The sequence below is a fragment of the Nicotiana tabacum genome, chromosome 10, assembly GCF_000715075.1.
Source record: "Nicotiana tabacum cultivar K326 chromosome 10, ASM71507v2, whole genome shotgun sequence".
Classification (NCBI taxonomy): domain Eukaryota; kingdom Viridiplantae; phylum Streptophyta; class Magnoliopsida; order Solanales; family Solanaceae; genus Nicotiana; species Nicotiana tabacum.
Window position 1 is genome coordinate 116,346,034 of NC_134089.1, and position 72,089 is coordinate 116,418,122.

The 72,089-nt window shown below is 38.9% G+C and overlaps 3 protein-coding genes across 3 annotated transcripts; 2 read left to right on the forward strand and 1 right to left on the reverse strand.

Moving 5' to 3' along the window:
- The first annotated feature begins 31,249 nt into the window (after positions 1–31,249).
- Positions 31,250–35,323, forward strand: LOC107773447 (uncharacterized). Its single transcript, XM_016592865.2, has 7 exons — positions 31,250–31,490; positions 31,612–31,680; positions 31,782–31,949; positions 32,033–32,203; positions 32,442–32,651; positions 33,737–33,813; positions 34,379–35,323. The coding sequence occupies exons 1-7, from the start codon at positions 31,406–31,408 to the stop codon at positions 35,027–35,029; spliced, it is 1,431 nt and encodes a 476-aa protein (XP_016448351.2). The 5' UTR covers positions 31,250–31,405; the 3' UTR covers positions 35,030–35,323.
- A 7,898-nt stretch (positions 35,324–43,221) lies between these two features.
- LOC107799080 (F-box protein At5g07610-like) lies at positions 43,222–46,302 on the forward strand. The gene has a single exon (XM_016622152.2). It carries the CDS (start codon positions 44,890–44,892, stop codon positions 46,090–46,092), a length of 1,203 nt encoding a protein of 400 aa, XP_016477638.2. The 5' UTR covers positions 43,222–44,889; the 3' UTR covers positions 46,093–46,302.
- A 569-nt stretch (positions 46,303–46,871) lies between these two features.
- LOC107799082 (gamma-glutamyl hydrolase 1-like) lies at positions 46,872–51,155 on the reverse strand. Its single transcript, XM_016622154.2, has 10 exons — positions 50,784–51,155; positions 49,479–49,565; positions 49,208–49,297; positions 48,910–49,004; positions 48,586–48,646; positions 48,248–48,337; positions 48,030–48,092; positions 47,488–47,576; positions 47,112–47,204; positions 46,872–47,024 (listed from the first exon to the last, which is right to left on the reverse strand). Exons 1-10 carry the CDS (start codon positions 51,072–51,074, stop codon positions 46,970–46,972), a joined length of 1,014 nt encoding a protein of 337 aa, XP_016477640.1. The 5' UTR covers positions 51,075–51,155; the 3' UTR covers positions 46,872–46,969.
- Between the last annotated feature and the right edge of the window lie 20,934 nt (positions 51,156–72,089).

The window sequence follows — 72,089 nt, forward strand, 5'->3', positions numbered from 1 at the left end:
TTTTCCAAAATCATTCAATGTACCTTTCCGTAATCGTTCGTTGTACCGCTGATTCATATTCTTTAAAGTGATAACATTGCTGCCGGTCCAGTTCCCAAAACACATTGATTGCGCCTGCTGGTACGTCTTTCAAAGACATTGGTTGCACCGTCGGGACCCCAAACTTTGAGTTGAATGAGAGTAGGGCTTCGGACTTTCCGAACGAAACTTAGCCTTTCAGACCCCGTTAATAGTCCTCGAGGGGAGACTCGCTCGGATGCCTGAGAATAAAGGTAGTTTTTAGGCTTTCGAAAGCAGTCCTCAAGTGAGAGTTTGCTCAAGCTCGGGAAACTTGAGAACTTGTTTTAAATTTAGAGCGAAGATAGCCTTAAGGAGTTATAGGCAGATCCCGAATAAGGGTACGCCGGGACTCGAATAGCCCCTGGATTAAATTAACCGAGAGAGTGTTTAACTTGATCCGAAGGCAAAAAATAGCCCTAAGACTTTATTTGTAGTTTTTGAGTGACAGCTGGCTCTAGCCTAGGTAGCTTGAGGGCCAGAGGATCGGGTAAATAGCCCGCGCTTGTGATAGTAGAAATCCTCGGGGTAGGGTACTACCTCGAGGTCAAGCCCATATGAGTAGGTTTTTAGAGCTTGTCTTCTTTTTGACAGAGTTCCTCAAGATCGGGTACCATCTCGAGGCTTGTAACGATATCAATGGCTACTTAGAGCCTATCTTCTTCTTGACAGAGGTCCTCGAGATCGGGTACCATCTCGAGGCTTGTCATGATATTAATGGCTCCTTAGAGCCTATCTTCTTCTTGACAGAGGTCCTCGAGATCGGGTACTATCTCGAGGCTTGTAATGATATTAATGTCTCCTTACAACCTATCTTCTTCTTGACAGAGGTCCTCAAGATCGGGCACCATCTCGAGGCTTGTGATGATGGGGGGTCTTTGATCCCCAAAACGTCGCACGACAACGTTAATTGCATGACATGGTTATGAAACGACCAAGGCAATCCCACTGGTACATCTCCCCCAAGCGAAAAATGGCTTGGTCAGCATTTTTAATTGGCCTTTGAGGCAGGTGGGTAGTCACCTCTTTCTCCATATATAGGGTTGTCTTCCCTTTTTTGATGATTCCGCTATTCTAAGTAGTTATCCTCTTTTGTAAGGTTCTTCTTTCCTGCTTTAGATACTTTACTATTTCAACTTCAAAGCCCTTGCCCAAATTTTCATCCTCCTCTTTCTATCTTACCGTAGCCATGGTTTCTACGTCAAAATCCATTCATTAAGGAGAGAAGAGTTCTGCATCTACTTCGCACTCGATCGGTGGTACACCGCCGGTCTGGTGAGCTGACCTCGAGGTGTTTTGTCTCGATGAGAGACTTTACATTGGAGAAACCTCCTAATGTCCCTGGCCACTGGGATCATGCATCGAGTTTTATCTCCTCGATAGGGGACGAGCATCTCGAGGCAGTCAGAAAAGACTGCGGATGGGGGAGAGAGGTGGTGTTGCAGGCACCTTCTCCGGAGGAGAGCATTATGGCTCCTGTCGAGGGGTTCTTGAACGTGTATACGTACCCCTTTACATTGGGCCCTTTTGACAGGGTTGTGCTCGAATTTTGTAAATGGTATCAGGTTACCTTGGCGCAAGCTCACCCATCCCTTTGGAAGATAGTACTGATGATAAGGTACTTTACGAACAAGGCCGGGCTCGAATTCACCTTGAGCCATCTCGTCAGGTTATATAGGCCCTTGCATTACCGGGGCTTGATTACTCTGCGACATCGATCCACCCGGCCCCTCACCGTTAATGACGAAGAGGACGAGGATCAGGGGTGGATAAGTCGATTTGTTCAAGCACGGACTGTCAATATTATCCTTGGAGAGTTTCTGCCATTTCCTGAGAAATGGAATTTCACACGTAATTGGTACACTTGTGCTTTTACTGTTTTTATCCATGGCGGAGGCGAGCTCCGTGAAGACATTCTTCTTTTTGCTTTCTCTAGCGATCCCTTGGCTGTCAAACGAGGTTCCGTATTTGGCGGAATGGTCGCGTAAGCTGGTAGTTTGCTCAACTTATGAGAAGTGCAAATGGCGAGACCTTTCCAAGGGGAGATGGGAGGCAAAACATCATGGTAGGTGCTTAGTGGCTAATTTTTTCAAAAAGGAACTTTCTTTTTAGCACACTAACTCCGCCGCCGTAGATGTTGGAGGGTTTTTCGAGATGAGGTTGTGTCCCCTCGGGGAAGAGGAAAGATTGCCAACCTCGGGACCGAGGATTGATAACAAACGAAAGGAATCCTCGAAGGGCGAGGATTCTTGTAGTGAAACAAGCCCTCCTCGGAAGGTCAAAAGAGACGTATTGGTTGATCGTGCGACCTCTAAGTCCTCTATTTTTGGGAAGACAGTTTATTTCTTGTCACTATCTCCCATACCGGTCGAAGGCAGTTCGAGGGACATTCGAGGCCAGGGGCCGAGCGAATCGAATGGAGCGTCGGGTGGTCGTAACCCTTTCGGGAGTAGTTTTACTGGGGCCGATGAGGCCAAGACAGTAGATGTGTGTTCAACCTTTGACGAAGCTCAACGGCTCAGTTTCATGGTGAGTTTTGGTAGCCGGTACAGGCTTTTTTAGCTTCGTGTCTTCCCTTTCTTATTGAGCTCCTTTTTCGCAGGCCTTTGACAAGCTTAAGTTCGAGCTACTTCACTGTGAGGCCAGGCTGCGTAAAACTTTGCATGGGGATAAATCCTTCAGGCTTCTTTGCAAGAAAAAGGGAGATGAGCTGGTATACCTGCGTTATGAGGCGAATCGAAGTCGGAACTACGAGAGCTATCTTGAAAAATAGGTAACCCGTATTTTAAGCCGGTGTATGCTCCTCCTTCCACCTTTGTAGGCTAATATTCTCCTATTTCAGCTGCAGAGAAAAACAAAGGATCTGGAACAACTTTGGGGCGCAGTTGGCCAGGTTAAGCGCGAGTGTAACAAGCTAAAGGCTCAGGCAGATACCCAAGTTGCGGCCAAGAAGGATGCTTTGGCCAAGGCTTCCGCCCTCGAAGTGTAACTCCGAAATGCTTATGCCAACAGTTTGGTCTGAACGAGCATGATTGTAGGGCTCGAGTACGAACTTCTAAGGATGAAGGCCGAGGTTGTAGATGCTCCGACTGAAGCTGAAGAGATCAGAACCAAGGCTGATAGAAAAGTGGTAGTCTATTTGCAAGATTCTACCGATGCTCGAGCTGAGCTGAGAGGGGCCCTCGACCGGGAGAGTAGGTACAACGAGTATGTCCGGTGTAAATCTCGGAGGGAAACCCTCGAGGAGATCCATGACAGGGGCTTAGATCTCTCGGACGAAATAGAGCAGGCAAATGCGGATGAATATGACGCTAAGTTCCTTCTGTCCAATGCCGAAGATAGTGAGAAGGAGATCGATGGTCCGCATTCCCCGAGGGGGATGCAGATTAGGCCTTTCTTTTCTGAATTTTTGCATAGTGCTTTTAAAAAACACTGTAAATGGAGTTTTGTATTTTTTCTCATATATGTATAAGAGGAAACCTTGCGGTTTCATTTTTGTGTACTTCCCTTTGCCTCGATGTTTGTCGGTCGTTAGCCGGATGAATTGGTCTTCGAGTTAAAAGGAATCCTCAAATTCATCGTATCCTCTCGAGGCTTATTGGGCTGGCCCGTAGGCTCATACGCGCTCGGTCAATATGACCTTTTAGTATAAGCCCGCATTCGAGCTCTTATGCTTTTTTCTCTTACGAATCTTTAGTTAATTGTTTCGGGTTCAGTCTCTGAGTCGGATTTCGACTCGAGCGCATTTGACCCTTAAGTTTTTGAATTTAAAGCTAGCCCTTAGGCTTTTATGCGTTTGGTTGGCACGACCTTTTATATGGGCTGACGGTAGTGGCTCTTATGCATTGGGTCGGTACGACCTCTAGTATGGGCTGGCGGTAGTGGCTCTAACGCATTGGGTCAGTTCAACCTCTAGTATGGGCTGGCATTAGTGGCTCTTACACATTGGGTTGGTACAACCTCTAGTATGGGTTGGCGGCAGTGGCTCTTACGCATTGGGTTGGTACGACCTCTAGTGTGGGCTGGTGGCAGTGACTCTTACGCATTGGGTCGGTATGACCTCTAGTATGGGCTCGCGGCAGTGGCTCTTACGCATTGGGTCGGTACGACCTCTAGTATGGGCTCGCGACAGTGGCTCTTACGTATTGGGTCGGTACAACCTCTAGTATGGGCTGGTGGTTGTGTCTCTCACGCATTGGGTCGGTACGACCTCTAGTATGGGCTTTATTTTTCCCTCATTAAGGACTTTTTGAAATTGTGTTTGCCTGACACTTCGATGGTTCAATAGAAATCTCGATTGTGAGTCGTTATATGGCGATGATCGAGCACCTCGGGAGTTCGGCTCGATGGCTTAGTATATCGAAACCTATAGTTTGGAGCTGACATGGTCGAAGCTCTTTTGCCTATGTCGAGGGTAGCCTATTTAACCGGTTCTTTTTGAAGTATGTTCGAAGTAATTGAAGGCCTGTGATTTTATAGCAATGGTCGAGCGTCCTTGAGTCGCGTTAGTTTGGCTGGTACAGCCTTATCACCGTAGTCATTGTGTTTGGCTGGAGCCTTTCAATTCCTGAGTAAAGTAGTTTCAGTGTCTATATCGAGGGTATGTATTTTTAGGGGTCTTACATGTTCGATATATAGCCTTAACTTTAAGATCGGGATTATGCCTTTAGTAAGGTTTTACAAATTTTACATGCCTTTAAGGTCTTACAGTTTTGGTTACTTGGTACAAGTATGGTTCATGCCTTGCTTGAGGTCTTATAGTTTTGGTTACTTGGTACAAGTATGGTTCATGCCTTGCTTGAGGCCTTACAGTTTTGGTCACTTGGTACAAGTGCGGTTCATGCCTAGCTTGAGGTCTTACAGTTTTGGTCACTTGGTACAAGTGTGGTTCATGCCTAGCTTGAGTTCTTACAGTTTTGCTCACTTGGTACAAGTGTGGTTCATGCCTTGTTTGAGGTCTTATAGATATTGTTATTGCCTTATATAGGTCTTACGAGATCGAGGCTACCCACATGGGGTCTTATGGCCTCGGGCTTTTTGATAAGTCAATGGGGGTGGCATTTGGCGGTAGTCCTCGAGTCATCGAGAGTTTCTTGGCTCGGGAGCCATTCCTTGTAAATTTGGTATTGCCTCACCGAAGGCTTACGAGTTCTAATATTCCGATTAGGAGGTCATACGTCCTCAAATTTTTGACGCCAGTCCCCGAGTGTTCGGGATGTTTTTGGCTCTGGAGCAGTTTTGTGAACTTGATGTTGCCTCATTGAAGGCTTACGAGTTTGAATCTCCAACCTGGAGGTCATACAGTTTTGAGTTGTTGATGCCAGTCCCCGAGTGTTCGGCATAATTTTGGCTTTGGAGCCGTTTTTGCAAAAATACCGAGCTTCTTTGAAATGTGAAATGCTTCGGAAAGTATTCTTTGATTACTTGGTACAAGTATACATGTTAAGGGCTCGGTTATTCTATACGGACTCAATTCGTTTGGCCGTTTGGACCAGTACATTATTTTCCTATTGAGACCCCATTTAGCACATCTTGGCTTTTTCGAGGAGGTGACCTTCCGGGGGGATGCCCCCCAGTATTCGAGGTTGATTGGAAAAGAAGCCTTGAATACTTGTCGAGTCTTCCTTGGGTAGCATATAGATGTTGCCTCGTTAAAAACCTTGTCGGTAAAACCCTTCTTGGGATAAAAACCCGGTCGAAGGAAAAGAATACAATGTATGCTTTTGGAACCTAAGGCCTTCGAGTTGCAAAGTGCTTCGGCCATTTCGATCGGATACCTGCATTCAGGCTAGTATAAAATGTAACTGAAAAGGGGGGATGACCATACCTTAGTGCTGACGGCGCTTCGGACCGTGATGTGATTCAATCGTTTGTTATGAGGACTCGGTACGATCCTTCATTTTGTTTAGTCAGGCGTAGATGATCACGACCTACTCCGCACTACTAATTATGTAGCGAGAGAGGGTCGGAGTAGCTATTACCCGATTTTGGGTCGGGATCGATATCCACAGAGCTAGAAATGGAGTTGAGTATCTATCTAGTTTAAGATTGCGTATGTGTTCCAAAGTACACTTCTAATCATTTTTGGGGGTTTCTTTATAATTATACTTTTAACAAACTACAAATTGTAAATTAAGCTAAGAGTTAGATGCCACAGGTTATTCAAATAGTTTAAAGGGCACTAGGGTAGTGACATCCACCTAGGTGGTCAATTGACGGGTACTTGAGTCTAAGGTACAATTGACATGATTGGGGAGTATGATATAACCGTTACACTACTTTACCCACTTTACACCTCTCGGTGGTTCAAGTGATTTTGCCCAATTGACTTTTTTAAGACTAACTAGGTATGCAAATTTGCACAAGCAACTTAGGGTTCAAGTCGGGTATTACTCTCTCGAGGTTTAACCCTTTAATTGGGGTTATCAATCTCTTGAGTATGCCCCAATTCCTGGTTGGATCAATTTTGGAGACTTAGACTCTCTTTCTCAAGAAGAGACCTAGTCAATTAAACACAAACTAGTGTTTCCAACCACTAATTCAGCAATTAACCATGAAATTGACCCAAATATCAAACACCCATAACCAATTTAGCCCTAAAATACAAGACACATTAATTACCCACACTAGGGTTAAGCCACAACCCTAGCTATGGAGTCTAGCTACTCATATTCAAAGAAGAAAAACAAGAAATAGATGAAGATAAACACATATTAATTAATTGCTAAGCTAAATACAATGATTCAATGATGAAATGTAGTTAAAGTTACCCAAAATGACCAAGAAAAGTCGACCCACGAGCGCAACTATGCTATTACAATATATGATAACCTAAAAATGGAAAAAGGTTCTATTTATACTAAGCTGAAAAATCTGGACAAAAATGAACCTACGGGGTTAGTGCGGACCGCACAGACTGGACTGTGGCCGCACTAGGACTCTTGGCTTCAAAATGCAGCTCCCTGAACTCAGGCTCCGCGGACTTCACAGAATGGACTGCAGCCGCGGTGACTTCTAGTGCGGTCCGCACAAAGTGGACTGCGGACCGCATTGGCTTGAAAGCTCCAACTTCAACTTCTCTGAATCTTGGCTCTGCGGACCGCACAGAATGGTAGTGCAGCCGCATGGACACCAGTGCGGACCACACTAAATCTAGTGCGGCCGCATTGCCTTTTAGCCTGAAAAACCTGCTCTCTGAACCTCCTAGTGCGGACCGCATAGAATGGTGTGCGGTTGCACTGGACCTATTTAGCCTGAGCTTGTCTTGTCTTTGGCACTTGTGCAGGTTTCACTCCTTTTGAGCTGATCTTTGACATTTTGTCACTTTGTTGATCAAACCTGCAATCAAGCACAACTTATGAGCCTTTTGGGATTATTTTGTATGAATATTTAACCAAAGAATAAGCAAGAAGAAGTATAAAATGCATCAAAATCCCTAGTTATCAACTCCCCCAAACTTAAGCTTTTGCTTGTCCTCTAGCATACAAAATAAGACCCACCCTTTAAGGGAACATCCAAGAAATTTTTAGTTGTCCTAAAGCAACCTCAACTAGCATCAATTGCGACTAACAATTGCCCTCAATACAAATGAATCATTAACAACATTTACTCTTTGAAAAACCATGGATCAAGTGCGACACAAGAGCATCAAGAGTTGACTAAACACATTAAAGAATTCTTTCAATTACTTTGGTCATTGTGGAACCCAAACTCATACATCCTCAACTCTCCCTAAGCAAACCTCACCTTTAGAATAGTGGCACGCAAAACGAGGTTAATGGAAATTCACTCATCTCTCTCAAGAAAAAGTCACGAGTCCGGCTCTAAGTACCATAAGCTTGCCCCTTTATGTGAGTATCCACTAATGCAAGCTTCATTCAACTCAAAATCATATAGGGTTTTTGTAGAGACATTGTGAAAACTTTTGCTTCAGGGTAGGAAATGTTTTGGTCTAAGTGGGTTCCATCTTCCCTTAAACACTTCTTTTGATTCATTTGACATCCATTCACTTAACTCTTTAAGTCATTTTTACTTCTTTCTAAGGGGTTAGAGAGACACACTGTCACTTTTTCTTATGCACTTCAAAACCTTTTTCTCCTCTTTCAACTTTCCACACTTTTCATTCTTTGTTTTTCTTGAATCCCTTTTTATTCTTTTTCACATTGATCATTTTTTTTGTCTTTTTGCTTTTCTTTCTTTTTCACTGCCTTTTCTTTTCTTCATTTTTGTGCCTTTTTACCACTTTGTAGCAATCCTCATCTCTCCCCCCAAACTTATACTTTTGCCATGTGTTAAAGAAAAAATTAGGTGCCAAGAGAGGGTATCTTTTAGAACGGGTATAGGGTTGTATCATGGTTCTTGAAAGACTCAAAAGGGTTGTCTAGGGATCATATCATTGGTAGGCTATGAAATTATTCAAACAATCATTTGGATCAAAGAGAGCCTATAATCATGTCTCAAGTCAAAATTCGCTTATGATTTCGCCTCAACAAACATTCAGGGCAAGTTCTAGACCAATGGTTTGGGACTTGCACTTGGACTTGCAATTGCAATTACTCACCATACAAGCTAAGGGATTGCTAAAGACATAGAGTCGGGGGCCCACAATGACCTTAGATACAATTTGAGCACACAATGGTCCCGAAAAACCACTTGATGATTAGCGATCAACACAAAAGTCTCAAGGTCACGACTTTCACCACCCTAAACACAACAATTTGTTTTGGACCATGATATCAAAGGCAAATGTTCCAGGCCCAAGTGAAGCTTTGCTTGAGGTACCCTTAACTACCAATCTACTAAAAACGAAAAAAATGGACTCAAACCCTTAAGAAGGTTGTCACCACCATCCATCATTGGGAAGAGCCACCTGGTTCATACAAAACTCCACCTTTGGAAAGAACTGTGGCATGAAAAAAACTAAAGGCTTATTGCAAACTTTGAAAACAAGAAGCTACGAATCACAAATAAGAAGCTAAGAATGAAAAATTTGTGAAAAATAGAATGAATATATACAATAGGGGATTTGAATATACAATAGATAGGATGAATATGTACAATGAAATATAACTTTATATACAGATCCAAAGTAAAATAAAAGTACGATGAATGTAACAAAATATCAGAATTATATACAGACCAAAGATGAAAAATCAAGAAAGCATAAAAATGTATCAAATATGTATACAGTCATTCGAATGAATAACAGGTAGGGCCTACCCCCTCAAATGAAATTTGGCATTATCCCCAATGCCATCTAGTTTAAATAAAGCACCAAAATGATAAGAGGAAAAAGGATATAAGAAACTCCATGTGGCCTATCTGTTTGCATAGGGTCATGTGTGGTTCCTGGGTCCTCTCTATGCTTGGGGACCTCAGACTGGTCCCTTGTGGCTGCTGCTCCGCTACTGGGACCTGGACATGATCTGTAGGTAGTGCACCCTGTGGCTGACTAGAAGAGGTCTCCTGTAGGTCAGCCAGCTGGATGACTGCGAGGGATCATCCACTTCCTCTTGGGAGGCCTCTGTGACTGCTCCGGCTCTGGATGAACTGCTGGTGCTGGGTCTTGGAGCAATAAATCCAAAGGCAGGTAATCCGCCTTCAGTCTGTCTACATCAGCTTTCAATACCTTCATGGACTCTTTGGAGGCACGTGTCTTCCTCAGCTTCTTGTGCTCCCGAGAAAGCTCCTTGAGAGCCTTACTATGTGAATCAACTGCCTTTGAGAGCACTGCTTGAGTGTCGAGGATCTTCTTCTGGTTGTCAAGTATCTCCTTAAGCGCATCCTCTATCGACTATGGAACATGTGCTGGCTAAGGTGCCGACTGAGCCTCTACCATAGTGGTGAGTGTGGACAACTTGGATGAGGCAGTCTGCATCCAGTTGTGTATGCTAAGAAGCGCCTGGCTCAATTGGTGAGCAGTAATAGGATGGGCCAGGGAAGATGGAATCTCCGGGCATGCTGAGGTGGATGGACCGGCAAGAGTGGCTGTGGATGTAGAAGGTCCGGGAGGGATGTCTATAGAAGTGGAGGTTGGCTACATTGCTATAAAATTCCTTGACCAAGTGTTTGTTAGCGTCCACACAGTCATCCATAAAGTGCTCCCAACCCACTCTAGTCCTAAACTATCTCTGCATGTCGGGGTTGTGAGGTAGTAGGTCTCTATTTATGAAGCTCCTCTCCGGAATCAATTTTCTCACCGGCCGCCACTCCCAAAACTTATGGTACGCCACCTCACTCACAAATCTATCTTCCCAAGCTTCGGGCTTCCTAGTTCTAGCAATGCCTCCCACCTGAGGCTCACCTCCTTATTTCCATGTACTTCCTCTTCACCTCCTTCTGCACCCTTCCCGGATAATGAAGCTGTGGGACAGGTGGAGTATTCCCCACTACCTGTGAATGAGCCCTCATACGACTCAGAAGAAATGTTCACTGATGCTTGGGCAGCGGGGGAAGTGGGAAGAGTGTCTCTCAGTTTGTGCCTCTCTAGATACGGGATGTATTCTGGGATTGAGTCCGAAGAGATCTCCCGGGAGGGCTCGTACTCACTCCCTGACATGTCAATGGCTCTGTCAGCAGATTTTTTGGCCTTCCTCGTGTTTTTGATGTTTTGCCTAGCTTGGGGAGTGAGTTTGACCATTTTCTGTTTCCCTCCCCGGGAAGATTCACCTCTGCCGGTTTGTTTCGAGCCTTTTCCTCGTTGTTTAACCATAGCCTACAAGCACAATCAAATGAACTCGTTAATATCATTGCAGCAGTTGAAAGCAGTGTTACAGAATGAGCTGCAGATCAGGTATGAAGAATTGCAGACAGTTGCAGAAAACAGCCCAGTGCGGACCGCACAAAAATGGAGTGTGGCCGCACAGGGGTCAGTGCGGACCGCCCAAAATGGAGTGTGGTTCGCATAGGGGTGGGGTTCAAAATACCTACCCTCTGTATCTAGCCAGTGCGGACCACACAAAACAGTAGTACGGCTGCACAGGGGCCAGTGCGGTCCACACAAAGTATAGTGCGGCCGCACTGCGCAAAGTTTAGCTTCCCAGAATTCATTAGTGTGGTCCGCACAAAATGGTACTGCGGACCGCACAAGGGCACCACAGACCGCACAAAATCGGCTGCGGTCCGCACTACATGCCGTGTTTTGGCACTAAATTAGGGTTCAGGATTTTTTTCTTTTAATTCCAATTTTGCACCTAATTAGTGTTCCTAAGTGGTTGCCCAGTTAATTAAACTAACTAATTCTAATCTAATCGGAAAAAAATTAATATCCCTAACCTACTTAATTGAAGAAAACACGGAAAGCAAATAAAACTAGATGAGAAGAACGGAAAAATAAATGGAAAAATAACAAAATTAAAGCCATGAAAGAGAAATTAAAGTACCAAATGTGAGATGAAAAGGATGATAACAATTCCAAGCAATGAAGTACGAGTAAAGAAACAAAGGAACAGTGATTTAGGCTCTGAGTTTTAAAAATTCCGAAAAGAGTAAAAGGAGGGTCTGAGACCCTATTTATAGAAAAGGACCAGGGGCCCAGTCTCACCGACTAGTGCGGACTGCACAAAATGGACCACAGTCCGCACTGAACTGTTATGTTCAAGCTTGAGAAGGCAACGCTCTACGGTCCGCACAAAATGGACTGTGGCCACAGAGGTCCACTGCGGACCGCACAAAATATAGTGCGGCCGCGGTGGCAAACTTCAGAGAGGCTATACTTTACCCTTCACCAGTGCGGTCTGCACAGAATGTAGTGCGGTCGCGGTGGAAACTTCAGAGACCTGCACATTTTTTTCCACTATATCTTGCACTGCATCAACACAACCCTGTAACATCTCACAACCAGTTAGCCCAAAAATCAATCTTATACTTCAAAGAAAAATCAAAGAAGAATAAAAAAAACACATGGGTTGCCTCCCAAGAAGTGTCTGATTTAACGTCACGACACGACGCATGTTACCATCACATCATTTAAAATGAAGAAGTGCCACCACGTGGCTGTCATCAACTTTTCCAAGATAATGTTTGACCCGGTGCCCATTAACTCTGAAAACTTCACCATTTTTGTTCTTTATATCAAGAGCACCAAACGGGGTCATACACACCAGTTCAAAAAGTCCACTCCATTTTGATTTGAGCTTTCCCAAAAACAGACGTAACCGGGAGTTGAACAAGAGAACCAGATCACCTACTTTGAACTCCTTTCCACGAGCATATTTATCATGAAAGTACTTCATCTTGTCCTTATACAAGGACGAACAAGAGTAGGCATGGAATCAGAATTCATCAAGTTCATTGAGCTGCTCCACATGAAGATTGGCTGCAACATCCCACTCAAGATTAAGATTCCTCAAAGCCCACATAGCCTTGTGCTCTAACTCAACCGATAAATGGCAAGCTTTCCCAAACACCAACTGATACGGGGACATACCAATCAGAGTCTTGAAAGCCATCCTATAAGCCCATAGAGCGTCATCCAACTTCTTCGACCAATCGGTCCTATTTGCATTGACCGTCTTTGACAATATGCTTTTGATTTCCCTGTTGGAGACTTCCACTTGACCACTTTCTTGAGGATGAAAGGGGGTAGAAACTTTGTGATTGACACCGTACTTAGAAAACAACGTGTCGAAAGCTTTATTGCAAAAATGAGACCCCCTATCACTTATGATTGCACGAGGAGTACCAAACCTTGTAAAAATGCTTTTCTTGAGAAATGCTACAACACTCCGGGCCTCATTGTTGGGCAAAGCCACGACTTCAACCCACTTTGAAACATAGTCCACCACCACAAGAATGTAAGTGTTCCCACAAGAGCTGACAAATGGGCTAATGAAATCAATGCCCCATACATAAAAAATATCAACCTCAAGGATGGTATTGAGAGACATCTCATCTTTCTTCGAAATTCCACCCACTCTTGGCATTCGTCGTATCTCTTCACAAAATCACCCGCATCTTTGAACAAAGTTGGCCAATAAAACCCACAACTAAGAACTTTAGAAGCCGTCCTCACCCCGCCATGATGGCCACCATAAATAGAGGAATGACAAGACTCCAAGATACTCAATTGCTCCTCCTCCGGGACACACCTTCGGATAACACCATACGTGCAAATCTTGAACAAGTATGGCTCATCCCAATAAAAATCCAAACTATCTCGCTTGAGCTTATTCCTTTGGTTAGAAGAGAGATCACACGGGATTATTCCGGTCACAAGGTAATTAGCAACATCGGCAAACCATGGCATATCATTCACCGACACCGCAAGGAGTTGTTCATCGGGAAATGAATCATTGATCTCTAGGCCATCACTAGGCCTCCCCTTCTACTCCAAACAGGACAAGTGGTCTGCTACTTGGTTCTCACTACCTTTCCTGTCCACAATTTCTAGATCAAACTCTTGAAGTAGTATCACCCATTGCATCAACCTTGCCTTGGAGTCTTTCTTTGTCATCAAGTACCTAAGGGCGGCATGGTCGGTGTGCACTATGACCTTGGCACCCATAAGATATGGTCGGAATTTTTCCATAGCAAACACAATAGCCAAAAGTTCCTCCTCGGTCACCATGTAGTTCACTTGGGCATCATTCATTATCTTGCTCGCGTAGTATACTGGATGAAACATTTTATTCGCTCGTTGACCCAAAACTGCCCCAACCGCAACATCGCTAGCATCACACATGAGCTCAAAGGGCAAGCTCCAATTAGGTGCGGTAATGATAGGAGTGGTGGTCAACTTATGCTTGAGAAGTTCAAAGGCTTGCATACACTTTTCATAAAACACGAACTTAGCATCTTTTTCCAACAACTTGCACAAAGGGTTTACCACTTTTGAAAAATCTTTTATAAACCTCCGGTAGAACCCCGCGTGCCCAAGAAACTCCTCACCCCCTTGACGGAAATGGGGGAGGAAGCCTTGAAATCACCTCTATCTTGGCTTTGTCAACTTTAATTCCACGTTTTGAAATCTTATGGCCCAATACTATGCCTTCCTCCACCATGAAGTGGCCTTTTTCCCAATTAAGTACGAGATTTGTGTCTTCACATCAGGCCAAAACTCTATCTAAATTTCCCAAACACTCTTCAAATGAATCACCAACCACACTGAAATCGTCCATGAAGACCTCCAAAATATCTTCCACAATGTCGGTAAAAATAGCCATCATGCATCGTTGGAATGTCGCCGGGGCATTACACAACCCGAACGACATCCGAGAGAAAGCGAAGATCACATATGGACAGGTAAATGTGGTATTCTCCTGGTCCACCGGAGCGATTAAGATTTGATTATACCCTGAGTATCCATCCAAAAAGCAATAAAAGGCACGCCCCACAAGGCGATCAAGCATTTGGTCAAGGAATTGCAATGGGAAGTGATTCTTGCGGGTTACCTTGTTCAGCTTTCGGTAGTTCATGCATATCCTCCATTCAGTAACTGTCTGAGTGGGAATAAGTTCATTGTTGTCATTTGTCACCACAGTCATACCACCCTTTTTTGGTACACATGCACCGGAGAAGTTCACGAGCTATCGGAAATGGGGTACACAACCCCGACATCTAACCACTTGATCACTTCTTTTTTCACCACCTCTTGCATTGCCTCGTTCAATCTTCTTTGATGCTCCAAGTAGGGTTTTGCATCATCCTCCAAGATAATTTTGTTCTTATAGAATGCGGGGTTTATTCCCCGAATGTCAGCCAAAGTCCATCCAATTGCCCTTTTTCGCCTTTGAAGCACCGCCAAAGTGGCCTCAACCTGCATGTTAGTTAGGCAAGAAGAAAGAATAACTGGTAAAGTAGAATTTGAGCCCAAGAACTCATACTTGAGGTGTGGAGGCAGTGTTTTCAACTCCAACACCGGTGACTCCTCAATTGATGATTTTGTTAGTGGAGTTTTCCGGTTTTTAAGATCCAAAGACAATTTTCTAGGCTCATAGGAATAAGATCTCATCCCATGTAAGTCATTCACGCACTCCACTCTGCTCGCATCATCATTGACATCAAGATTTAATAGCACGGCCTCAAGGGGGTCCTCCACGTTGATCATAGCAACTGGTGTCATCCACAATCACAGCTGTGACAAGGTCTACAAACGAGCACACCTCGGTGCTATTGGGTTGCTTCATAGATTTGCAAACATGAAAGACGACCTTTTCATCTCCCACTCGGAAAGTGAGTACACCCGCTTCAACATTAACCAATGTCTTCCCCGTTGCAAGGAAAGGCCTCCCTAGAATGATAGGGACCTCATAGTCCACTTCACAGTCCAAAATCACAAAGTCGGCCGGCAATATGAATTTGTCCACCCGGACAAGCACGTCATCAATAATGCGCAAAGGTCGCTTCATTGATCGATCCACCATTTGTAACCTCATGGAAGTCGGTCTAGGTTGACCAATACCCAAAATTTTGAAAACTGAGTAAGGCATAAAATTAATACTAGCTCCCAAATCACATAGAGCCTTGGAAAAATCTGCACTCCCAATGGTGCAAGGAATGGTGAAAGCACCGGGATCTTCAAGCTTCGGGGCTATTGAATGCACTATAGCACTAACTTGGTGAGTCATCTTTATAGTTTCACAATCCATAGAATGCTTCTTTGTGACCAAGTCTTTCATGAATTTTGCATAGCCCGACATTTGTTCAAGAGCCTCCACCAAAGGCACATTAATAGATAAGCTCTTCATCATATCAATGAACTTTTTAAACTGATTATCATTTTTTTGCTTCGCGAGCCTTTGAGGATAAGGTGGAGGTGGCCTTGACAAAGGTGCCTTGGTTTTAGGCACAACCGGCTCCGGCATATCAATTATGTGTTCCCTAGATGGGTTCACATCATTTTGAGTTTCCACCTCGACTTCTTGAATATCAATCCTCACTTCACTATTCACATTTTCATCAACCACATCTTCAACTACCAAAGGGACTTCGTCATCTTACAACTCAACATCATCATCCATGATTTTCTTTTGCTTAGAGGCATTCACATCACCACTTTTCCCAATTCTTGTTGTAACTGCCATAACATGATTGTTCCCACCCTTTGGGTTCACTACCGTATCACTTGGTAGAGCACCCTACGAGCGAATATTCAATGACTGAGAGATTTTGCCTAATTGCACCTCCAAGTTTCGGATAGAGGTATTGTGAGAAGCTAACTGTACATTAGAATCCGCATTCTTCTTCATCATCTGCTCGAACATCATTTAAATTCTACCCATATCATTACCCGAAGAACTAGGACCTTGAGATGGAAATGGTGGGGGATTGTTCGATTGTTGGTACATTAGGGGCCTTTGAAAGCCTTGCCCCCGGTTTCCTTGGTTTCCATTGTTCCATCCTCCTTGATTATTATTGCCACCCCAATTATTGTTATTACCATTCCAATTCTCTTGGTTGCCTTAATTGTTGTTCTGATTGCCCCAGTTGTTGTTTTGGTTGTTGTTTCCCCAATTACCACTGTTTTTTGTTGATTTCCCCAATTGCCTTGAGGTCTCCATTGTTGTTAGTTGGAAGAGTTGCCCCGTTGGCCTTGATAGTTGTCTACATATTGAACCTCTTCACTTTGGTCATCATAACCATCATTTTGAAACTCATCACATCCATCATCAAATTGCTCATAATTCCCTTAGTTTTGTTGCCTTCTTTTCCTTCTCTTGTTGACAAGCATATTAACACCCTCCATGGCATTCACTTGGCGAGGATTTTGGACTTGTTGTAACTGTGCCTTAGCCAATTGATTCATAGTAGTTGTCAACTCCGCTATAGCTTGCCCATGGTCATGTAATTCCTTATGCAAATGTATAACCGTAGGGTCACCTTGAGGCACATTGGCTCTACCCATGCAGAAGAAGTTTCAGCCATCTCATCAAGTACATCACATGCCTCATCATACGACAACTTCATAAAGTTGCCCCCGACAAGTTGGTTCACTATGCATTGATTTGGTGTATTGATGCCCCGGTAGAAAGTTTGTTGGATCATAGCATCGGTCATATCATTGTTGGGGCATTCTTTCACCATCATTCTATACCGCTCCCAAATCTCATGCAAAGGTTCTGTGGGTTGTTGCTTGAAAGCCAATATCTCATCTCGAAGTGCCGCCATATGCCCGGGTGAAAAGAATTTAGCAATGAATTTATCCGCCAACTCATCCAAGTTGTGATGGAATGGTTGGGAATTCTCTCGAGCCAATCTAATGCCTTCCCCCAAAGTGAGAATGGGAAAAATCTCAACCTAAGAGCATTCTCGGACACATTCGTCTGTTTGCTCCCCCAACATGTATCTATGAACCCCTTGAGATGTTTGTAGGCATTTTGATCCGTAGCACCCGTGAAGTACCCACGCTGCTCAAGTAAGGTCAACATCACATTAGTTATCTGAAAGTTGCCCGACAGGATTCTGGGTGGGACAATAGCACTTGCATAACCCTGGTTCGGAAGTACTCTGGGAACCACTCTTGGAGGTGGCGGAGGAGGGTCTGGAATATTATCATTTGGATTAGCATTGACATTGCGGCCTCTACATTGTCCTTGAGGTACAAGAGGTGCCTCATCTTGTTCAACATCATCTACCTCCTCCCCCGCAATCACATTTCCAAGAGGGTCATTTGCGTTGTTCAATGCCATTTTAGTACTTGAGTAGTGACACAAACAAGTAAGTAACAAAGAAGGAAAGAAGAATAATACACAAAACTAACTAAATAGATAGCCAAAACTGTTAGCTCCCCGACAACGACGCCAAAACGGTGATCACGGCCTACTCCACACTACTAATTATGTAGCAAGAGAGGGTCGGAGCAGCTTTTACCTGATTTTGGGTCGGGATTGATATCCACAGAGAGCTAGAAATGGAGTCGAGTATCTATCTAGTTTAGGATTGTGTATATGTTCCAAATTACACTTCTAATCATTTTTGGGGGTTTTCTTTATAATTCTACTTTTAACAAACTACAAATTGTAAATTAAGCTAAGAGTTAGATGTCACAGGTTGTTCAAATAGTTTAAAGGGCACTAGGGTAGTGACATCCACCTAGGTGGTCAATTGACGGGTACTTGAGTCTAAGGTACAATTGACAAGATTGGGGAGTATGATATAACCGTTACACTACTTTACCCACTTTACACCTCTCGGAGGTTCAAGTGATTTTGCCCAATTGACTTTCTCAAGACTAACTGGGTATGCAAATTTGCACAATCAACTTAGGGTTCAAGTCGGGTATTACTCTCTCGAGGTTTAACCTTTTAATTGGGGCTATCAATCTCTTGAGTATGCCCTAATTCCTGGTTGGATCAATTTCGAAGACTTAGACTCTCTTTCTTAAGAAGAGTCCTAGTCAACTAAACACAAACTAGTGTTTGCAACCACTAATTCTGCAATTAACCATGAAATTGACCCAAATATCAAACACCCACAACCAATTTAGCCCTAAAATACAAGACTCATCAATTACCCACACTAGGGTTAAGCCACAACCCTAGCTATGGGGTCTAGCTACTCATATTCAAAGAAGAAAAATAAGAAATAGATGAAGATAAACACATATTAATTAATTGCTAAACTAAATACAATGATTCAGTGATAAAAGTAGTTAAAGTTTCCCAAAATGACCAAGAAAAGTCGACCTACGAGCGCAGCTATGCTATTACAATATTTGATAACCTAAAAATGGAAAAAGGTTCTATTTATACTAAGCTGAAAATTTTGGACAAAAATGCCCCTGCGGGGTTAGTACGGACCACACAGAATGGACTGCGGCCGCACTAGGACTCTTGGCTTCAAAATCCAGCTCCCTGAACATAGGTTTCACGGATCGTACAAAATGGACTGCGGCCGCGGTGACTTCTAGTGCGGTCCGCACAAAGTGGAATGCAGACCGCATTGGCTTGAAAGCTCCAACTTCAACTTCTCTAAATCTTGGCTCTATGGACCGCAGAGAATGGTAGTGCGGCCGCATGGACTCCAATGCGGACCACACTAAATCTAGTGCGACCACATTGCCTTTTAGCTTGAAAAACCTACTCTTTAAACCTCCTAGTGCGGATCGCACAGAATGGTGTGTGGCCGCACTGGACCTATTTTGCCTGAGCTTGTCTTGTCTTTAGCACTTGTGCAAGTTGCACTCCTTTTGAGCTGATCTTTGACATTTTGTCACTTTGTTAATCAAACCTGCAATCAAGCACAACTTATGAGCCTTTTGGGACTATTTTGTATGAATATTTAACCAAAGTATAAGCAAGAAGGAGTATAAAATGCGTCAAAATCCCTAGTTATCAGTAGCTAAGAATATATCTTGTTATCGTTATCTTACTATTTGCTTATCCTTCGGCTCTTTCGATGGTAATGGTATTGGCGTTGGTGCCAAATTGTGCACCACAAAAATCTCTTTTGCCACATACTGCTCCCCGTAGATGGTTTTTACCCCATATTTTGTCGGGAATTTCATCATTTGATGGAGGGTGGATGGTACTACTCTCATGAAGTGTATCCACGGCCTTCCGAACAAGGCGTTGTATCTTATGTCTTCTTCGATGACATGGAATTTAACATTTTGGGTTGTACCGGCCACGTTGACTAGGAGGGTAATTTCCCCTTTCGTTGTTTCGCTCGCCATGTTGAATCCGTTGAGGACTCGAGAGGCGGTCACAATTTGGTCAAGCAGTCTGAGCTGCTCTACCACCCTCGACCTGATCATATTGGTCGAGCTACCTGGATCCACAAGTACACATTTAATTTGAAATGTATTTATAAGGAAAGAGATTACTCGTGCGTCGTTGTGAAGCTAAGACAAGGTATCGATGTCCTCGTCACTGAATGTGAGAGCATTCTCGGGTATGTAACCTCGAGTTCGCTTTCCTCTAGTGATGGATATTTTTGTTCTTCTGATCATGGGTTCTTATGGAGCATCGATGCCTTCTAATATCATATAGATGACATGCTGTGGCTCATTTATTTCATTCATCTTGGTCGCTTCTCTTTCCAGGAACTGATTTTTGGCCCGGTCACTGAGGAATTCTCGGAGGTGACCTTTGCCGAGTAGTCGGGCTACTTCTTCCCGGAGTTGTCGGCAATCTTCGGTCCTATGACCGTGCGTGTTGTGAAACTCACACACTAAGTTATGGTTTCTTTGCAAAGGATCTGATTGTACAGGCCTTGGCCACCTGGTGTCTCTGATTTTACTAATGGCGAATACGTTGTCTGAAATGCCGACATTGAAGTTGTAATCTGACAAGCGGGGCACCTCTGTCGGCCCTGTGTGCCTATCGAATCCAGCTCTGCTAACAAGCCCCCGAGGATTCTGGCCTCGATCCATCATCCGGTCATTGCGGGGTATGTTGCGCCTTGGGCAGTTTCTTCTATCTTCAGTGTATGGTTGGTATCTCTTTTTATTCGGCTTTGACTCCTTTGCTGGAAGCCTGCTAGGATATACCAAGCCCGAGGGGCTCCTAGTTGGTCATCTTCGACCCTGATCTTTAATTGGTATCGGTTGTGGACGTCCGACCAAGTCACAACAGGATATTCGACTAAGTTTTGCTTCAGCTGCTTCGAAGCTACCGAGCTTCACTCATTCAACCCTTTAGTGAAGGCCTGCACCGCCCAGTCATCGGAAATCAGTGGTAGTTCCATTCGTTCCATTTGAAAGTGAGATACGAATTCTCGCAGCATCTCATTTTCCCTTTGCTTGATTTTGAAGACGTCGGATTTCCTTGTAGCTACTTTGATGGCACCAACATGTGCCTTTATGAAAGAATCTGCTAGCATGGCAAATGAATCTATCGAATTTGGGCCGGGTTGTGGTACCACATCATTGCCCCTTTTGAAAGCGTCTCTCCGAACTTTTATAGTAGGACAGACTCGATCTCGTCGTCCTTTATGTCGTTACCCTTCACTGCATAAGTGTAAGAAGTGACATGCTCGTTGGGGTCCGAGGTTCCGTTCTACTTCAGAAGGTTGGGTATTCTGAACTTCTTTGGAATGGGTTTTGGGGCGCTTCCTATGGGAATGGATTTTGTAAAAACTTCTTCGAATCTACACCTTTCCGAATCGAGGGTGCGCCCGGAATTTGATCGACCCTAGAATTGTAGGTCTCTACCTTCTTGTTGTTGGCTTCTATCTTCTTTTCGCCCGACTTGGTCCTCTTTGTGAGGTCCTCGAGCATCTTTATGATGGCCAGGTTGGCTGCCGACCCATTCTTGCTTGATCTTTCTGGTACCTGCTCGGTTCGGGGAGCCGTTTCCCGAGCTACCGTGCTGGGAGTCTTTTCGTGGCTTTGCAGTTGAGCAATTGCCAGTTGTTGTGCTTACAACATTTCAAAGATGACGTGAAGTCTAACCCCTTGTTCTTTCTGAGCCGAGGTTTTTTGAGCTTCTTGTTGATCTTCTTGGTGTATGCTCCTATTGGTGTGGGAGCTTATTTCAATGTGTTGGGCGTTGCATGAAACCACGTCCGCGAGAATTAGTTCTGGTGCATTCTCAGGGTTTCGTGGTGGTAAACCAACACCTGGAACATCCACACTATTTTTTTGCATGGTCTTCAAAGTTGTTTATTTTCGCGTCATTTACTGAGTTAAACATTTTGACCTGAAATCAAAATATCTTGGACAAGAAAAAGCGTGAAAGATAACTTGCGTTATGTAGTAAAACCAGCAAGAAAATAATCACTATTATTTTTAGCCCCATGGTGGGCGCCAAACTATTTAACTTGAAAATGGTATTACAATTAGATTTGATTTTGTGGTTCTAAAAATATGTGATATATTTTTATGCTAAGGCAATAGATGCTAAGTAAGAGAATAGAAAATGAGATAAGAGCTTGTAGATAGTATAATGACTAAACCGAAGGGCTGGAAATCGGGGCCTCGAATTGGCGTATACGGGCCTCGAGGTCGAGTCGGATGCTCGACTATGAGTAATCGATAGGGGATTAACAGTTATGATATCGTTGATGGAAGCCCTTTATGATCAATGATGAGCAATAAATGAAAAACAATAAATAAAACACAATGGATATAAGCAATAAATATAAGTAATAAGATCAAGAGAATATGTTAGAGAGCAGAGAGAATGTTCTTGTGTATTTAATATTGAGTATACGATCCCTTGCAAAATGATAATGATTCTCTTTATATATGAGAGGAATCCCAACATAATACAAGTACATTTATTGTAAAGATATGGGGATGGTACAACCATTTAATGCTACGGTACGGACTTGAGCTAGCCAAATAGACTAGGTCAGCTTCAGTCACATGTCTTGGGAGCCTCCCACTTTTTCACCATGACTATCGATCTGCAATGCACCGAGGCTGGATGTTGATAATCCCTCGGGTGTTAATCTCGACCACAATCTCGAGCCTATAGCAACGTGCTTATGAAGCGTCGTAGTGACCGAAAATTGGACCCTCCGATTTTACCGTATACACGTTTGTTAAACTAATTAAATAAGAAGATAATGGGTAAATCCTTATTAAACATAACAAATTCTAAATATGAAACGTGTTTATACAAATAACGTGGGATTGCGTTGAAGCCTATTTAATGTGATGAATATTAAATGGCACTACTATGAATGTGATGAGAATAATGATATGCAATAAATACATTAAATGACACAAATGTAAATGGAGAGAATGATTAACCCAAAGATTGAATAAGGTGGATGATTCTTCTCTATGACAATGGTATAAGACAAATGAACGTGGGAATATAGAAAGCTTTCTTGGATCTGATGCGAGAAAATGTGGGATAAACAGCAAATCAAATCTTTATGGAAAGGCAATGTTTGTATTTTACTTAAGAGTCAACTTTTCATGAGAAGTTCTTATATATATACTTTCAAAATAGTATATATGCATCATCATTTGGTTTATGAACCTATGAAGCATTTTCTATAATTTTTTCATAATTTGTAGTGCTTTAAATTGATTTTTTTGCATTTAAATTACTTGAATAATTATTAATTATTCCTTCAAATTATTTTATGATGACTTAATCATCCAAATTACTATTTTTCATCCTCATATATGTTTCATAATATTTTTCCTTTATTATATATAATTATATTTGTATTTTTAAGCTATTTACCTAATTTTACAATAATAGCCTATATTCACGTATAATTGCTTTTCATCTATACTATTTGTGCCAAAATATACTTTTATATTTTTATAATTCCAAATTATTATTTTTAATCATTTTATTGCATAAATAATATTTTTATTTATTTATTAAGCATTTTATATGATTGCGCCAATCCCAAGTTAAGTTAATAGTGCGTACCTCGATTTGGTCGATCAACGAGTGGAGGAGAGTAACCACATTCCCTTCTCCGGTTATACTTTTAGTGGCCACCTCCAATTTGGCGAGACCATCCGCTTCGATGTTCTGCGCCCGAGGTATTTGATCGAGCCGACATTCGCCGAACTCAGGAAGTAGTTTGTATATTTCGGCCTGGTATTTTTATAGCCATTGTTCCTTGATTTGGAAAGTCCCTATGACTCAATTGACGACGAGTTGAGAGTCTCATCGTAGGACTAGTCGCCGTGCTCTGTACTTGAGTGCCAATTTTAATCCTGCAATCACAGTCTCATACTCGGCCTCATTGTTAGTCATATCAGGGCACCGTATGGACTGACAAAATATTTCGCCTGTTGGGACCTCGAGCACGAGTCCCAGTCCAGATTCTAATGCGTTAGAAGTGCCATCGGTATACAGAACCCATAGGTCATGTATTTTAGTGGAAGTACTGCGGCTTCCCTTTTGACTTCAGGCATTATTTTTGCACTAAAGTCAGCGACGAAGTTGGCAAGTACTTGCGACTTTATTGTCGTTCGTGGATGATAGGTTATATCGTGCTCGCTCAGCTCTATGGCCCATTTGGCCAATCTACCCCATAGTTAAGGTTTGTGCAGGATACATCTTAGAGGAAAGGTCGTGACCACAAAGATGGGGTGGCGCTAAAAATAGGGTCTAAGCTTTCGTGAAGCTACGACCAAGGCTAGGGCTAGCTTCTCGAGGTGGGGGTACCTCGTTTCAGCGTCAACCAAAGTTTTACTAATATAGTAGATTGGAGATTGCGTACCTTTATTTTTTTACCAGAACTGCACTTACCGCAACATCAGACACAGCCAGGTAGATGATGAGACGTTCTCTGAGTTCCACCTTAGCAAGCAGCGGGGGCGAGGACAGGTATGCCTTTAATTCCTTCAAGGTGTCGATGCACTCAAAATTCCATTGGAGTCTGTTGTCTTTTTTAAGTACGCCGAAAAATTTGTGGCACCTATCAGAGGACCGTGAGATGAATCTCGACAGGGCGGCTATACAGCCGGTCAGCTTCTGTACCTGCTTCTTGCTTGTCAAGTTCTCTGGTATTTCCTCTATAGACTTGATTTGGTCGGGGTTGACCTCGATGCCTCATTGCAATACTAAGAAACTGAGGAACTTCACCGAGGTTACAACGAAGGCGCATTTCTCAGGGTTCAATTTCATGTTGTGCCTCATTAGTATGTCGAAAGCTTCTCTCAAGTGGTCGATATGGTCTTCCTTTATTTTTGATTTGACCAACATGTCGTCTATATATACTTCCATGGTTTTTTCGAGTTGATCCTTGAACATTTTGGTCACCAACCTCTAATACGTCGCCCCTACATTTTTCAAACTAAATGGCATAACCCTGTAGCAGTACGTCCCCTGGTGGGCGATGAAAGTGGTTTTTTCCTGATCTTCTTCCTCCATAAGGATTTGGTTGTATCCCTAATAGGCGTCTAGGAAACTTAATAGCTCGTCCCTGTCCATTGCGTCAATGAGCTGGTCAATGTAGGGTAGTGGGAATGAGTCCTTCATGCATGCTTTATTCAGATCTGTGAAGTCTGCGCACATCTGCCATTTCTCATTTTTCTTCTTTACCATGACCACATTTGCGATCTATTGGGGATATTTTGACACTCTAGTGGAGCTATTCTCAAGCAATTTTTTCACCTCCTCGCGGACAACATCATTTATCGCGGCATTGAATTATTTTCACTTGTCGCACTGGGGGGTGGAATGGGTCGACATTCAATTTATGTGTTGCTATCTCCTTCGGGATGCCCTGCATATCTGCATGGGAAAAAGCAAATAGGTCTACGTTATTTATTAAGAACTAGCAGAATTTACACGGGCAGTGAGCTTGTGGCCGATAAAAGCTATCTTGTTGTGGTCGTTATTATCGAGATGGACGGGGTTCGAGATCCTCTATGGTTGATCCTATAGCTTCTAAGATTTTGGGTTCTTTGGTAACATCTTTCCCTTCATCACTGTGCGACCCTGACTTTATTAATTGTTATGCCTCCTCGGCTCTGCCCTTCAGTTGTTGGGTGTATGTGCAATCTTGGGCGATGCAATAGCACTCTCGGGTAGAGCGCTGCTCTCCTTGGATGCTTAATACTCCCCAGTGGGTGGGAAATTTGATGACTTGATACAGGCTCGAGGGGACGACTTTCATTATATGTATCCAAGGTCGACCTATGATGGCATTATACGCCGTATCCCTGTCCATGATGTGGAATGTGGTCTCCAGAGTGACACCGCCAGCTAGGACGGGCAGTGTAATTTCTCCGGATGTCCACTCAACAGCATTATTAAAACTCGTCAGTGTGATGTATCGTGGTACTATCTTATCCTCGAGCTTCATTTGTGCGAGAACTCAAGGGTGCATGATGCACGCGTCGCTCCCATTATCAACTATAATACGTTTTACATCAGTGTCTAAGATGCACAAAGTAATGACAAGAGTGTCATAATGAGGAAAAACCAAATAGTGGGTATTCGACTTATCGAAGATGATACTCTCTTCGCGTTTGTCATACCGTTCATGAGTGATTGATCGTTTGAGTTTGTGGGCGGTTGTGAACTTTATGTTGTTGATTGATGCGTCGTTGCCTCCTCCAATGATTATTTGAATGGTACGAGCCAGGGAAGGTGGTTTGGGTGTTCCATGGTGCTGTTTACGTCCTCGGGCGAAGTTGGCTCTTCCCTGATCACTCATCAGCTCTTTCAAGTGCCCTTGGTGAAGCATGTTTACGACCTTTTGTCTAAGGGCAATACAGTCCTCGGTTTTGTGACCCCGTTCCTGGTGGAATTCGCAGAGGGCATTTGACTTTCTGGTGCTCGGGTTAGATCTCATCTTTTGCGGCCAATTTACTTTTGGGCCGAGCTTCTCCAGTGCGTAGACTATTTTTGAAGGGGAAACATAGAAATTGTGAGCAGAACACAAAGGCGGGCATACCTCTCTCACTTCGATGGGTTTCTGTTCGTGGTCTGGATGGGCCTTCGTCATGGCGTGGAGGCGGCATGAGGGCACCTCTGACGTAAGGCTAATTTCTCTGCCGATTGGGTCGGGGTCCCACTAGGTCTCTCCTGTTGTCATTTCTCCGATCCTTCCTGGACTCCATTTGGACCGAGGTCAACCGTTGGGTAGGTCTATTGAGGTCCTTCTCGTCGGCTCTTACCTCGACACAGTAGACGTTGTGTATAACGTCCCAAGTGGTTGGAGGGTATTTCATGATGCGGCTTAGTAATTTTCTAGTCCCTTCGATCCACTTCTACTTATCTCATTTTGAAAAGCGGCTACCGTCATTCCTTCAGATACATTTAGAAGGTTCATTCTTACACGGTTGAATCGGGCAAAGAAGTCTTTGAGTTCCTCGCCAGGCGATTGCTTAATGGTGAATATGTCATTCACCCTCGCCTCTGCTTTCTTAGCCCCGCATGGGCAGTGACGAACTTGTCTTCCATCTCCTCGAATGATTCTATGGAGCACGTAGGTAACTATGAGTACCACGTCAGCGCCTCCCTCGGTTAGGATTTCACTAAACTTCTTTAGCAATATGGATGGCACTTGTTCTTTGGCGAGGTCGTTGCCTTTCACTGCAGTAACATAGTGGGTCACATGATCCTCAAGGTACGTCGTGCCATCATATATTTTTAAATACGATGATATTTTGAAGGTTTTGGGTATGTGGTGTGGTGCAGCCTCGTCACTGTACGGATGTTCCACGACCGACCGACGTCCCTTTTTGGCAAAAGTTTTCGATAATTCGGTATTTTGTCTACCCTTTCTTGATGTCCTTTCATTTAGTTGCGTAGCATTTTGTTTTCGTTTTCCATCTCCTCCATCTTATTCAAAACAACTATGAGGGTGTAGTTACCTACATCACTAGCATAGTGAGTAATACCTGTTACGGAGGGGGGGGTGCTCCCTCGTCAGCTACTGATGCAATGCAAATCCTTGCCTCCTCTCTATTCCACCTTTGAGCGGGCTTGTCGAGGAAACTGGTTAGCATATTCGCCAGCCACGCCTCGAGTAGATTTTTCACTGTCGGTGGTGCCTTTTCTATTGTGGATGTAGAGACCCCTTTACCATGCGAGGTCGTGATGCTACCGTGAGGAGGGGCGAGCTGTTTCTCCTGAGAGAGGCGTTTAGTGTTACATCCTTGCCCTCCGTTTCATTTGCTTTGTTGATGGTGTGAAGGAGGTTGGTGGTGAGGTAGGTTATCACTTTCCTCTTTTCTTTTTTGTTGCCTGCCTTATTAGATTTTTGCACACATGGAAATATAGGGTTTTTGCGTTATTTTTTTTTAGATCTAGAAGAAACTAAAAATTTAACTAGAAAAATTTGACCAAAAAGTGTGAAACCTTTTGTTAAACTAATTAATTAAGAGGATAATAGGTAACTCCTATTTAAACATAATAAATTCAAGATCTGAAACGTGTTTATACAAATAACGTGGAGTTGCGTTGAAGCCTATTTAATGTGATGAATATTAAATGACACTAATATGAATGAGATGAGAATAATAATAGGCAATAAATACATTAACTGACACTAAATGTAAATGGAGAGAATGATTCACCCAAATATTGAATGAGGTGAATGATTCTTCTCTCTGACAATGATGTAAGACAAATGAACGTGGGAATATAGAGAGCTTTCTCGGATCTGATACGAGAAAATGTGGGATAAACAGCAAATCGAATCTTTATGGAAAGGCAATGTTTGTATTTTTCTTGAGAGTCAACTTTTCATGAGAGTTTTTATCATATAGAATATTACATGCCCACTTTCTTTTCTCTACCTTTCTACTTATATGGGACATATCCCTTACCTAACATAAAGTACAAGTGCAGAGAATAGAATATTCTCCTAAAATATCTTGCTACAAAACTAGCCATTATGGGCGACATGAGTATTCGACCTCGACCCCGGTTACTCAGCTCGCCAATAGGTTCCTTCCATCTCGAGCACGACCTCGGCCTAATCGTCTCTTAGTAATCTATCTTTGAGCAAGGTTCTCTTGATTAGATTTCGACGCATACAACCACCAATAATTGAGATGAGATGAATATGATCCCTCCATCCTTAATCAAAGATATCAAATTAAAGCTTCCGGAATAAATTCTGGGAAGGAAGTGCTTCCTTCTTTAATGAGTCTTATGCGACTTAAATCCGAATTAATCAGGCTTCAATACATATATGGACACCAGAGTGGTAAAAAAAGAACAGAAGAGTGATCACTAATCTAAATGGGAGTGGAGATTAAAATTCAAAAAAATAAAATTTAGACTCAGTCAGTCAGTCAATCAATTACTATACGGCTCATCATGATTTGATTAAATTTACCGAACGGTTAAGCTACCGGTTGGGTGTCATCAGTGATTCTCTCTAGTCATTATGTATGATTTAATGATTTTTGCAAGGAATTGATTAAAGGTGTGATGGCAAGTGGGGCAAAACTAGATGACAAACCATATGCATTAAGCCTGTTAATCGGGCCGGACTGACCCGTTTTCAGCATGCTTCAACCCGGGTCAGCCCGCTACTGTTCACTATTGGGCGGGTTGGTAGGGGGCGGGTTGTGGACGTTCATGTTCTGGTTAACGGTACACCGAACCCGCTAAGCCCGTGACCCGTTAATGGGTTGTTAACAGGCTGCGGCCCGTTATGAGCCCGTTTACCGTTGCTGATTATTTTTTAAAAAATATTTGGACCGTTGCCAACGGTCAAATTAAGAAATGACCGTTGGGGAACGACAGATTTTGCAGAAATGGCCATTTCGGCCTCCCCCATTAAAAATATAGCCCTCCCACCCCTAATAATTAACAAAATTACATTTTTAACCTTTTAAAACCTATAAATAGCCCCCTTCTTCTTTATTTTTTCTCACAATTCACTCTCTTTCTAGCTAGTACTCTAATTCTCTCTTGATATTATTGTTCTTAAATTCTCAATTCAAGACTTTAAGTTAAATCATGCCCCGTACTTCTAGAGTGTGCTCATATGTTTGGGAACACTTTGAGGTGGTAGAAGAAAATGAAGAAGCTCAGAAAGTAAAGTGCAAGAACTGTGGTCTAGTCTTAAATCTTTGTCCAAAGTGTGGCACATGTTCTTTAAGGAGGCATATCAAGAGTTGTCTTGAGCGTACTCCAGAAATTCGTATTTTAAGTTGATTTGAGACAATTTGTGTTATTTTAAAATTATTAGATGTATTTATGCTTAATGTTTTAGTTTGTTAGATTAATTTGAATTTTGAAGTATTATTAATTTATTATGCTTGAAAATTTAGGTTTATTTTTTTTCGTTCAATTTTATAAATAATTTGCCTATTGGTCTTATTAAATAATTTTTTGTAGCCACTTACTTTCTAATTTCAATTTTATAATTTTAAAATACAAATTTCAAATTTAAAACTTTAAACTTCAAAGTTTAATTCTACGCCTTACAAGTTTGCAAATATTTAAGTATCAATAACATTTAATAAGAAAAATAAAATTTAATTTTAAAAAAAGTAGCCCGATCCGCCCGAACCCGAACGGGCCCTAAAAACCCGAAATTTCCCAACCCGCCCCCAACACATTATCCCAGCCCGCTAAACAGCCCGTCCGCTAACCGAACGGGCTGGAGTTTTTCCTGTTCAGCCCGCCCGATAAACACCTATAATATGCATTTCCAAACGCGAAACCGAATCAAACTACGGAAAGAACTTTATCGCATCCATAATTCCATATCCAGCTGCCAATGCGTTGCGTAAAACCTCACTTACTTGAGTAGCGCCTTTAGAAGATGTACAAACTGTTCCTTCGGAATATTTTTTGATTCACTCCAAAATCTAACATCTTTTAGCAAATACTAATTGCCAGGGATACCATTCAAAATTTAATAACTAGTTCAGGTAACATATAAATGTACTTATCGCTAGTAGCGAAATCAAGAATTTCACTTAAGGCTGTTCAAGATTTAATATATAGTTATATACACATCCGGAAAGCAGGCTACAAGTTCTTGTCAGTCTATCAACTTCACTATTTATGGTGATCGGCTTCAATAAAGATAGTAGTAAGATCAGAAAATTAAGCCCAAAGAATAAGTCTAGCCCAACTTCATTTTGAGCGGAGTGGCCCTGAATTCCGATCTTAAATCCATAAAATGGACCTCAAATTGGTCCTAAGCTACAGAACGTAGTGGCCCAGTGGATGACTTCTTTAGATTTTGTCTCTGATTTTAAATGTTTTGCAGGCAAAAATTTGAACTAATTTTTTGAAATTTACGTCAGGACGAACTCCTCGTCCCGACGTAACTTTGAGCAAGTTATGCCTCGTCAACCTATTCTTGTAAAAACTTAAACAATTACGAACATGGAAAAATGACAATATATAGTTTCTCTTAAAATAATATCGAATATATATATATATATATATATATATATATATATATATATATATATATATATAATACAATAAATATATAAATTTTATACACTTTTATGATTATGAATATAAATAATTTTGGCTGCGGGCTAAAAGTGATCTTTGCCTCGCATCCTGAAATGATGTGCAAATCTCCCTAGGCCCTTAATTTAGAGGTCCAAATTAATATTGGGCCTCATCAACAATAAAGTCAGGCGCGTGAAACGACGACTCCTAGCAGTGCAATTAGATCCAATATTATTTCTTTTCATAAGCAAAAGTACTTTTTAATTTCAAAAAATGAACTTTACACGCACCAATTTTTTCCCGTCATTCCTCGATAAATGAACTTTCTCCAAAAAAAAAAAAAAATAGTATAGAATTTTAAAGCCACTAAACCTAATTAAAGTAAAAAAAAAAAAAAAAAAGTTGTCTGCCTCAGTCGCTAAAAGTAGTGCATTTACCAATACAACTGAACAAACAGTACTGTGAGCTCAGCTTAAGCTTTGTGATTTAGCTGTAACATACAACATGTAGCTGTACTTTTTTTTAGAGATCCATAAATAAATTTAGCAAAAGAAAAATAAAAGCTTTCATCGTTTGCTCTGATCTTTGTCCTTTTAACAGCCATGAGAAATTCCCTTTTGTTTTTCACTTTCATAGCTCTTTTTATTGCTTATTTTCTATTTCAGGTACATGCCGCTGCCCCTGCTGGTAAGACCCATGTTCTGATTATTATTATTATAATTTTTTCTTTTCTTTTTCGTTTGATGCTGGAATTGGGCTAATTTGTACTATATGTTATGGGCATGGTTCTATTGTTTTTGCAACTCAGGGCCGTTGATAAAGCACTTGAATTCTCTACTCAAATGGTCTAGGTCTACCTCTAAAACTCCCCAATCAGGTAAACCCCAGTAGAATTTATGTTAATTTGTGGGTTCATTTGTTATTGTGTAATAGTTGGAGGAGATGTTTAATTTTTCTTTGTCTTTTGTGTCGTTACAGATGGGAATATTCTTCAATTTGAAGATGGCTACTTAGTTGAGACTGTTGTTGAAGGAAATGGACTTGGTGTTGTTCCATATAAGATCCGTGTCTCACATGATGGTGAACTATTTGCTGTTGATGCTCTTAATAGCAAAATTGTTCGAATTACTCCCCCATTATCTCAGTGTAAGCTTCTTGCCCTTTGGTTAAATTACTACAGTTCCTTTTGATTTATCAGCTGATTGCTTAATAAATCACTGACTGTGCAGATAGTAGAGCAAGATTGGTTGCTGGTTCATTTCAAGGTCACACTGGCCACGTGGACGGGAAGCCAAGTGATGCTCGTTTTAAAGATCCAAAAGGAGTTACCATGGATGACAAAGGAAATATTTATGTTGCTGATACTGCTAATTTGGCTATTAGGAAGATTGGAGAAGCAGGTGCTCATTGTTTGTGACATCTCGCCTTTATTTTGAAGTTCTTTGACAGACATATATAACATTTTTTCTTGGGTTACTTTTATGTGTCGAGAAATAACTAGGATTAAGTTACTGCATCCCCCCAACACTACCTACCTTAGAGGAGATTGGCTGTGCTTTACTTATGTACACAAAGCAAAAAGCAAAAAAATATCTTTTTTGTGAGTAAAGGTTTCTTAAGCTTCTTTCTTATTTTCAGGCGTGACAACAATTGCTGGAGGAAAGTCTAATGTTCCAGGATACAGGGATGGGCCAAGTGAGGATGCACAATTCTCAAGCGACTTTGATGTTATATACATTCGGCCAACTTGTTCATTACTTGTTGTTGATCGAGGAAATGCTGCTCTTAGGCAAATTTCTCTCAGCCAGGAAGATTGTGACTACCAGTACAGCTCAGTATCAACCATAGGTTTGAATCCTTTTAGAATAGTTGACTTCTTTGATCTTGAAATACTATGAATAGTATATGATATGTATATATAAGTGTTCAATATCCTTGATATCTATCTGATATGTCCACTTGGTATGAGAAAATGAATGTGGATGCATTGTTTTTCTTCTTGAAGAAAGTGTCAAGATTTGGCCCCTTTCATTCGGTTTAAGTTACTGTTTGGCTTGAAATATTACTTCAATCCGAGAATTTTAGACTAAAATCATTGGAGTTGGAGAATTTTATGGTGACAAAAAGCACGTGGTGGGATGAGTTATAAGCCTTTAGCAACATTCTGACATGTTTTTATTTCAGGGGGGCATTGAGCACTTTCTGGTAATAACTAATTCTTCATCTTGAATACGAATGTGCCCGACATCAAAATGGGTTCTTATAGATGAATTGAGAGTGCATCGTCGGCTGCTGGCCTTCATCCGTTAACTAATATTAGTTTAGAACTTAGTTGTCTCCAATTTTGAGCTTGTTGTCCTTCATGGATGTCCCTGTGAGCATACCAGCATTAGAAGTATATAAATTAATATGTTAGTCCATATAAGATACTTATTTTACTCACAAGCTCTTTAGTTTTTAAACATGTGATAGGTCAAGGTAGTATTGGAATGTTAAACAAAACCTACCAAAATGTATCCTTCCAAAATATAAAAACGCTCTGCTGAAAGACGGACTTTTGGGCTCAATCAGAAAAAGTTGAAGAGCGGGAGGGAGAGAGGAAAAGGAAAAGGGCTTGTCACCTTGGTTCCCTGCTCTATAAGTGTCTCGCTAGATCCAAGCAAAAAAAGTATTAACACTTTCTACTACCCACTCTCAGGTTAAGAAGATGTGAAAATGGCATTATGAGAAAAGAAAAATACCAACTAGACTCACACTACTCATATCAGTACCGACCAATTAATGGATGGATTTACAGAACATTAACTATATTAAGTTGTCCTGTTTGTGTAATTTTAGATTTTTACCACTGGTTGCTCAGCGTGGTAATACATTGAATTGCATTAAGATGGTTCCGTTAAGTTCTATCTAACTTCATCTTATACTTGTGGCAGATATTGTCATGGTTATTGGTGCTATTTTAATAGGGTATGCTGCGTGTATGCTCCAGCAGGGATTTGGTTCCAAGATGGTGGGTGATTCTGATCCATGGTCTTCTTTCTTGCATTACTGTTGTGTGATTATTTTTCAACCATCAATCTCTTAATCAGTTGTTGATTTCTGTGTTACTCGGATCCTCCTAGAATGCCGCCATGTGTGTGTCGGTTCCTCCAAACATAATGCATTTTTTGAGGATCTGATACGGGTGCGGCGGTATTTTGGAGTATCCGAACAACATAGGTTGATTTTCATATTCTTGGCTGACCAATGAAACATTGGAATGCCTTTCAAGATCAAGTTAAATGTCCGTGGAGTTCTAAATTAAATAGAGGCTGTATTTTCTAGGAAAATCTGTGATTGCTTAGAAATATTACGTCATTTCAGTCTATAACTACGTCTTGGCATAAAGATTAAAAGTTACTCCGGCCCACATTGCTTCCAAGATTCTGATAGGACATACACTTAGTTGTTCATCCTTCAACTATTGCATACAAGATTGACTATGGCCTCAAAAACATATTGTAAATATTTTTCGTACTTTATATGAAACGATATGCTTGTTTAATCAAGCTGTTTCCTAATTGTGTATATTGCAGCAAGTACAGGTGGAAGTGGAGCAACAGGAACCTTCTTTAATCAAGGAGAAGCCCACTCCTGTTGTTGAAATTGTTAAAGAAGAACAGGAAGCAGGATGGCCATCATTTGGGCAGCTTGTCTGGGATTTGTCCAAGCTTGCAGTAGAGGCTCTGGGTTCCCTTTTTGGCTATGTCGTTCCACTGCACATTAGACACAAGAGCTTTAGTAGACCTGGACTAACTCCATTGAAAGATTCACTCAACATGCCTGAAGATCAAGTTGAGCCCCCGTTAGTCCAAAAGCAGAGGGCACCAGCGCCTGCTTCTGAGAGCAGACAGGTACCAACTGTCGGTGATAAATTTCCCGAGGGAAAGCCCACCAAGCTTAGGTCTAGTAGTTTTAAAGACCCTACCTTGTCAACCAAGCACAGGTCTTCCAGACGACATGAGTATGCAGAATATTACAGGACATCAGGTGAAGTTCCTCCATACGGGCACGTGAGGTCTAAAAGCCAGAAAGAAAGAACCAAACATCGACGACAAGACAAAGGTGTAGAGGCAGGAGTCGAGGCAAAACCTACTGAAATGAAACCAGTAAACTATGAGGATCCAAAATATGCTCATTACAACATGAGGAGCAAGTATGGAGACCCTTTCCCGCGTTATTCATGAATAGGCGACGAAGGATTTAGTTTTATAAGCGAGGGACGTGCTTTTTAGAGATGTATCTTTTTGTCATGTAAGTTGTAACTCTAATATTAAAGGAAGCAAGTCATCTGTGTTGTAGTACAAAGCGGGCCTTCACTTTTCATGTGTAAAATGTTAAGGATGCATCGGTCGTAGTCACAGATTTTCTCTTACTCTTCTTGAGGAGAAGAGGGGGGGGAAAGGAAAAATCTTAAATTAGTGGTGTACGTATTGCCGGTGAGTGAAAGTAATAGGAAAAGGATGAGACGTTCATGTGAATTTTGATGTTGAAAGATGACAGCCGTGATATTATTGATGATCAAATACTCAACTAAACAGCCTCACAGTTTGTGGAAAGCCCTCTTCCCCATCCCTTAATGAAGCCAGCAGGTGAAACAACGACTCACAAGAAAGTGTATTACATTACATGACTATTGACTGAATTCATTTATCACTACTTGAATTAACATTTGGTTACATTTTGATGAATTTGTAGGACAACAACAAATTTAACATGCACACACACTCATAATTTATTTATATTCAGTGTATCTTAACTCGTGGCAGGTTATATGACTTATTTTCCAAGTTAATAACTCCATTTATTATTGACGTTATATGCGGTGTATCTTTTGGATGGCATGATTCTTTTATATACTATCAATATATAAAAAGTTAAAGCTCTAATATCAGTGCACTCAGAAGTCAAATTGTCACTGGAAAAGAGCACTTTTATTGCTGAATTAAACCTTGTTATTGATGTCGGTAATGCAAAAAAAAAAAGAAAAAAAGAAAAAAAAAGAGCTTATTGAAAATTCAACCAAACTGAAAATTAAAAACCAGTGACAGTTTTAACGTGATAATCACTAGCAAATAATGAAAAGTTCCTCTACCTGTCCACGTCCAATGTGATATTTTTTCACTTTCACAATGATGGATGACATGCCTATTTGTGAATCACTAAAACAGATTGTGCCATTTAGGAAATTAGCAAATAAGAGGAGGTGGTATGTACATAAAGTAATCTTTACTAGTATATCTATCGTGTAAACTATTTTAATTTTAATTTAAGAAGAATGCACAAAGTGGATTTTACGGATATATTTTCTATGCAATACATTAGTACCTTCTGCTACACACCCAAAGTAAAGCTTCTCACAACTATTTCTTGGATAAAATTTTGATGGTAAATACCAAATATGATATTTGCATTAAATCAAGCAATTAATTAAGCTTAGCATTTAAAAGTTAAAGTGAAGATGCATATCACTTTAACTTAATTATTTGATACACGTATATACAAAAATATATGTCTTGTATCATTAGTTTGATGTAAACATATAAGTTTCCATCACTTTTAATTAATTAGACATACAAGTGACTACAATATGATCTTTTATGTTCAACTTTTTCAATGGTGAAAATTTGACCATTAAGCAATGAGTCTAGTGGGCATAAATGGGCCTAGTCACGAGAAAGCAATTCAGAGCCAACTACCAACTGAACTTTCCTCTTTAATATTATCCATAGTCGTAGTATGGTATTTCAACCTCGTGACATTCCCCTAAATTACTCCCTATTGCTATTTTTTTTACATCTCATTGCAGTTTTTGGAAAATTGATTGTAAACCACTATGCATGGTTTATGTGTGTAACTCTACATGCTAAAAGATATTAAACATGGGTTGTAGCGGATCGTCTCACGCCAAGCCAAAGAGTCAGTCTTTTCTAGATTTAATTTCCTCTGTTTATTCTGCTTAAGTTTTGAATTAAAATGTAGAAATGCATATATATATATATATAACAGGAATTGTGAAAAAGATAATAAGAAAGCCAAAACCATGGAAGCATCCACAGCCAATAACAAGAAGTCAGTTGATGCAGCTAAGGGAAGAGTTTTGGGACACTGCTCCTCACTATGGTGGTAAGAAAGGTATACTCTGATCTCACAACTGTTCAAATTCAGCCTACTTATTTGCAGATTGCATTTTGAATTTTAAACAATCTACTAAATGCTCCACTTTCATCTACAATAACCATTTGAAATAATCAAGAACGATGGAATGACTCATGCTCCTCCCCAATTGAGTAGGTTCGAATGGCTGCTCGAGCCTGTGTTGTATTCAGTTGTTAGTATGTGTTAAATTGTATGATCATCTTATTACATGCACCTTCTTACATTCATAATTCACCATATTTTCAATTGAAGTTACTCTTCTTTGATGAGAAAATGATAAAGAGACCCTTGTGTTTTGCCATTTCCCCTAACATACTTCTTACATATATTTGGAGCACTTGTAGAAACTATAAGTTTGCAGCGCAAGTGTTGGGTGTGTATGAACAAAGTCCTAGCAAATTTTTTTTTTTATAAAGAGTTAGATACTCTTAACAGAGGCGGCTCAATGGCAATGGGGGCCTAAATTTGTTTAATAATTTTAGATATTTTTATTGAAGTTCATTCTTTTTACCTTTTGGGATTCAATTTCTTCTTGACGATGTAACCAACCCCTTTAATTTTTGTTGAAAAATTATAACCTTTGATAAGATTTTATTAAGTTTATTTTTGACTTTTTCTTTTCACATGACCGCCAATATAACTCACTATGTAGCATTGCCTCCCAAAGTAACAATCATGTGAAAATTGTATCTACAAAAATAATAAATAAATGAAAAACTTACATAAGTGTCCCAAATACCAACCTCTAGCCACTAGTCATAGACTTACTAAAACTAGCCAAGTACATATAAAAATTGAAAAACCAAATAAATAAGGTTTTTTCTCTTAAAGAATCACATGCAAAAATCACCTTCCATATTTTTAAGCGTGATTAACAATATTAGATGCAAGACGGAAAGGAAATTTCATGGATGAGGTAGCAAATAAGGTGATGAAATAAAAAAAATACAATATTCCAAAATTCTAAGCAAAAGAAGAACCTTTTCAATGGGTATAGTTGAAATTCATTGAAAACATATAGATAAGTCAATATACAAAATTTGAGGAAGATTGGAGGTGATTTGGACTGGTTTTGTATCAAAATTCGTAATTAAATCGAGTTCAAAAAATTCTTTTGCGACACATGTATCACGCATGTATCTCACACACAGATATACATAGATATACATGTGATACACAATTGATACATATATGATACATATGTGATACACATATCATTTTTTTATGTTGTGTGTGTGTGTGTGTGTATGTGTGTGTGTGTACAATAGATACAAATATGATATATATGTGATACACAGTATGATACACATATCATTTTTTTCATGTACAGTTTTTACTTCGAATTTTCAATTCAAACCACCTCAAAACTTCACCAAATCATACCAAAACTGAGATTCAAGCTCCTTAAGATGTAACCAATCTATTCTAATAACACCCACTCAAAAGAAAGCAAAAATTTAGCATTTTTTTTTGCTACAAATAGCTAATTGGCTAATATTAGTAATATTTGGCTAATATTAGTAATATTTTACGAATTAGCCAATTTTTGTAATTAGCTACTTATAAATGGACATAACTGGTAGTTTCCCTAAATAAATTAACTATAGCTTTTTGTGATCTAATTAGCTTGAAGCGTACTTACAAAGATCTCGAAAGAAAATATCTTACAAAGTTAGAATTGTAAATAAAATTTATTCAAGCTGGAGTAAGAAGAATTAGAAAGTAACTGCAATTTTAATTGCCTTTCACTTTCATTTGAATTTTCTCAACCAACTCCGAAAAAAGACAACATAAAATATGAAACTATGTTACTCATTCCTATACACTATTTGAAAACTTATTACGAAAAATGTTCATATTTTGGTATTTACCTGACCTAAACACATTTTAATTACAAAATATATACAATCCACCTTAAAAGGCTCTTAGTCCATTATTTGTGTCTTCAATCAAGGGATTTAGTTACACCATTTTCCTTTTTTCTCTCCCTTCCCTCTTCTTCTCTCCAGATTGAACTTATATTTAGAGATTTAGAAAATCTAATCCCTCATATCTCGAGTACCGTCACCCTCTCTTTCTCCCCATATCTCATCTTCTATTACTTCATGGCAAAATATAGAAATCACCACGCTTACTACTTCATATGGCAAAATATACATACCCAAATCAACCAGACTTTGACAGAAGAACTGCTTAATGATATAGAGAAGAGATATAAAAACAACAATAAACCTTTCATCTCACAACATGCCAGATAAGGATTAAGATAAAGATCTTAGGGGGCATTGCTCCATTATGTGCTACTCCTTTGGGCTATAGGCGGAAAATGGCTAAAACAGTAACAAACATGCACGATATAAATGGGCATGGGTGAAGATTTATACAATTCACATAGAATCCATTTACCCACCTCGTTATCTATACATCCACCGAAGGTGAGAGGAAACTTTATCTGGGCAATCGTAATTTGGATATAAGCATATTTTAGACGATCACTTAAGACGTAAAACGGGTCCATTAGACTTTTGCCTGCATTATCATCTTAACTAGTGAATTTTTCGCGCTTCGCGCGGTCACAAAATAAATTAATGAATATAAAAAAGTCCTTTATAATTTTAATTCTATAATTTGAGAAAATTACAGTACATACATATATTTTTCGATGAGCTCCAAGACTTTTCATATAATTATTTCCAAAAAAATAATAAACCAAAAAAAAAGAATAAGATAAAAGGAGGAAATTAAAAATATGAAAACGGAGAAGAAGTTACAAATCTAATTTTTTTGATACTCTACGTAAAAAGAAGAAAGAAATGTACGATTCTTTTCTTTCATTTTTCCCTTTTATTTCTCTTTCCTTCTTTTTCTCCCTCTAAGTTATGTTTTCCTCCATCATTAAGATAAACTCCTTTTTTGTTCTCCTAATTTATTTTTGTAACAGACATATAAATAATTGTGCAAACTACACTATTCCATATAAATATACATGCGCAATTTCTATATTGGTATTTTTTAAAATTTCTTGTATTTATGATAAACCAAAAAAAAAAGAATAAGAAAGAGGGAGGAAATTAAAAGCATGAGAAAGCAGAAGGAAGACACAAATCCAATTTTTTTGACACATTACAAAAGAAGAAAGAAATGTACGAATTTTTTCTTTTCTTTTTTCCCTTTTGTTTCTCTTCCTTATTTTCTTCTTTTTCTCCCTCTAACTTACGTTTTCTGCCATCAGTAAGATAAACTCATTTTTTGTTCTCCTAATTTGCCTTTGTAACAAACATCTGAATATATAAATCTGCAAACTACATTATTCCATATAAATACCCATGCACAATCTTTAGAAAGGTGAGATTATCATTAAACATAACCAATTGAAAAAGAAAGATTATACATGACCAACATCCGCCAAGATTTCAGGCTGTAAATATCTCCCCTGAATCAAAAATAACAAAATATGTTAGGATATTGCCACAAAAGATAGATTGACATTAAAACTGACCAATTAAAAAGGAAAAATTACACATAACCAACATGTGCCAAAACTTCAGACTACAAATATGTCTTCTGGACCTGAAAAAATCAAGTATGTTAGGATATATTTTTGAAAATCTGTGCAACTAAGAGTGCTATCCTATAAAACTATAACAATTTTTAAGACATATGCAATCATGAAAATGAGTACAAAGAAAGTGAGTGAAAATAAAAAGTATAGAGGGAGAAGTGGGTGCTGGGGAGAAATATATAAAGATGATTAATTACTAATTAAAAGACAACCACATTAAAATGTGAGTGAAGGAAGAAAATAAATGCGTATGTTTAAATGAGGAAGGAGAATGAAACTAATAAGAAGGAGAGAAGACGTTAGGATAGAACAAACGTTTCTGGAAAGAGTATACATGGTAATTAAAAGGAAAGAAATTCATGACATATTAGACTATTAAAAATAAAATAAATGAAAAAATGAGGAGGGGGGGGGGAAGTCAAAAAAGGAGAAAAAAGATAGATATAATCCTTGGCCAAAGAGAGGTGCCAAGTCATCTTCTTTTTTCCCTCAATTATATTTATATATAGATTGATACAAGTAAATTTCTTTTGTATATTTTGTATTTGATTTATACATAATAATTATCTGTTTTACAACTTATTTACAACTTATCTACAACTTTCATACATTATTTCTATCCAGTTAAATACAACTACAATATCATACAACTTAAATACAATTATTATATCATTTTATATAATATAGTATATATTTTGTATCTGCTTTATACATAGTAAAAACAAATTTCATACAACTAATTATATATTATACAACTTATCTACAACTTTCATACATTATTTCTACTCAGTTATATACAACTACAATATCATACAACTCAAATATAATTTCTATACAATATTATTCAACTTTCATACAATATTTTAAAAAAAATTATAAACAACAGATATAATTTACCTACAATTTTACTACAACTTTACTACAATTTCGTAAGTATAATGTATATCATATCATCGGCTTCTTCTTTTTCTTCGAGTTTCAATCTGAAATTCAGCCAAAATCAAGTCTAATCTTCACTAAAATACCCTCAAAATCGAGATATAAACTCCAAACAATATTCTCAATTATTTGCAACAACACCCAATCCAAATAAATAATAGTTTTTGAAGAATTCAAAGGTTCAAAGCTTTTTAATGATTGTCAATGGTGGAGAGCCAAACACCTTCAAAATTTATTGATTGACAGTTTCAATTTGAACACCAATTATTCAACATTACTGGAATTTGAACACCAATTGTTGCAACACCTTCAACTTTACATTACTGGAATTTCAATAAGCATGGAATTGTTGTTCTCTTTCCCTTTGCTCTACGTTACTAAAATTTGGGTTTGAGATATATATATATATATATATATATATATATATATATATATATATATATATGATAGATAGATAGATAGATAGATAGAGAGAGAGAGAGAGAGAGAGAGAGAGACGGAGAGAGACAACGTAGAAGGGAGAGAGAATAAGGATGTGAAATAATTTATTTCTAATATAAAGGGATACTCATTTAATTCCTAAAGTGTAAATAATTGGTAAATTGTATATAAAATGTACAATTAAATAGAAACTTGAGTAGGGAGGGTAATAAAGTTTCAAATAGTGTATATGAATGTAAAAATTCCTATTAAAAATAGGTGACAAGGTAGCAAAAGGTGGTTACAAAAATTTCTTATGGGGCCTTTAATTTTGTGAGGCCCAAAGCGATCACTTTAGTGGCCTAGGGGTTAAGCCGTCTCTGACTCTTAATGGCGTGAGACCTTTTGAGAAAAACTATGCGGATTTGTCCCAAAGCGAATAATATCACATCAATATTAAAAGTATCTTTGAGCCGTTTTACCAACAAGAAGCACATCAGCGTTAGAGCCATACAACAAAATAAAAACTAGAGAATTGGGTTAAATGCATCGGAAGAAGCCCGTTTGCATGGTTCACATGCTTCTCACGGGCCAATTCCGTGAAATATAAGTATTTTCATATGTTTTAAATAGGGGTGTACAAAGGAAATCGAAAAACCGTACCAAATCGATAATCCAAGTCAAACCGAGAGAAAAAACCCGACTATGATTTGGTTTGGTGTTAGAAAAAAAACCCGATCATAATTGGTTTGGTTTTAACTAAAAAAAGTTAAATCGAAATCAAACCAACCCAACGTTACATGTATACAAGTTTTAAAATATTTATACATAAAAATAATTATTGTAATGTAATTTATAAATATTTTTTAACCTTTTTCATAGTTCTCTCTTTTAATGTATTATTTCAAGCTTTGATTTAGAACTTTTGAATGGTCAAATATGTTTTATAGCCCATAAAAATTAGTGACTCAATAAATTCCAAAGCAGAATCAAATCAATAAAAATATTAACAAAAAAATTCAATTCAAAAAAAATTCAATTCAATACTAGGAATGACAATAGTATTGGATATTTATTTTCTTAATTTTTCATTACTTTAGATAGTGAAAATACATAACTTACTTTTAATATTATTTAGTCATGTATTTAATACTTAGTACTTATTAGTCGTACTTATTTTAACATGATTTACTACTTTTAGATTATATTTATTTTTATTATGGCATATTAATTAACAATATTTATTTTATACGATTTGTTGACTATTTTAGTATAATCATGACTCATCTCACATTATTTTGTATTATTTTATTGGTTAACATCTTATATAGTTTTATCCTACTAGGACCTAAGAAATATTAGAGCATAAATTATAAATTTTATGCTATGAAGATCTTGTCGAAAAAAATCCGAAAAACCCGAGTTTTGTTGGTTTGGTTTAGTTTATAGATTTAAAAATCCGAGACAATTGATTTGGTTTGGTAATTGAAAAACCCGAACCAACCCGGTCCATGTATGCCCCTAGTTTTAAACATAATAGAGACCAAAATTTCTCGATTTGGTAAACATAAAGTACTAAAACTGCTCATATGTATAGTTTAAGGACTATTTTAGACTAATCCCAAAGATAACGAACTATTTTTGTTATTTTTCTGGTTATTTGATCGCTAATAGAAAACTTTGTTGCAGGTACCAAATATGAACTACCGAAGTACGTATTGAGCGAGCCAACGAACATGATAAGATACGATTGAGAAGATGAATAGTAGTTGAAGCATATGTTGTGTAATGTTCGTTTTTTCACAGTCTCAGTTTGGTTCTGTCACTTTCTTCTACCATCAACTATAACGTAATTCCACCTTAGTCGCTACCACATAACCCCTTTTTAAGTTTAAAGTGGCGAAACTGAAAGCACCAATTCCTTTTTTCGTTCATAGTCCAAATTAAATTTGCTAGGAATGTTAGGAGTTGGGATTCACGTTCTACCCAGTATTTGCTTCACATTTACTGGAACACTGAATAATTGGATGACGATTCCCATATTGAAATAAGTGTACAAGCCAACATTTTTCAAACTTTAGGTTATCTAGTGCTTTGGTAAATGTTATGCAAAGGAAGATATGGTATGAGGGCTTAAATGCTCTGCTTCTTACACGGTAAATTAATTTTTTTTCTTATTTTGACATGAAATTGACAGAGTGGCAAAATCCTAAGTGATCTGTCATAACTCAATGCCAATAAATCCTTCGGGGTGGCCGAGTTGGTTGAGCAAAAGACTTTCCAAATGGGAGATCTAGAGTTCGAAACCACTTGTATACCTTCTCTATCGAGCCCCTCGCACGGGACTCAATGCCAATAAATCCTTCGGGGTATCCGAGTTGGTTGGGCAAGGGACTTTCCAAATGGGAGATCTAGAGTTCGAAACCACATGCATACCTTCTCTATCGAGCCCGTTGCATGGGACTTGCCTAGTGTGAATTATCCTTCTGTGTAATTTGCGGGCTATTACACAGGAGCCGGGTTTAGCGGTGGATTTACCTTGTAGCAGCGGTTGAGGGTTCCTTGTTAACCAAAACTCAATGCCCAATAATTTCACCTTCTTGTTCTCTGTATTTCCAAGCAATTCGCACATAGTTCAACACTTTAATGATAAAATTAATTTTGTGCCTATACTTTTTCCGGTTTTCATTTCCTTTTAAAGCTAACTGCCTAACCATTTCCCTTTTTTGCGCTGATTTATCAGGAAAGTTCTTTTCATTTTTTCGAAATTGTTAGACTAGAAAGTTTCATTTTCGTGGCTCATTCATGCTAGTTGGGACTGTTAAGAATAACAATATTGTTCCTGGATTGAATGAATGCAATTTCAAAACCGTCAAAAAAGGTTGGCCATAACAAACTCAATCAAAATGAACAAACATTTCTAAATCTCAACTCCTCTCCACTTCACTCCTCGTACTAAATCCCATAATGACTGAAAACTTCAAGCAGATGATATCAAAATCATCATTTTGTCCGGCCGAAAAGATCGCCGGCAGCGATGATCTCTTAAAGGAAATTCTCTTACGATTACCCGCCAGTTCTGTTCTCCGTTTCAGTTGCGTCTCCCATCGCTGGCGTTTCTTCATCTCCGACCCTTATTTCCGGCAACTCCATTCTCGCCGGAGCGCCGCCATTACCGACGGCCTCTTCTTGTTCCGTAAATCCGACAAGAAGTACCACTTAGACCACCTCTTTAATTTCTCCGACACTAGTAAAAGAAAAGTTGTCCCTTCTAATATCCGCACTTTTACAGACAGCTTCCGTTCAGTTGAACCGTTGCACTGTTGTAATGGTTTGTTGTGCCTTAAGCTTCTTCAACTTGATAATGATGACGTGTTATATTGTGTTTATAACCCTCGTACAAATCGACACACTAATATTCCACTACCTGATATTAATGATGAAGAAGAAATTGTGTCAATGAATTTGGCTTTTGATCCGAAAAGGTCAAGCAATTACAAGATTATTTGCATTGTTAAAGAAAGATTAGGGTTTTTGAGGTGGTTGACTTTTTCTAATAATTGGAAGGAATCGGGTCAAGGGGTTCGGGTCAGAGGAGAGTATTATTTTGGGAAAGGGGTATTTTTGAATGGTACTATATATTGGACCAGTAAACATTCAGCTTTTGTGTGCTTTGATATGGATAATGATAGTCTGAAAATAATGCCTAGTACTTCTGTTCCTGAGGGGCGTAACGGAAGAAAAATTAAGTATTTTGGTGAATCTGCTGGAAATTTGCATCTTATCGAGGAAAATGTGCTTCGGTCCACATTGCTCAATGTGTTTGAATTGGAGAATGATTATTCAAACTGGTACGTGAAATATGTTGTGGATGTTGATGATCTGACTCGTTTGTTTCCTCTAATGGTGATTAATGAGCCGGAGTCTCTTGATGTTATCGGTTACCAATTTGATGTGCTGTGTTTTGTTGATGGTGAGAAAGATGGGAAGACGATGCTCGTGTTGTCATTACCAGAAAAAATGATCTCTTATGATATTAAGAATATGAGTATTAAGGAGCTTCTGAATGTGCAGCTAGAAGAACTTCATCTCAGCATTGAAGGTTTTATTGTGTACAACTATAAATGGTATCATGCTTACAAGCATGTTGAAACACTTGCTCTTGTTTAGTTACTCTAATTAGCTTTTACCTTAGTTGGATTTTAGTAGGATCAATATTTGATGAAATAAACTTAGCTTGCTATTTGTGGCAATTTGACTTTGTGTGAAATGTTTATGCCCACATAAGATCAGTGGCGGAGCTAGAAGCCTTAATAGGGGTTTGGCCGAGCCCAATAGCTTTTGCTCAAATAGTATATTTGTGTTAAAAAATTCAATTTAGAACCCACTTTGTAGCTTTTAAAATTGTTGTTCTAAACTCCAGAATCCATAAGGTTGAAATTTTGGCTCCGCCTATGCATAAGATGGTGTCAAGATTTTGAGTCAATGGATGCAGAGTATTACCGTATCCATTATTTTTACAGATTACCTCTGTCACTGTGAATTAAGCTACAACCTTTTATCAACCAAATTGCCAGAGTTTTTCTTTGATTTATAGTTCAATTGAGTCATAACTATAGTAGTACTACTGAAGTAATCTTGAAATGCCACTGATGCACTGTGGTTATGTGGAGGGACTAATGCACTGCGGTTATCTAGAGGGTCCTACGGCTTTTCTTTTCTTTCTATCCCGACATTATGATGATAGCTACTAAGTACAAGGTAATTGCAATCTGCTGCGGTACTTCTATCCTTAATACAAGATAGAAACCATTCAAGAATCTTGTTTGTGGGCTGATGCAGGATATTTATAACTGAAACTCAAAAACACACACCCACACACGGAGCTATTAATAATCAAGTGCTAGTAGTTGTTTTGAAATGAAACTGCAGATTGGTGGAAGCATCAATAGTCTCAGATGCAACTTGAGAATTCCCTTTGATTACCAAATCTTACACTCCGGATTATTCTAATATTCTTACTAGGTCATTTGCATTTCCTCTGCACCTAAAGAGAGCTCAATGCAGGACCATTGAAAATGTAAACCTCATCGTAACCCTTCCTGCACGACAAAAAGACAGAGACACATCAAATTACTGGAAATTGAGGTGATTGCTAACTAGGAATATCGAAATGCAGAACATCTTACCCAGCCTTTCCACTATAAGTGGGACTGTAATTGTAGATAAGGTTGTCAAGTACTTTTTGAGCATCCGGTTTATTAGAAGACTTTCTTGCTTCACTGCATTGTAAGATATATAAAAGAAGAGAAAGCTTGCAACCACAAGTACTATCTTTGAAAAAAAACATCTAACTGGTTCAGTTTACTTGTGAAAGACATTATGGTGCAAGAAAATACTCCTCTGAAGCTTCTGCCTAGTCGTTTCACGAAAACATAAACTCTAGTTCCATATTTGTCTAATGTGTTTCATTTTCTAAGTTTTCATTGGGATAATGCCATGAATTTAAACCAGATTCTCCTTTCCTTGGAGTACAAAAGGCTATAATAAGCAAAAGAGGTGTACCTGACAAAATAGTTGGCAACGAGTTGAGTCACTTGAACTGCATCCTCAGAATGTGGAATTGCTGCTGATCCCCATTCAAAAGCACTTTTCTGCAGTAATAAGAACAGTTAAGCCAGATAAATTTTACTCCATATAATTCTGTTTCGACTTTCACATTTAAGCTAAGTTCTGCCCTTCCTTTCAAGGAAATATAGGAGAAGTTCTTAAGAGAGTATACTACCCAATTTAGCTCCTAACTAAGGAGATCAACTAACAACTTTTGTTGTCATTGCTGTTTTAGATGAAGTCTCTAAAGGAAATCGCGATACAACAGAGAAACAATGATACTACACCAATTTAATTCTGTCATTAGATCATTTGTGAGACCTATCAAGTAAGAGTATCTCACATCGCAATAAGTTTAGAGCTGAGGTAATAGAGCACAGTTTGGAAGACTCAGAATGTAAGCAACAAATTCAATTACATTTACAATATACTATCTTGGATTTAATAAGACGACAAATAATCATAACTATCCATATTTCAGTAGAAGATCATGGTACCTCTGGGTGCCACTGTAAAGCAGTTATGGGATAGTTTTCTGCTTGAAGAGTAGAAACAAAGACCTGATTCATCAATTAAGAATTTAGATGATCACTCATTGTGTTGAAAATTACAGTTCCAAAATCTTTACGTTCGATAAGACTTAGAAAACACTCATATGTATGCCAAAAGGGGAGGAATTGAAGGAGGCAACTGAATATATAGACTATATATGTACCTTGTTGCGTGTATCTGTGCTAGTAGTCAACATAATGAAAAAGCTAGATAGATCATCATTTGCTTGAAACTTTTCTGGTGATAAACCATACTGTTGTATGAGGGAAACATAAAAGGATCAGTCACATTGAAGCATTTTACAAGTGTCAGCCAAGAAGAAGAAAATAAATAGACAAACTATTGTCATGATCTCACATGGAAAGATGTATTGTTTTCCCAGTGTCACTATAAATCGACAAACTATTGTCATGATCTCACATGGAAAGATGTATTGTTTTCCCAGTGTCACTATAAAATTTTCAGTGCTAAAGAACTGCAAACACATTTTCTAGGACTCACCTTGTTTCTTTGTAGCACAAGGCATTCCTTACTCAACTTCTTTATTAATGTAGGTGGGAATCTGCATCAAACATATTACCCAAAATAAACAACCCTCCTCTACATAATGCAAAATGCAATTTTCCACAGTTGTCAAAAAAATTCAAATCAAACATACTACTCCACTTTTGACTAATCACTATTCCAGATGTCTAGCTCCTAATCATTTAATTTAACACCCTAGTATACAACACAACTGCAGTATTGATCCATATTTGTTTTCGGTCCTTGGTTAATAATGACATTGGCAAATAACTAGTAAGTAATAATTAAAATTAGAAATACCTCCCAAATACTGTATCTTCAATATTCACGGTTTCCACGAAATGAAGTTTAGATGCCTGATTTGATACACTGAATTTCTCAAGAATATTGTTGTCCTGTTACAAAGGAAGTCAAAAAATGGAAACAGCAACTGTCAGAATTACTCAATAGCTAAAACAGCCTTAATAAAAATGTAACAATTTTTTTCTATAACTTATTGAGTTTGAAAACCAAGATGACAAATAATGTGATACAACATATTTTCATAGAAAAGAAAAAAAGGACAGCCCGGTGCACTAAGTCCTAATTCCTGAATTACCTTGGAGACGATCATCATCAAAAGCTCAAATCCGAGGTTGATAGCGAGGAGAGGGAAATGTTCACCGGCATCATTCTTCTCCAAAACTTTCTGTAATTATCAGGAAGAAAAATATAGAAATATTAGAACATATTATAGTTAAATTGGTAATTTTCTGTTAACTCAGTTTCAGCTTCCTTCAAAAAATTTCTCTAATATGACAGATGAGAATTATTTACGAAATAGTGACAAATTTACTTCAGGATAAATTTTCGATAAGGTAAGTATTTACCTTGAAAATTGCTTTGACAGTCTCAAAATATTTACCCTTCCTCGCCCACCCTCCTGGGAAGATCACGCCATTAACTAGATCAAGTTTCTGCAAATAAACATCGACGTTAGCAACTTATGGGAAAATGAAAGATCTTTCAAAAACTAGGTTCCAATTTTTTTCTTTTTTTCTTTTTCAGGCCAATAAATATGTCAGGGTCATAACTTGGAAATATTTGTTGGCCTGAAAAAGAAGAAACTGAACCTGTATATCTAGTGACCGAAAATAAATTCCTATATCTAGAATTCTAGATTATATGTACTGTATAAATTAAGAACTATTTACCATGTTTGGTATATTCATGCTTGACTTATGCATGACCCTTTCGTTAAAACTCATTGTTATTTGCTATTTTCCAGTCTTTATTGGATCATCTGAATTTAAGAAATTTTTGTGTGCAGTTTTCTTTAGTGACATCTTTTGCTTTGACTAATGTGACCTTTTTTTTTAAGACCTCGTGGAATTAGTCGTGGTGTGCGTAAGCTGGATCAGACATCATAGTTATTAAAAAAAATGACATTTATATAGTACAATCTGTTTACCAATTTATTATTTATATCTGCGATAATTACTCGTGCAGACTTCATTAAGAATTCCAAACACAACTACTACTAAATTTACTATCCTAAATTTTGGGGGGAAAAAAATCCTAGATGTTTCAGTCTTTCGGACTTATAATTACTAACAAGGGAAAATTCAATTGACGCAAGTTGGGTGAAGTTTCTTTTTGTTTTACAAATTAATAACCCAAAATCTTACGCTTTTTAGATCCACAAACATTTTGAAAAACGTTCTTCTTTTTTGCTATTTCACGACAAAATAATTTAACGGATATCAAAGTGGGTCTTAAGCAAATCTAATAAAAACTAGAGACTAGAAAAGTACATACATGATATACAAATCTAAATAATAAAATATTGCAACCAAAACTTTTAGAAGAGGAATTAGGAGGAATTTATTTAGTTTGAGGTTCGTAAGCTTGAATACTTCCCCTTTACTAGCATGTCACTTAAAATACACTACTTAATTAAATTTGACGTGATGCCTTTTGCCTTTCATACTACTACATTAATATTTTCTTCCACATGCTACTTATACATTAATAGGTCAAGGTAATAGTTTATACTCGATATGCGTTTAATATAACATATATAGTATCATATAAAATATGACTATAAAGAGTAATAACCAATATTGTTTTATAAAATAAAAAAATTAAATACGATGCAATCATGCAAAAGCTTTAATTAAAATAGGTGACTAAACTTGATTGAGAACTTGAGGAGAATCGTCAAACAAAAGTGGAATGACCCTAGCACCAGCCGACTCGACAAACTTGACATACGAAGCAGCAACGTACGAAACGCTGGTGGAATTAACTATGCGACCCGAGGCTCCGTCACCGGGATGGCTAATAATCCCGATCACTGGCCGGTAATTAAGTCTAGGGTCCGGCACAGGACAGCCGGCGGGGACAGACAACTCCGACGACGACTCAATGGCGGTAGCCACTACCGCCACGAAAAGAGAGATAGTGATGAAATAGTAGTTCGACATTTTTTGTGAAGATGACGATATTCTAGAGTATACACTATTGAGTTTATATAGGAAAAGATTAACTTCTATGCTCTAATTGTGTTGAGAATTTTTATATTATCCGTCTTAAAATTTTGTACAGAACTTATAAACATAGATCAATAGACTTATCTGTAATTAGCACTCTATTTTTTGACTACCGGTACGTACTTATGTTATTGTCGCATGCAGAGACGGAACTAGCCAGGTTCGGCCGAACTCAGTCACTTTTGTTTAAGCACTATATTTGTATTAGAAAAATTATTAAATATATATAAATATTTAATTGTGAACCCAATAACTAGAATGAACTATGAGTTCCGTGACAAGTCCAGAACTCATAATCTTCAAATTCTAACTTCGCCTAAGTCACGAGAGCACTTTCGAGAGAAAGTACATACGTGTAATTATTGAATATGGTAATAGGCCCATGAAAAGGACGCTGCAGTTTCCATCGTTTTCCTTCCTCCCGTGCAGGGATACGGTGTTTCCAGAATCACTACAGAGTATATTTGCACGCTTCTTTCGTTCTTTTCTGAACTCTGAAAGCATCTATTTCAAAGTTATCACCAGCGGTTCCTTCACTATTATGAGTACATGACCGTACTTGAGTGGTTACAAATTTAACTTATACACGATACTATTAATGATAGTGAAAAATATTAAAGAAACGATTGATAAGTTATTTCCGCAAAGAAGGGAGAATTACAAAAATAAGACGTTTTTGTGATACTGTTGATTTTTTTAAACAAAAGTTTCTAGAAAAAAGTCCTATGTCAGAATTTTAAAATACGTTGGACAAGATTTTTCCTGATTCTCAGAATTTTAAAGCACACTAGAAAAAACTTTAAAGCACACAACAATTATGCTGATCCTTAGGATTTTGCCACAAATCCTAACTGAACGTACACCAGCATTTTTCAACATTGTGGCTGAAATCATCATGACAATTGTGTCATACTATTTGGTGCTTTAAAATTTTGGTGCTTTACAGTTCTGGGGAGGGGGGCTATTTTCTTAACAAAAATTTTAACAGGGTCAATATATATATATATAAATAGTGATTTTAAAAAAGTTCATCCAGCATAACTTTTAGATAAAGAAAACCACACATCAAAGCTTAAAAGTGAGTAATATATATATACCATTATAGAATTTGAATTTTTGAAAATCACAAAAGATACATATATAAAGTTGTGTTGGATTTGGATCCGGGTATCGGGTCGCTCCATGAGGGCTGGACCAACCCATTTGGAAAAGAAAGAATTTTAAAAGAGATAGGGTTTAAAATAACCTCTTTAAAGAGATGTTACTACATGTTTAAGTGTAGTGGACTCTTCAAAGAGGTTACTACACGTTTAAGTGTAGTGAGAACAGTTTTCCGATAACTGCTATCTTCCCTCTCCGTATAAACATACGCTTTCTTCTTTTCTGAAAGACAATAAAAAAAAAGAGTGGGATCACAATCAACACAATAAGACATTTAGTCCGTGAAATTCTAACTTTGTTTCCAAGAGATTCAAATTTCGACTTGGGGTAATTCTTTTGGTGGTGAGTTCAACAATTCTTCCATTGCGTTGACAGGTACGCTAATGTTGTTCTCGCACCGCAATTGTTTTCATTACATTGGTATCAGAGCAATGGTTGAATGATCCAGTTATTCATGTAAATTGTTTTGAAATCGTTGTTTTATAAGTTAGGTTGAGATTTTTTTTGTTGGCTAATTTTTGACAAGTTTCAGAAAAATTGTTTATGATTTTTTTTGGCGTTTAGGCCATAACTTATTAAACATTTTGCCGTAAACTTATATAATTATGTTCTACTCGTTTTGAGCTTTTCAAACATATATTATATGTGAAAAAACATATTAAAAATGAGTGAGATATGATTTTTTAAAAATTGGCAGTTTTTGACTATTTTTCTGACGAAAAACTGCTTCTGTTTTCAGCATTTTCGCCATAACTTGTTAAAATATTTTTCCTAAAACTTATATAATCACGTTCAACTCGTTTTGGGCTTTCTGAAAATATATTATATGTGAAAAGCGGATTAAAAACGAGTGAGATATGATTTTTTGAAGATTGGCAGTTTTTGACTATTTTGACGAAAAACTGCTTCTGTTTTCAGCATTTTTGAAATAACTTGTCAAATATTTTGCCTAAAACTTATCTATTCATGACATACTCGTTTTGGGTTGTCCGAAAATATTTTTTATGTGAAAAAAGGAATCTTCCAACTTTAAAAATCCTTTTATGATCCTTTTTGTCTTCTACCAGAAATTTGTGACATACGTAGTCGCATTAAATGGTAACAGCCATATTTCTGTTTCCCACCTCCTATTTCAGATATGGCTGAATATGGACAAGTTCGAATTACTCCAAGTGGGAGTTCTCGAAGTCAAGGAATGGACAACATAGAAGGGTACGCCATCGCAAGAATTATTTCTATAATGATTCAAATTCGGAGCCTGAAGTCATCAGAAATATCCCAAGGGCAAGACAAAATGAGTTAAGGGATCGAAGGGCTGAACGAAAGGAAAGAGAAAAGAAATTTAGGGAGTTTAATGAATTTAAAATGGGCCCTGATGTTTCTATTCCTGAACATGTACACCTTTTTTCAGTTAAAAAGAGCTGAATTGGCTAATTACGTAGAAATTACTGATTGGGAAGCATTAGCTATTTTAGCGGACTCTCTTCGAGAGCCTTGGGATAAAATTTTAACTGAGATTTATCATGATATTTGGCCCAGTGCACCTTTTAGCGTGTATATGCAAGAGTTAGTGTTCGATTGGTACATGTATGTCCTAGCAAACATGTAAATTGTTATTATGTGATTTATCTTAATGAAATTTAAATTATGTTACTTGTCTCACCAGTTACATACATTGTTTATCATATTTGTTTTGTAATGGATTGAGACTTGAAATAAAGTACACACTAAGAAGTGCTTTTAATATTAATTAAAATATTCAGATATAGATGATGAATAAAAACGTAGTGACCGTTCGATTCTATACTAAATTTAGAATTAATATTATAATTAATTTACTTGAGTGTGTAATCACATGCATAAATTAACTAAAGTATATATTAATGAGTTAAACTTGTAATATTGTCTCTAATAACAGACATGACATCGAAAAGTATCATTGCTGACTTGAACAAGGGTGACAAACTGAATGGTGAAAATTACGACATCTGGAGTCGTAAGATGTGGTATGTACTCGAAGAGCAAGATGCTCTTGAAAGTATTAACCATGCTATGAGTCACCCAGAGGAGGGTAACACTGCCCAACTGTGACGACCCGGCCAATCGTCTCATGAGTTACCGCTATGTTTTCCTCATTTCTGCCTTTTATTGTCTTGTTCTGTGGTATTATATGTTATCGGGTTGGCTGGCTTGGGTTCGGAGAGATTTTGGTAAGGTTTGAGACACTTAGTCTCTTTTGAGTAAGCTTAAGTTGGAAAAGTCAACCGGATGTTGACTTATGTGTTAAAGGGCTCGGATGCGAGTTCCGATGGTTCGGATAGCTTCGGAGATGATTTGGGACTTAGGAGTGTGATCAGAATGTGTTTTGAAGGTCTGGAGTAGATTTAGGCTTGAATTGGCGAAATTGAAATTTTAGCGTTTTCCGATTGATATGTGAGATTTTGATATAGGGGTCGAAATGGAATTCCGGAAGTTGCAATAGGTTCGTTGTGTCATTTGATATGTGCGCGCAAAATTTTAGGTCATTCGAACGTGGTTTGGTAGACTTTTTGATCAAAAGCGTAATTCAGAAGATTTTGGAACCTTAGACTTGAATTCGATGTGTTTTGGTTGATTCGATGTTGTTTGAGGTGTTTTGAAGATTGGTATAGGTTTAGATGGTGGTATGTGACTTGTTTGTGCTTTTGGTTGAGGTCCTGGGTGCCTCAGGGTGATTTCGGATGGTGTTGACACTCAATTTTGTCCCACTTTTCTTACTTTACTCAATTATGCTTCTATTTCGTTTACAAAGTCAAAAATATTATTTTTACCAATAGCTCGAGCTAATATTTCCTTAATTTTACCATTATTCTTATTGCTACCATTTTTATTATTTTTAAAATCAATTAATATCATTATTGTAATAATTGTCACCTTTTTTTAAAACATAAAAGTACCTTTTTTATTTTGAGAAATATATTTGACAATGCTATGGAAATTTCCGTTTGCCATAGTAAATTGACAAGGCACAGTTATTGTATTATTTTAATATCACATTGTTCAATTATGTATTCCTTTAATTAATTTTTCATCCCCATTGCGCACTATTTTTACAAAAAAAAAAAAAAAAAAAAAAAAAAAAAAAACTATGAACCAAAGAAATCTACAGCAAAAGGAAAGGCCCCAACGGACTAATCATATCCTTTATTTGGAAAAGAATTCCATAACATCCTCGCATAATCTCACCCTTTTCAAAAAGATTTGGACATTTTTATAAACTTATCTTCTTACCATCTCAACCCCTTACACAAAATCATTCTTCTATAATACCATTTTTACTCCCTTCCTCGACGGCTCTATTCTTTTCCCCCTCTATTTATTTTCTTTTTCCTTCATACTTTTAAGGAAGGGGCCGGGGCATAGGCATAGACCGTGAGATTCTTTCTCTGGTTTCCTTTACTCTTACTTAATGTATTATAGTTATTTATTTGATACTCTAAAACTATATCCCTGCCTGAACTAGGTATACATTAGCTTATTAACTTTATCTACTTGCTTATATGTCGTGCTTGCCATAGAACTTGTTTTTCGGAGTGACCGGCGGTATGCACTCTTGTATATATTTGTATTACTTTAGCTTAACCCAATAATCTCACATAGTCTAAAATTGGCGGGACCTACAATTGTGGACTTCGAAAAGTGCCTAACACCTTCTCTTCGAGGTAATTTCGAGCCCTTACTCGATCTTTGGTAACGTTGACTAGTCAAACGGAGTTATTTGCAAATAAGTGCCCTAACGCACCTTAAAATCGTTAGGTGGCGACTGTTCTCTTTTAATACCCATCTAAAAGAGATGTCACATGTTGAAACCCGGACTCCGCGAAGGAAAAGGGGGGCGTGACAGATGGTTGACGGAAAGATAGGAATTTGGAAATGGCAGCTGAAGTTGTAGGATTGCTGTCATAACCGCATCTGCAGTTGGGAGGCCGCAGGTGCGACCCCCGCAGATGCAAAAGATCAGTCGCAGAAGCGGAAGAAGCTAAGGAAGGCAGGAACCGCTGAAGTGGTTAAGGAGCCGCACCTGCGATGGTGCAAGTGCGGATTGTGCATCGCAGATGTGGAAATTGAGGACTTAAGTGAAAACCGCAGGTGCGGTCCTCCAGACCGCAGAAGCGGGGCCGCAGGAGCGGGATTTGGGTCGCAGGTACGAAAAGCCTGGGCTAGAAGGTCTAAAAGACTTCCTTCACGATTTTCAACTATTTCTTCACCATTTTTTTTTCGGGTTTGAGCTTGGGAAAGCCATTTTGAAGAGGGATTCAAGGGATAACGTCTGGAGGTAAGTTTTCTAAACTTAATAATCTGTACGGACTCGTGGGGAGATAAGGAATCTATTGATGTAAATTTTATCGAATTCCGAGACGTGGGCCCGGGGGTCGGGTTTTGGTTAATTTCGGGATTTATGTTGTAAACTAATTATTTTCGCATGGGCTTTATTCCCTTTAGCATATTTTGACGTCGTGATTCTGATTTTTGGATAGATTCGACGCGAGTTGAGGCCGATTAGAAGGGCAAAGGCGTCGCGGGCTAGAGTTTGGACCAGATTGAGGTGAGTAATGATTGTAAATGTTATCCTAAGGTTATGAAACCCCGAATTACACATCGTTGTGCTATATTAAGGTGACACACACGCTAGATGACGAGCGTGAGATCGTGTATCGTTGGGGATTGTGACTTAGTCCGTCCCAAATGACTGTTTTACTGCGTATTTGATTGAAAACTGTTTGCTATCAACATGTTTTGGGATGAATGCCATATTTGGGCCTCGTGCCAACTGTTTTGGACCATTAAGGGGTTTTTACTACTATTCCTCACTATTTTGACTTTATACTTGTGCTCAGTCATGTTATATTCTACTGTTTTCACAATTCAGCCATTTTGACTTGTTTTTGATATTTTAAATGATATTTTGGGCTGAGCGTCATGTTTTACTGTTGCCCGAGTGGCTTATGAGATTCTGACAGAGTATGGCCGAGGGCCTGTATTGTGAGGATACTTTTGGGTCGGGCTGCACGCCGCAGTAGTGATACACTGATTTATGATTATGAGGTCGAGGGCCTGAGATTGTACACCACAAGGTGGCTTGATATGAGGCTGAGAGCCTATTGATTATGCCACGAGATGGCTTGATATTGCGCTTGGGCCATAAGGGGCCCCTCCCGGAGTCTGTACACCCCCAGTGAGTGCGGGTACCCATTGTGATATGAGATATAGCCCGAAGGGTTGGTGTTGTTCCATGTTATTGCCCGATGGGCTGATTCTGTTGACATTATGCCCGAGGGGAGGATTTTATGTGTTTATCTCTTCTAGCCGCCTTTCATTTACTTGTTTAACTGTTAAAAATGTGTTTTAAAGAAGCTTATACTGAAGTAAGATGTTTTATGAGATTTCACTATTTTATTACACTTTATTGGTTTTACTCTACCTCTTTATAGCATGTTGTATTTTTACGTGATTTCTTATTGCTCAGTATTCATTTATTATTATTACTCACTGAGTTGGAGTACTCACTTTACTCCCTGCACCCTGTGTGCAGATTTAGGAGCTTCAGGTCCCGCCAGTGAGGGTTGATTGCTCCCAGCAGGCCATTTGGAGTCCACTAGATAACTGCTCGGTGTTCGCAGCCTAGTGTTTCTCCCTCCTATCTTACCTTCTGTTTCTAGTTCTGTAATAGACTGTATAAACTCTTTCAAACTCTTAGACATATGTTAGACGCTCATGACTGGTGACACCCCGATGTCGGGCTGTGTTGGTTTTCGCAAATTGTATTATTCACTTTTATTTTGGGATTATCATCATGTTAATGACTTAAATTGTGTTATTATAATTGTTAAAATGAATTGGGAGTTATGTTAAATGGCCTTGTCTTCACGAGAGGCGCCATCACGACCGGGTCCGAATTTAGGGTTGTGACAAGTTGGTATTAGAGCCTAGGTTACATAGGTCTCACGAGTCATGAGCAGGTTTAGTAGAGTCTCGCGGATCGGTACAGAGATGTCTGTATTTATCCTCGAGAGGCTGTAGAACCTTTAGGACAAACTTCATATTTTTGAAATTCTTGTCGTGTGAATCTGTTGATCCGAGTACTAACCTTCTGTTATTCTATTCTCTCATAGATGGTGAGGACACGCGCTATTGGTCAAGATGGACGACCACCAGTACCACCAGCTGTGACCACTAGACGCCGAGGACGCAGTTGCGGTCGCGATAGGGGCAGGGGTATGGCCCACACAGCAGCTAGGGCAGCACCTGCAGATCCACCAGCCGTTCCAGTTCAGGATCAGGTCCCAACTGTGGACGCTCCAGCAGCACCAGCTCAGGCACCAGCTGTGCCCATTGTAATTCCGGGTCTTCAGGAGGCCTTGACTCAGATTCTATCAGTATGCACTGGCCTAGATCAGGCGGTTTCAGTTACTACAGCCGCAACTACTTCTCAGGCCGGGGGAGGCAATCAGACTCTCGCCGCTCACACACCTGAGCAGCAACTTCATACACCGTGGGCATATCCAGCCCAGCCGGTTGTAGCTGATCAGGACTATGTAGCTCTTGCCATGCTAGAGGACGAGCAACGCAGGTTGGAGATGTTTGGTAGACTTCAGCCTCCGACTTTCAGTGGCGCAGAGGGCGAGGATGCCCACGGTTTCTTGGACAAATGTCAGAGGATTCTTTGTACAACGGGTATTCTAGAGACCAGCGGGGTCTCTTTCACTACCTTTCAGTTTTCTGGAGCTACATTTACTTGGTGAGAGGCTTATGAGAGGCGTAGAATATTAACATCACTCTTATAACTGAAAGGGTAAGGAGACCAGAGAAGGATCCTCCAAGAAAAGAAACAAGCCAAATTCCAAGAAAGGAAAACAGTTCTATAAGAAGAAAGACAAGAGCAAGATGAAGTTCTACAATTGCCAAGTCCCAAGGCATTTTGCTCGTGAGTGCACTGAGCCGAAAAAGGTAGAATTTCAAAATGCATTTCTTATGCTATATATGCTTCTAGCACTATTTTACTAACTGAATCTTATCCTGTGTGGATTGTAGACTCAGGGGCCACCGACCATGTGAGTCATGATAGAGAAGTGTTCATAGAGTTTCGTCGAGTTTCACCCGGATCAAAGCATGTATATGTGGGAAATAATGCAAAGCTTGAAGTCAAATGGATAGGCACTTGCAGAATGGACATGTGTTTCTCCAATCTCCAGTATATTATGCTGGATCAGTATATTATACTGGAATTCCAGTATATTATGCTGGAGTATTTTTTTTGGATTTTGAACAGTGTTTCGTTCATATTTATCTTTACATGAAAAATGACTAAATTTCGATTACTTTTGAAATTGTGATTATTTTTGAATGACCGCTTGTAAATTTGACTATTTTTGAATTTCTCCCGTCAACTTATGCAGCATACCCGATGATAAACACAAGTAGTCAAAACTATGCAAAAGTCAAACTATACACGATGACACAACCAAGCGCTGCAAGCATGTTCGAACTCGCGACCTAGACTAAATTATGAACCCGCTTGACCGTTTCTCCAAAGGATCATCTCTAGTTAAGTGGGTCCAGCCAATACTTATATATGAACTTTATAGAATTTAAATTATATAAAATACCAAAATTTTCCGACGAAGCGGGTTTATATGAACCCTCTTCACCCTATGTGACTCCGCCCCTTAGGCAAGTGCGACGAGCTCTGACTGAGGAGGCTGCTGGTGAGGGGAAACTCCTGAGACCATGACCAGTAAGGAAAAGGATTACATTAATTTAATTAGCTAGGTCATGTGAATAATAATTTGTTACTACTTTATAATTATGATATGGTTGAGGACTATAAGGCATATGAAGGAACACGTTAATCTAAACACATTAGATAGCGCGTAAATCATAAAACGAGAACTTGTTCTTCGTGAAGCGGAAGCGAAAACGAATTAAACCGCGGCTGGAATCACTGGTCAGTGGTGGTTGTCACGGTGTGTTGGAGAAACCCCTATTCCACAGTCTAAACCCTAACCAAAATTGAGAGAGAAGAGCGTATAAAAATACTGCTTAAAGTATTTTTAATGTACACACTAAGTGTACTTGTATAGAGAATATTAGGGTTAACTAATAACCCTATTGGGCCTTAAATCACCCCTTATGGGCGGACCCAATTTTCCTATATCTCCCACTCACACATAATGGGAGTGCTCATCTAATATGAGAAACATATTCTCATCTCCTCAATCATTCATACAGGGAAGCAGACCGTGCGACCAGCATACTGTGAGAGCTAAGTGCTATATATCTGTTAGGAGTATATAGCCTCTCGTCGAGTGCAAACCTGCAAGTAGATCATAAAGTATACAGTACCCTAGATCATGTAAATCACATTTGATATAGTCTCAAAATCTCATATATCATTATTTCTTGTATTCACAATTATAACTCATAAGTTATAATTGGTGCACCAGTGAATACAAATAAATGAGATTCCATCAATGATCTTCCTCTTCTCACGATTCCCTTTAACATTAGTATGACTGTTTTTCTAGTTATGCTCCGCTAGACCGAATCTGTATCCATGGTCTTTTGGAAACACACTAAGATAGCTAACATCACACTAAGTCTCAAGTATTTGATCAGAGTTGTAAGCACGTGATTTTTGCCCTATATGAGAATTACTCCCAAAAATTCCAAAAATAAAACAATTTTTTGTTTGTTTGCAATTGTAGTGAATTTTGTGTTATTTTTCTTCTATTGTTTGCATTTATCTGTGCATGTTTATTTGCTAAATTAATAAAAAATACAAAAAGATGTCGCATTTGCATTTAGGATTTAGGTTTGCAATTATGAGTAATTAAGTTTGTTTTACAAGAATGAAAATTACAAAAATAGGCATCCTTTGCATTTTTAGCATTTAATGTCCAAATTGTGTGATTTTATTTTATTGATGTTTAATTTTGGGTGATAATTATTATTAGAAGTTAATTAGTATTTTAAGATAATTTTGGTTTTATAATTTAATTTTAACATTTTAGTTTTATTAATAAGTAAAAGAAAAGAGAACAAAAAATAGACGAAAATCGGATTGGGCCTCTTCTTCAAAATTTTAAACCACAGGCCCAAAGAACCGAATCCATACCAGGTCAACCCGACCCAGTCCACCCCATAACCAAACCACCCGCCCAACCCCTTTTCTTCATTTTCATTTTCATCCCCCCCAAACCCTAAACATAAACCCCTCCCCCATCTTCTTTCTCCTCCTGCTCCAAGCCCCACCTTTCATGGCTGCCCTCAACCATGGCTGCCCGTCGACCACCCTCCAGTCCACCAGCCTCCTCCTCACGACCAGCTGTTGCCGCTGCTTTGTCTTCTTCTCTATCGTGAAACAAACCACCATGGACGACGTCGACCACCCTCGCTGCTTCTTCTTCTTTGTCTAGCAGCCATGAACGACTTCAACAACTATCATGGCTGCTGCTGCTTCGTCCAGCTTCGACCATGGCCCCCCCTTTCTTCTTCCTCACCCTCACGTCCCAAACGACCACCCTTGTTGTCTTCATCTTCCCATCGCTGCTGCTGTTTCTTCTTCCTCAACCTCACGTCCAAATGACCCCCAGCCACGCCGGAAAAACTAGTGTTGCTGCCCGTCTCCACCAGTTGCTATAACAGCAGCGACGAACACACACACACACAGTCGCCATGGCTGTTGCTCCTGCTGCTTCGTCCATCTTCAACCATGGCTGCCCTCTCGTCGCCACCACCCCAGCTTCAACCACCAACGACCCTCCTCGTTTGCCATTGACGAGAAACCATCGCTGCTGCGTCAACCATTGTTGCTGCCCTCGTTGAGCTTTTATGGCTGCTGCACCTTCTACTGCTTCGTCTGCTACGTCCGACCAGCTCCACCAGTTCATTGACAAGCAGCGTTGCTACTGTCCCTTTCTTCTTCTTCGTCGACTGAACTCCATCACCACCGGAAAATGGCGACGGAAGTTTGTTTCATCAATGGAGTTCGTTTAAAGCTCGAGGAGAGTTCGTTTGAGTTTGTCGACTGACTTTCAAGTTTATCGTTCCATTTGGTGTAACGTTCCTGTTGAGTCGAGATTCGTTAGGTCGTTGACAGTCTTGGTTCGAGTTTTTCCATTGCCGTTCGAGTTCGTCGTTGTTCATTTCCGGTTAGTTGGTTTAAGTTTCATTTCTGTCCGTATTTTGTTTGATATTCTCGGATCTGAAATCAGTATATGTTTGATTCTTTTCTTGTTCGTTGTTTATCATTTCTTGATTATTTCTTCAGTTTGTTTTTATTTATTTGTTCTTGTTTAATTTTAATATAGGAATGTGTTAGATTTAATTCGGGTTCATTTTTTTGTTTGAAGTTTGTTAGTTTTTCATCAAGTGATTTAATGTGAGTGTTTATGTGTTGGTCTTTAGTTTTTGATTTAGTTTGAATCATTCATCTTTGTTATGATGTTGTTTGATTTAATTTGAGTTCAACTGATGTTGAGTTTAGTGATTCAAATCTACTTGTTTGTCCTGTTAAGTTTGTTGATATGAATCTGACTCTGTTAGTAATTCATGAATGTTGTTAATTTGGCAAGTTTATTATGCAGAAGTTGATTATTTGTTGATGAAATTTGATTAGGAATTGGTTATAGCTGCTATATTTTGGTAAATTGATTTAGGAAGATTGGATATAGCTGATGGGGGTAGAATGGTAAATTGCAGTATTTTCAGGGGTAGAATGGTAATTTCATTATTTTCAAGGGCATTTTCGGGATTTTAAAGGAGTCTTAAAAATAATTAATGAGTGCTCTGTCCACTAAATATTAAATAATATTTAAATAATATTAAAATAATACGTAGTGGGGGACAAGACATAATGGTGGAGAATTTATACATTGTTTAATATAGTGGGGGACAAAACATGCGGTAGTGGGACAATAAGTGATTTAAATAAGAGAAAGATATGTGTTAGTGGAATTAATAAATTGTTTAATATAGTGGGGGACAAAACATTAGGTAGTGGGAAATTAAAGAGGGATGGGTAGAAGATAGTGGGATTTAATTTTAAAATGCTGGAAGTTGGTAAATAAATAGAGGAGCTGGACACAAATAAAAGGGGGAGAATTCCGAACATAGAGAGAGAATTCCGAAAAATATTGAAAGGGGATAGGGGATTGGTTGAATATTGAGAAAACATTTCAAAGGATATTCGAAAGAGAGAGTAGTATACACCCGATATACAATATGCATACACTAGATATACAGAGGGGTCGGAATTTAAGGGTTAAACACTAACTGGTCTTTCAATCTAAAAAAGATTCACTTTGTTTCTGCCCGTTGATTACTGTTGGTGTTTCTGGATTTACGTTTGATTTGTTCCTTGAGTTTGGTTGGTTGTTTGCCACTACTTCACTGGTTTGCTGGATTTTTATCTTGATTTTAAAATCTGTCACTGGTTTCTCGTTGCTGGTTGTTACTGGTTGCTGGGTGTTGCTGTTGTTGTATCCTACTGCATTCCTGCTGATCTTCCTTTTCTTTTGCTTCCAATATCAGGTACACAACTGACACACTGATTACTGTAAACTGAAACATGAAGCATGAATATGAAATGAAGAGTTGAAGTTCTGAATTTATCTTAGTTATATTCTGAATTTTATTTGTATATGTACATTATTTAGCTTCATCTAATCAGAACCATGTAGTTGTTTAATGTATATAATGGAACATCTGACAATAGCTTAGTAGACGAACTGTCTATGTATTGCTAAAAAATAAATAAATGATGTAGTAACTCTGTCCAGTTAGTTCGCTATGGTTTGATGATTATCATATCTCAAAAAGCATGTTAGCTGATTTAGACTATTCTTAAACATTCAACAGTTAGTTCATTAAACAAATAGCCCATTTCGGAACTTGTAGGAATATTGTTTAGCTAGATATTATTGGTTAATTTCAGCATGTAAACGGTTTAGGATTAAAATTAAATTGCCAAGTTTTTTTTTAATTTGACAAACTGTGAGCATGCCTAGTATAATGTAACTAAGTAGTAACATGTGAATGAGATGGCCCAGGTTCAGTTTTGTGCCATACATGTTGGGCCTGGGTCCACGTTGGCCAACGGGCTGTCCATATTGCGTTTACATTCTGATTTAACAAATTGCGTTCAGAACCCGTCTATAACAACTCATAAGCATGTAAATAAATTAGGACTGTTTCTCTTTCATTTTTTAGAGACAAATTTAATAGAAAAATGTAGGCACTTTAAGATTATCCTTTTGAAATAAATGAGATGAGCCTCACCCAATAAAATGCACAAGTTGCGGGGCCCTCAATAAATGGTTAATAATTGTATAGACTTCGGGATCGGTCGTTTAGCAAATTTCACGGCATTACCCAAAATAATGATATGCTAGTCGCTTTAGGCGCGCCTTTAACAATTTATTTTCTTAAACTCGGGTGCACATTTATGTGACCCAAATCCAAATCTCAACAGAGTCGAAATATGTCGATAGGTACATTGATGTGACGTGGTTCGGGATATATTTTCACGATGTTGCAATTCTCGATAAAAAATAATAATAATGATAAAAGCGGTTAAAAGTTAAAATTCACACATATGTTCAACATGTATTATATCAGATAATCAAGCCGAATATGACAGTTGAGCGACCGTGCTAGAACCGCGGAACTCGGGAATGCCTAACACCTTCTCCCAGGTTAACAGAATTCCTTATCCGGATTTCTGGTGCGCAGACTGTTAAATAGAGTCATTCTTTTCCGCGATTCGGGATTCAACCGGTGACTTGGGACACCATAAATCTCCCAAGTGGCGACTCTGAAATAAATAAATAAATCTTGTTTCGATTGTCCCTTAATTGGAAAAACTCCCCTCTGCGCCCCTTTGCGGGGACGCGGGCGAAAAAAGGAGGTGTGACAGCTCTAGTGACTCTGCTGGGGAATTTACCCAGAACCACTGGTTCAAGGTTAGAAATTTGAGCTTAGAATAATTGTTGTATTTGACTTTATCGTATGATTGAGCTTAAATGTGCAAAATGATGTTTTTTTACCGCTTTGATATTATTTGAACTGTACATATAAACTGTGCCGAAACCTTCTCTTCTCACCTCCGAGGATGTGCTTACTGGTTGAGACTCCCTATTCTGTTAGTGTCATACCCTAAAATAAAAGAGGCTCGGAAAGTTTCTAAGCCGACTGGCCTTTTGGTTCCCGGAAAGGAGCTCCTTCCTCAACTCGAGTTGTCCGCTCGGGTACATTGTCTAGAACATATACCCAGGTTGAACCTAGAATAACTTGACTTCATGTCGGATCCCTAGTAGGAACGTTTATTTGCATCATGTTGCATTTGACTTAGGGGACTCAACATAGGGGTTAGGTCCGTCTAGGACAAGCAACCTGAAATGAAAAAAGATCATCCTACTGCATCCTGTTTGTTTTGCACATTTATTTGCTTCAGATCTGCATACTGACTGGCTTCTAAAAATACTGGAATATTGAAAAGAAAAAAAATAGCAGTGTAGAAAGATAATACTGAGTTACCGGCGAACTCTGCCAAAATTTTGTGAAAAAAAAATGTTTTTTAGTGTAATTTATTTAAACAAGTCTTGTTGTCAGAATTAGTTTATTGTCATGGCCCGAATTATGCGGGTCTGATTCTCATCGGATGTGAGATACGTAGGCAAACCTCTTCGGTTCCGACCCACCATATTTAAAAAAAAATACAAAAAAAAAATATATTTTCAATTACTCGCTTCTTTAGAAAGTCTTTCTTTTAGACCTCAATTTTTAAAAAAAATATAATACAAAAATATTTCCTTTTATTCTCTCTCAAAATCCAAAATATTTGTTTAAAAATTCAAAAGAAAATTCAAGATTCAAAAATATTTTTCTTTTCTTTTGTGGTATTTCTTTCATAAATTCAGAGTAATAGTCCAAAAATATTTCCTTTCTTCTTTAGAAGTTTTTTTCAAAATTTCCAAAAAAGAAAAAAAAAGAATTTAAAATTCAAAAAATATTTCTTTAGACGTCTTTCTTTTCAAAAAAAAAAAACAAACAAATCGAAATCCAAAAATATTTTCTTTCTTCTTTGTAAGTATTTTATTCGAAAAAAAACTGTTAGTTTATTTCCTTTATTCCTAATCGGCCCGAACTTCGCCGGTTTGATTCTCACAGGATGTGAGATACGTAGGCAGCCCTCATCGGGTCCAACCTCCCCTTTTGCAAAAATAGCCAAAAAATGTCAAAAAGTTTTCATCATAGAGTTGGGTGATGTTGTTTTTGTCAAAAATAGCCGAATGTCCCCAAAAAGGACGCCGGAAGGCTGACTTTGCATAAACGGCCACCTTTGGTCATGTTTTTAGGATTTTGGTCGGTTAGCTAATGCAACCTTAAAATTTTCGTCCCCGAGGTGCTGAAAGGCCGCGTTGGCAAAACCCGGTCTTTATTTTAATTTGAAAAATAATAAGAAAAAGAGTCAGTGGTCAAGAATACCGTTTAGATTTTTGGTCAAAATAAGCCGAGCCAGCTTCGGCGGTGTCTTAAACCGTTCTTGCCGAGATAGCCTTAGAGTATCTTTCAGTTGTCAAAAGGCTATTTCGTAAAAGAACGGACAAGTTTGTGAAGTGTCATAAAATAATCTCCCGGCCTCAAAATTCATGTGAAATTGGGAAGGGGCCACGTTTGCAAAAACAGCCATTTGGTTAAAATCGACATATAGGGGAAGGAATGTGTCATTTTATTTTCTTGAGTTTGTATTTCTTTTGATTTGAGTATGTGGGTCGTTTGACTTTCGAGTCTGTTGTTCGTCTTTAAGTGATTCCAAAAATGTTTTATTGTTGTTTACCTTTTATGTAGCAGAACTACGCCCGGTCTGATTCATGCGGGGACATGATACGTAGGCAATCCACATAAGTTTCGACCACCATTAAAAAGAAAAAAAAGAAAAAAAAAAGAGCACGATTACAAGAAGTCGGAATGACGCACATAACTGAAGCAAATGCATGATAGAAAAGGGTTAATTGCCTAGTTACATTGCATCCTTAATGTGTGTTTTTTTATCTGTTGAAAACCCTAACGCTAACAGGTTGCTTCCATTTTGTCTTCTTTCAATAATCAAAAAGGTGGTCGGTTGTGATTATAAAGTAACGCTTCCCTGCAACACAAAGGCAAAAGACAATGGCAGAGAACAACAGAACTGAGTGGGTTGGTACAGATGCCCGAAAGCGGTTGGTTGAACAGGACTACGGGTTGGTAGAAGAGGTAAGAATGTTGAGACAGCATGTGGCAGATATGCATCGGGCATGGATGACTGGGAAAGCACCACCCCCGCCACCGCCTAGCTGCTTGAACTCTGTCCTTACCCAAGCACCTAACCCAATAAAGGATGATCCCCCATACTCTCCATATCTACCCACTTATGACAGCTTTTCCAGCCACCCGAGTAGCTTCATCACTCGTCATCCAACTACATTCTCCCAAAGCTACTCCCCTCCCCAACGCTATTTCTCTCCACGGGACTCCCAAAAACATGCTTCACTTTCCTAGTACCCAGCTCCACAAAATGCTTATCCACCCTCACGAGCTTACCGAAAGCCCTCTGGATCAGGTTTCCGGCCCAATCAAGCATTTAAGAATGAGAGGTTGTTGAAGAAATAAAAGGCTTTCACCCCTGTTGGAGGATCATTTGCCAGTTTGTTCCAAAAGTTGAAGCAATTGGGCATGCTGAAGCCGATTCATATAAAAATGCCAAACCCTCTGTCAGAGAAGTTTGATTTTTCTCGAAGGTGCGCATATTGCTCAGATGCCCCGGGACATGACACAGAGAAATGTTGGAAGTTAAAGAAAGCAATTCAAAAGCTTATTGATGCAGGTGACATTGTCATACAAAATCCAGATGCAGCAGACACTAGCCAAAGTTCGTCGCCTATGGGTAATGAGATGCATATGTCGAATATGACTTGTTTTGAAAAGGAACACGAGAAGTCTTCTTAGATCCTCGGAGGTCCACGCGTTGCAGATTTCTTAGTGCCATTAGAGGTGTCTCTTAAGAACGAGCCCGCGAAGGGAACCCAAAAGCAATTTGTTAAGAACAACGAGATGGAAGCTGGTGGAGGTCCCAGTAATGTTGACGCCGAATTCAGTGGCTAAAATACCGAGCTTGGCAATTGGAAAGACACCCCTTTCTCGGTTGGTCAGGGAGGAGTTTTGGTGGTTCATTTTGTTATCGTTTCTGTTGTCCGAGTTATTTGCAGGGTTGTAATCCGGATATTGTCTTGTGTCAAACCCTCTTATCCTTCCATTTTTGTCATAATGTTTTGTTTAGTATTGTTTAGGTCCGTTTTAGGTTTGTTCCTAGGTTGTACCCCAGTTGTTTTGTTATACGAATCGTTTCACCGCCTGTCTAATGCAAATTCCGGTCTTATGTTATTTTCAGTCATCTTCTTTGTTTAATTCTTTTTTCCTTTTTGTCTTTGTTCAACGCCGATTCTAGTGACATGACATGCGTGCACAGTGTAGGCCTAATCTTAAGAGTTAATCATAAAGCCATTAGGAGATGTTCGGGACACTTAAGGGAAATAGGAACAACTTGAGATCCTTTGAAGCCCGAGCCACGTGAAACTGGGGCAAATAAAACATAAAGAAAAACCATAAAAGCAAGTGAGAGTGTTGCCCAACGGTGCTTTAAAAATGATAAATGAAAAGGCGGATGTGTGAATATAATTGTCAAGTCCAGCGCCATCAGAAGAGGCTACAAATCTTTGTTTAATTGTGTTGTTTGCACTTGGCATGTTTTGAAGACTGGAATGACGAAGGCATTTTTGTTCTGCTACCTAAACACTTTATCATTCGTTACCCCTTTTGAGCCTTATTTATTTTCTTTCATACCCCTCGTTCGGAATCAGTAGCCAAGGTTAGAAACACAAACGTGGAAGAAAAAGAAAAAAAAAGGGAAAAGAAAGCAACAAAAACAAAAAAAAACAAAAGAGAAAAAAAAATGAATGAAAAGAAAAGAAAAAATGATAACAAAAACAAAAGAAAGTCAGAAGAAAACAAAGGAATTGGGAACTACGTTTGACCTGATTCCTCAAAGAGGATACGTAGGCGCCTCACGGCTCGGTCATAGTGTGCATAGTGTAACAAAAATAAAAATCCCCAAGCAAGAAATTGGGGCAGAAGTTGTGCTTAATGTAAAGAAATCCGGTTCCGAAGGTTGTAAATTTTGAACCCAAATCGATTTGTTTTGAGCTTTTAATTTTTTTAGCCTATCCAATATCCTACATTACAGTCCAAAGAAAGACCTTCTGATCAGTCTTCAAAAAATGCCAAGCTAGACAAATGAGAAAGTCTTACCGGTGAACACTCTGATATCCAGCAGAAAAAACTCTGATCCCAGCAGAAAAGAAATATGAGAGAGTCTAGCGGTAGCACCCCAATCCCCAGCTGGAAAGTGATACAAATGAGAGAGTCTTATCGGTAAAAATCTTCACTGGCACCATAAGAAGATGAAAGCTGAGAGAAAAACCAAAATGAGAGAGGCTTGATAGTGAAAACCCTTCGCACTACAAGTCAAATAAGATTGAGAATAAGATGGGGAATCACCAAATGAAGATCTTGAAAGACGATTGACGGCAGAGGATAGGCCACATGTGCATGTCATGACCATTAGAGTCGGTATCTGCGTTTGATAGGTTTTTATTTATAGTTTCTCTTGTTAAAGAGTCATATTTTTCCTTTGTTTTTTATTCGGTTCCCTTTTTGTTTTTCATCTTTCTCCTTTCATAGAAAAATTCCCCAGTAGAGTCTGTTTGGTCAGAACAAGTGAGAAATGACTTCAAAATCTGCCATCAGCTTTCCAATTGTGCAAGACGAGATCTGACTAGTATATCCAAGTGGTATAGTCAGCAAGGAACAAGCGCAAGGCCAGTGTCAATAAAGATATCCCCAGCAAGAGGGAATTGACAAAAGGATGGACGAGTGTCAAGAGGGATATCCTCGCCGAAATCAAAGGTTATAGACCTCAAGGCCAAGGCCCATGGACAAATCAAGAAAGAACAACACGGAGAGCAATGGGCATGATTTGGGAAATTCATATGAGACTAAAAGGTCGGGAAAATGCCAGTTTCCGAGCTATGCCACAAAAGAAGAGGGATATCCCCAACAGAAAAGGTTGTTTTCAGTGACACGAATAAACAAAGAAAGTGGTTAATCAATGAACATGCAAGATCTGCAAGTGAAATCAGCTGTCATGAAAATACATGAGGTCAGATAAGGAGACTGGGAAAATGGTCAAGAGGTTTGGGAATAAGGAATCGTCAAGAAGGTCGGAAGGTATCAGCCCAAGCTTCAAGATGGACAGACAACGCATAGATGGAGAATGGTTGATGGCATCCCCAACAGGAGTATCACAACCAACCACCACGTTTTAAACTGACCAAATTTTCTTTGATTTGAAGCATGGACAGGGAATGCTACCGATGACGGAAAGATGCGCCACAAGAAAGATTGTCAAACTGGGGCAGAAAATTTTCGTTCATTGCGAAAATTTTCGGGAAGTATAACACAAGTTTGGTGAAAAACGGTATCCCCAACAGTTTTCGGGAGAAGACAAAATGAGTTTTAAGGGAGGTAGTCTTCGAAGGAAGAAGATAACAAAACAAAGAAAAGAAAAATAAGAAATAAAATAATAAAAAAACTAAAGAAAGATTTTTAAAAAAAAAGAGAGAGAGAGAGAGAGAGAGAAAGACCAGTATTGCAAAAGGAAACAGTTTGCAGAGGAATGAAACATCCTACTTAAAGGAAGTAGTCTTGGAAGGAGTAAGATAACATATTTTACTCAGCAGAGGTATCCTCAGCAGTGTTATTCCCAGCTGTGTTACTCAGCGGTTTGCAGTGTTAATCCCCAACAGTCCACAGAGAAGACAGTACAAGTTTTAAGGTAAGTAGTTTTGAAGAAAGATAATTCAAGTTAGAAGGAAAATGTTGTTGAGGTCAGGAGCCCCCCTGAAGAACAGAATGACGATTTATTTTCAAAGTTGTTGAGGTCAGGAGCCCCCTGAAGAACAGAATGACGATTTATTTTCAAAGTTGTTGTCGAGGTCAGGAGCCCCCTGAAGAACAGAATGACGATTTATTTTTCGAAGTTGTTGAAATCTCGCCCGCCTGAAGAAAGGAATGACGATTTATTTTTCAAAGTTGTTGTTGAGGTCAGGAGCCCCCTGAAAGAACAGAATGGCGATTTAAATTTCAAGTTTTGAAGTTGGGAGCCCGCCCATATAACAGAGGAATACATTTCTGTCTTTAAATTTCAAGTTTTGAAGTTGGGAATGACGTTTTATTTTCAAAGTTGTTGTTGAGGTCAGGAGCCCCGCCTGAAGAACGGAATGGCGATTTATTTTTCGAAGTTGTTGTTGAGGTCAGGAGCCCCCTGAAGAACAGAATGGCGATTTATTTTTTGAAGTTGTTGAAATCTCGCCCTCCTGAAGAAAGGAATGGCGATTTATTTTTCAAAGTTGTTGTTGAGGTCAGGAGCCCCCCTGAAGAACAGAATGGCGCTTTATTTTCAAAGTTGTTTTGAAGTTGGGAGCCTGCCCATATAACAGAGGAATACATTTCAGTCTTTAAATTTCAAACTTTTGAAGTTGGGAGCCCGCCCATATAACAGAGGAATACATTTCAGTTTTTAAATTTCAAAGTTTTGAAGTTGGGAGCCCGCCCATATAACAGAGGAATACATTTCAGTCTTTAAATTTCAAA

Bases quoted from the DNA above. Each gene is read 5' to 3' on its own strand.
- LOC107773447 (XM_016592865.2), top strand. From the start codon at position 31,406: ATGAGAAATTCCCTTTTGTTTTTCACTTTCATAGCTCTTTTTATTGCT. The intron at 31,681-31,781 runs GTAAACCCCAGT...GTGTCGTTACAG, and splicing joins CTCTAAAACTCCCCAATCAG to ATGGGAATATTCTTCAATTT. The intron at 33,814-34,378 runs GTGGGTGATTCT...TGTATATTGCAG, and splicing joins AGGGATTTGGTTCCAAGATG to CAAGTACAGGTGGAAGTGGA.
- LOC107799082 (XM_016622154.2), bottom strand. From the start codon at position 51,074: ATGTCGAACTACTATTTCATCACTATCTCTCTTTTCGTGGCGGTAGTG. The intron at 48,647-48,909 runs GTATTTCTAATT...TGTTTGATGCAG, and splicing joins GAAGATACAGTATTTGGGAG to ATTCCCACCTACATTAATAA. The intron at 47,025-47,111 runs GTAAGATGTTCT...TTTGTCGTGCAG, and splicing joins ACTTATAGTGGAAAGGCTGG to GAAGGGTTACGATGAGGTTT.
- LOC107799080 (XM_016622152.2), top strand. From the start codon at position 44,890: ATGACTGAAAACTTCAAGCAGATGATATCAAAATCATCATTTTGTCCG.